A 60,948-nucleotide genomic window follows, 5' to 3' on the forward strand; every position below is an offset into this window, starting at 1 on the left:
AAGTGTTTTAGGGAGCGTTTGACAGTGATGAGGGGTGGTCGTTTGACCACAGACCCATTACGGATGCAGGCAATGAGGCAGTGATCGCTGAGATCTTGGTTGAAAACAGCAGAGGTGTATTGGAGGGCAAGTTGTTTAGAATGATATCTATGAGGGTGCCCGTGTTTATGGATTTGGGTTTGTACCTGGTAGGTTCATTGATAATTTGTGTGAGATTGAGGGCATCAAGCTTAGATTGTAGAATGGGCGGGGTGTTAAGCATGTCCCAGTTTAGGTCACCTAGCAGCAAGAGCTCTGAAGATAGATGGGGGGCAATCAATTCACATATGGTGTCCAGGGCACAGCTGGGGGTGGTCTATAGCAAGTGGCAACGGTGAGAGACTTGTTTCTGGAAAGTTGGATTTTTAAAAGTAGAAGCTCAAATTGTTTGGGTACAGACCTGGATAGTAAGACAGAACTCTGCAGAACTCTGAAGCCATTGGAAAAGGAATCTTGATACCCCTTTAAATGGAGGATGGGCAAGCAATGGAACAGGGATTTTTCCAAATACAAAACACTTCCGGGTTGGATTTCCTCAGGTTTTTGCCTGCAAAAACTCTTATACTCACAGACAATATTTTGACAGTTTTGGAAACTTTAGAGTGTTTTCTATCCTAATATGTCAATTATATGCATATTCTAGCATGTGGACCAGAGAAATAGTCCGTTTACCTTGGGAACGTTATTTTTCCAAACATAAAAATTCTGCCCCCTAGCTGAAAGAGGTTAACTAGGGACTGGACATTAGTCAGCTGTATCAATGATTGTCCGGGAGGTGAGTTTATTGTTTCCACCTTGTGATGAGATTCAAAGTTCAAACCATTTTAAATGCACAGTTGCCAATTCACGCTTTAATTTCTTAACCCATCATTTATACCTTTTCCTCGAAAGGGGCGTTTCCGTCAGAATGGCACACTCCCTGACTTCACTCCGGGGTGGAGATTACTCACTGTTCAAAGTTATGGAAAACAATTATCTCTTATAACTTCTCAAATCAGATCCCTTTCTTAACAAAAACACTTTCATCAATTTCCATATCACATGCACAACCCATAGTATGGAAACTTCGTCCATGTAGTGGGTATTCTTTCCAAGTTACAGTATAACATTTTTAATGACATCACAAAATATCAAACAAAATGACCTTAGTGTTCTATAGATGGCCTCTGACCATTCCCCAAGTTCTAGGTTAGAAATATTGTTCCAGTATTCGCTTTTGAACGTGTTAGAGTTTCAGCAGGAAAAAGGTCTAAAGAGACAAAGCACATTCCTTTGGTTAATTTGGAGAGCACAGGTCTGGATTTTCTCCGTTGATTTACAACAGGACGTGAGTGTCCATCCCCACTAGTTCTTTCCTTCCCCCTCTACGGGTGAGAGGTGCTCTGATTGAAGTTATTCATTGCAAACCTGATCTGACCTATTTGGATTCTTGTGGACAGTCATGACAACAGAAATAATGGGTGGAGAGAGAGAGAGAGAGAGAGAGAGAGAGAGAGAGAGAGAGAGAGAGAGAGAGAGAGAGAGAGAGAGAGAGAGAGAGAGAGAGAGAGAGAGAGAGAGAGAGAGAGAGAGAGAGAGAGAGAGAGAGAGAGAGAGAGAGAGAGAGAGAGAGAGAGAGAGAGAGAGAGAGAGAGAGAGAGAGAGAGAGAGAGAGAGAGAGAGAGAGAGAGAGAGAGACTTTTGGTCTTTCTTTACTGAAACATTCTCATTTCATTTCAAACTCGCCACCCTCCCCCCCCCTAAAATAAATAAAACAAAATATAGCCTGTACTGCATACATGTACCATACTCACCTTAGCATCTACCACATGATACAAATCACCATACACAAAAACAATACCCTCTCCTACAACCGTATATCCAAAACATCTTCCCCAGCTGTACATACAGCCCCCCCAACACACCATATCTCCTCAAACATCTCCACACATTTGATCATTTTATAGAACTCAAACTCAACCCTAAGGCGCGCAGAGACCATCCCATTAAACAGTAGTAAAGGGTCTGTTATCCCCCCACCTTTGACCCTGTTTCTCCTTGTTAGCCAAATAGCTAACTTCGCCTGAGCAAACAGAAAATTCAACAAAACACATTTTTCTTTCTCCTTACTCGAATACCTGTATCCCATTATAAACATCCCAACAGCAAAAACCACCCCCAACCTCTCACACAGACATTCCAACAGAGACATTAATGGCATTAACCTGGTGCACACAGAAAACACATGAATCACAGTTTCTTTCATTTGACAGAAAGGACACCCCTGCCCAATTCCCGGATCAACCCGCGCCAACCAGCTGTTAGTGGCCAGGGCTCCATGAAGAACCCTCCACTGGAGGTCCCCTGACCTCTTTGGTACTGGGGGTTTATAGAGCGCCCTCCATCTAAAACCCACCATACTCTCCACCCCACATACCCCCTGCCACTGATGTGCCTTCACTCCTGTTAGGCTCCGAATGTTCCTAACCTTAACGCAGAGGTTGTAGAGGGCTTTACCTCCCACCCCCTCAAACTCCCCCAGGCTCGGAGTGTTAAAATCTAACAAGTCCTCCAGACCCCCTTGCCAGTCTCCAGTCTCTGCCGTCACCTGCAGTGGCGGAAACATTGGTGGCCCCTCTCCCTTTGGCCTCTCAAACACCCCCCTTACCTGCTCAGACAGTGCCTCCTGGACCTCCTCCAGGAATCTCTCCAGCAGCCTAAGAGACGTTATTCCTGTTTGTTGAGCCAAGACCTCCGGGGTTTTCCACCCCTCCTCTCCCAGCATTCTCAGGTCACCTAGCCTTTGTACACCCCCTGCCATCAGTTGCCTCTGCAGGGTGGCAGACTGAACCGATCTCAAAGGGATGGCTGGGTTGTGGAAAATAGGCTCCTCCCACACCCACTGCCCAGGCTCCACACCCCCTTCTCGTGTGGGTCTTAATAGCTGCCAGGTCCTCAGCACCGCAGAGTAAAACTCTGAGAGACCTGCTGTACTCAGCCTCTCCAGCTTCATGAGGAACAGCTGCCGGTCCAACCCTAATCCACCAGCTCTCCTCAGCAGCGCGCATGCTGGTTCCCTCCAGCCAACATCAGTATGGTACAGCAGTCTCTGCACCGCCTTTAGCCGGAAAGCAGCCATCCTGCTCTCCAGTTCCACCAGGCCCTGTCCTCCTTCGTGGACGGTCATGTACAACACTGCTGCCTTCAGCCAGTGATGTCCCGACCAAAAGAAGTCCACCAGCTTGCGTTGCAGGTCTGCAAGCAGACCGGCGGGGGGGTTGAGGACAGCCAGTTTATGCCACAAGGAAGATGCCACCAGGTTGTTAATTATCAGCACCCTCCCTCTATATGACACTTGAGATAGGAGCCACCTCCACCTGGCCAGTCTTGACACCACTGCCTGTGACAGCCCCTCCCAGTTCTTCCTGACCCACCTCTCCGAGCCCAGGTACACCCCCAACACTTTAAGCCCTTCACAACCCCACTGCAAACCCCCTGGAAGGAGAGGAGGAGCCCTATCCCCCCATGCCCCACATAACAGAGCTTTGCTCTTTCCCCAGTTTACCTTAGCTGATGAAGCTCCCTCGTACACCTTCAGACTGGTCTCTAGTTCCTGCATATCTTGCCCATCCCTGACCATCACAGAAACATCATCTGCATATGCTGAGACTGCTATTCCTGTCACCACATCCATGCCTGTCCAGCACACTCCCTGCAATCTCCTGCGTAGCAGTCCTAAAAAAGGCTCAATGGCTAGTGTGTATAGCTGCCCAGATAGAGGGCATCCTTGTCTAATGCCCCGTCTCACCCAGACTGGCCTACTGAGCCCCCCTCCCACCTTAACCATACATGACGCCCCAGCATACAACAGCTTCACACAGGTCACAAAACTCTTCCCAAAACCAAACACAGACATCACATTAAACAGATACTCATGATCCACTCTATCAAAGGCCTTCTCTTGATCTAAAGAGACCAGTCCAAAGTTCACATTAGAACCTCTCGACAAGTCCAACATGTCCCTAATCAAGAACAAGTTGTCCGTGATTGAGCGTCCCGGTACACAATATGTCTGGTCCTTGTGTATTATAGAGTCCAGATGGGACTTCAGTCTGTTAGAGAGGACCTTGGCAAAAATCTTGTAGTCCGCACAGAGTAATGCCACAGGCCTCCAGTTCTTAAGTTCACACAAGTCCCCTTTTTTGGGCAGGAGAGTCAGAGCCGCCCGACGGCAGCTCATCGGCAACTCTCCTACCCCGACGCATTCACGCAAGACGCAAAAGAAGTCCTGTCCAATTGTTCCCCAGAATTTTTTGTAAAACTCCACTGGGAGTCCATCGACCCCCGGTGCACGACCGGGGGACATCTGGGTTACGGCCTCTGCCAGTTCATGTGACAACAGAGGAATGTCCATTTCATCCCTCTGTGCCCGAGAGAGCTTAGGGAGTCCTGCGAACAAGACCTGAGCACACATAGGATCACACATTTCTGCCCTATACAATTCAGTATAAAACTCCACAGTCCGCTCCCGCATCTCCCCCACCACAGAGGTCACCCGCCCATCAGAGAGCCGTAAACAATGCATACCCTTGGCTTCACTGCTCTGTCTTTCCAAACCAAAGAAGAAGGAGCTGGGAGCATCCATCTCCTTGAGCATGGAGAACCTAGCTCTTACAAGTGCTCCCTTTGCTTTAACCTGGAAAAAACTGCCCAGGTCCCTACGTAATTCGGCTAAATTAGCCTGGAGGCCTACATTGCCTTGCCCCACCATCTCTACCTCCATCTCACTAATACACCGCTCTAGTTCCCCCAATACTCTCCTAGCCTCTGAGGATGAGAGAGCTGTGTACTGTTGACAGAAAAGCCGAATTTGCACTTTCCCCACATCCCACCATTGACTCAGAGACTCATACTCCTCTCTTCGCTGCCCCCACCTTTCCCAAAAAGTCTGGAAACCTGAGCAAAAAGTGGCATCTTGTAAGAGCTTTACATTGAACTTCCAATAAGATGCCTGCCGGGGCCCTGGTGAAATAGACAGCCGAGCCATGGTTATGTGGTGATCCGAAAACCCCACCGGGAGAATGGTAGCGCCCAGCAGCCTATTGCTCTGATTCCTGGACATGTAAAAACGATCAAGTCGGGCTGCACTCACCCTAGCCCCAAAGACCTTCACCCATGTATACTGTCTTGTGTTTGGATGTTTAGTTCTCCAAACATCCACTAGGTCGAACTGGTTAATGATGTCCCCTAACACTCCCACTGACACTGAATGAGGCTCTTCCCCATTTCTGTCTTTTGTAAAATCCATTGTACAGTTCCAGTCACCTCCGATCACCAGCGTCTCCTCAGGCGCTACTTGTGAGAGTTCCTGTCTAAGACTCCCAAATAGAACCCCTCTTTCTCTCCCTGTGTTAGGCGCATACACATTTATAAAAACAAAGCCCATGCTGTTAATTTCTGCTTTAACAACAAGCAACCTGCCCTTACACACCTCCTTTGAGGAGCAAATTTTTACAGACATACCCGGTGCAAAAAGGACTGCCACCCCTGCACTAAGATTTGTCCCATGGCTCAACACACTTGCCCCTTTCCACCAGAGCCCCCAGTCGACTTCATTCACCACATCACTATGAGTCTCCTGCAGAAACAACACCTGTACTTTTTTTTGTTTTACATATTCACCCAACACACTCCTCTTTCCCGCATCTCTGGCGCCATTTATATTAAGCGAGCCTACCCGAAGAGTCTCCATAAGAAGTGGGAGAAAAGCCAGCAGAGAAATAGACCAATAGAAAAGCTCAAAAAGCCCCAGTGTCAGAAAGAAATTAAACATTTAAACAGTGTCTGAAGGTAAACCTTTACGCACTGTTGTGACCCACTTCCTCAACCTAAACCGTTTCCTGGGTGAGAGGACACCATGCCCCTCATTTCTCATTGCATGTTTTACTGATCTTACAAACTTTCTAGGATCAGGAAAAAAAGCCTCAAGATTAACTTTTTTCCCCTTAGTCTCATTCAGGAACCTTGTCAGTTCTCTCAACGTGTACTTAGACCCCTCTGGTTGACTGGCTGTCAGCTCCGGGCCAATTGAAGAAGAGTCTGAAAAAAATAACTCCTCATCCTCTTCCTCAGACTCACTTTCCTCCTCTTCTCTATCTCCCACCCTGACCACCTGCTCTTTCTCTCTGGTTAGGGCCTCACCCACAGCAACAGGCAACATTTCCATGGTGCCTTTGCCCACACCCTTTTTCCTTTTCCGCTTGACACCCTCCTCCTCCCCCCCTAATCTCTTACACTTCCCCACTATACTCTCCTCATCCTCTAGAATAACCTGACTAGACCCAGTATCATCTACACCACCCTCCATAGCATGACTAGGCCCAGCATCATCTACACCACCCTCCATAGCATGACTAGGGCCAGCCTCAGCTACCCCACCATCCATAGCCTGACTAGACTCAGCCTCTTCTATACCACCATCCATATCCTGCCTAGACCCAGCACCCTTTACACCACCCTCCATAGCATAACTAGGCCCAGCCTCAGCTACCCCACCATCTCTAGCCTGACTAGACCCGGCCTCTGCTTCCCCACCATCTCTAGCCTGACTAGACCCAGCCTCCACTACCCCACCATCTCTAGCCTGACTAAACTCAGCTACAGCTACCCCACCATCTCTAGCCTGACTAGGCCCAACCTCATCTACACCACCATCTCTAGCCTGACTAGGCCCAGCCTCTGCTGTCTGCATCTCCTTACCCCCTGCACTTTGACCTCGATTTCCCCCACTGGCGCCTGTACCCTCACCTTGTCTACGGCCTTTGTGTGGGCACGCAAAACTCTTGTGCCCCAAATCCCCACATTCAAAACACCGTAGACTATCTGTGCTGGCAAAACCTGCATAGAGCCCCTCCCCATGTCTCACTTTAAAGTGCACATTTAGCTGTTGCTCATTGTTGTTCAGAAACATAAACACTTGCCTCCGGAACGAAACAACGTGCTTAACGGCATCTGCCTGAAAACCTGCTGATAGTACACGGAAACCGCTAGCAAACTTACCAAAACGACTCAGCTCTTTCCTAATTTGATCATCCGTAATAAACGGAGGCAAATTGGCCACTACAACTCTTGTTGAAGGGGTAGAGAGAGGTGAAATTGACACCAACACATCCCTTACAAATATTCCGCTAGCAATTAGCCTACCAACCAAATTAGCCCTTTTCATGAACACAACCACAGCTTTGTTCATTCTAGAAGCAGAATGTATAAACTCAGCTCCTACCTGTTCACCGACCGCGAGCAGAACCTCCTCCACCTTAACTCCGTTCTCAGGAACACACCTGAATCCATGCTGTATAGACAGCGTCCCCTCCGCGCTAGGCTGAGAAGCCATCGCGCACACCGCACCTTCCAAACCCCAGGAAAATTACTCTGTCCTCTTCCACCCTAACTTTGAAAAAAAAACTTTGGATACCGCTAAAACAAATACTGCATTAATCCTCCACCATAGAAAATAACATGTAAAGAAAAGAATCAAGAAAGTTAGTTAGGATAGAGCTTTCCACACCAAACACTCAAACTCCAAAAACACCCAGCATGCACTGTGAGAGAGAGAGAGAGAGAGAGAGAGAGAGAGAGAGAGAGAGAGAGAGAGAGAGAGAGAGAGAGAGAGAGAGAGAGAGAGAGAGAGAGAATTCTCAGTCAGATATAGTGATATTTCATCCTTTCCTTCTTGTTGAACCATTTTTTCTCCATACATAAAGTTCTTAGAACGTCTCATGGCCTCCCCCTTCCTTCCTCAAACCTCCCATCTGCTACTGCTAGCACACTTTGCAGCACATGCAGCTATAGCTGACACAGCAATTCTCTGATCAAACAGAAAGATGAGGGGAAGGGCTTCGGTGACAAACCCATGTTGTTGAATCATGGAATGTATGTGGAATCTAATACACCAGCTCCAACCCCTCCAGCGACTCTGTCGACCTTGTCCTATGGCTGGTGAGACACCTACTGTAGGCTTACATGGGCGGATCCCCCTCTCCTTCTTCCTGTAACACAGCTTCCCGTAACCAAAAGCCAGAGGGTAATCTAAAACTACCCTTCACTGCTCTGTAACACTGTGAATACTGTGACCAGACATAAACTGATGACCTGGTTTCTATCATTTTTTTTGCATGGCTGTGATAGATATACATTCTCATCCATGGGCAAAGCCTGACGCATAAACCCTACAGCAAACTCTCCAGTATCCCCCAGAGTAGTGGTCTATCCTCTTTCAGTATATGGGATAACAGTGCGTCAGGCAGGGCAGTACTCTGTTCAGCGACAGACGGGGTCATCAGGAAGACATCTTCCTGTTAGACACGGGGTCAATGAGACAGAACACCTGTTGTTGCCAACAGCAATGCCTGTGTAACTGACAGGCGTTAACACTCCTATAACTACATGCTATGATGCATTACATACGCTGCGTTGCATTAGGAAACAGTGTACACAGACTTGCTGTGCTGCGGTGTGTCCGTATCCATACCCTCTGTGATTAGTAGCACTCCTATAACTACATGCTAAGATGCGTTATATACGCTGTGCTGCATTGGGAAACACAACACTGTCTGCGGTGTCCCTCTGCTTGATTAGCACTCTTTCCCTCCCTCCCTCCTTCTCTTTTTCTCTCTCTCTGTCCTCTCTCTCTCTCTCTCCCTCTAACTGGCTAATTTCACTCTAAATAACGTCACCACAGGGTGACGTTCGCTAAGCCCCTGCTCAGAGATTGCCTCGCTGTTGGAACCCGCTGGTTTGGTTTATGAACTTAGCTGGAAAGAATCTTTAGGCTGGTTCACTTCACTGAGCACACCTAATGAGTCAGAAAATCACATTTTCCATGTTTTCAGTGTTCAGTGTCAGAGGTATTTCAAAAGGGTGTTGCAAATATGAGAGAGAGAGCTACAGTGTCAAGCAAGAATTTATTTGAGATATGCATTTCAGGATTTGGTGTGAGTAGACTACTGTAGTGGCCGATGGTCACTTGACAATGACTAAGGTTATTTGATGGCTATTTCAGTGTTAGCATAGAGTGCAGGCGATCATTGGTGGTCATCAGGCAGAGGAGTGAGTGAGGGAGGGTAGTTGGGAAGCGGGGGAGAAGAGGGGGGTTAGGGATTACCCCTTTGATCTACAGACCGTGTCCACTCCAGAGACTGTCTGCCCTCGCCTTCTCAGACAGGTGCACTGTTCACCATCCCCCCCTTCACTCACCCCTGAGGTGTGAAATGAACCCCCTGTCCTCCTCCTGACACTCCTAGTCACAGGGGCAGCCTCTCTCTGAGACAAAGCTTTCTCTCTGGCTCTCTGGTGAACCATTCTCCAGTGAGGAGTAACTTTGACTGAGACCTGAAGTTTATGAATTTATGTGTTGGCAAAAAATACCCCTACACCAGGAGACGCAGCAAATTATCTAGTGAACAGTACAGTATCTAGTGAAGTACAGTACCAGCATTACTCAGCAGTGTTAAAACACACAGAGTAATTCGGTACAGCCAGGACTCATATTTCCCAGTGTGTGAGAGAGAGAGAGAGAAAACAGAGAGAGAGATTGAGAGACAGCGAGAACAGAAAGAGAGAGCTAGAGAGACAGAGAGAACAAAGAGAGAGAAAGAGAGAGTGAGACAGAGAGAGAGAGAGAGACAGAGAAAGAGCGAGAGAGACAGAGACAAATGATGCTAAATGGCTGGGCTACGCTACAGAGACAGTTGTCAGGTGTGTGCATTTAAATGAGTGAGTGGTCGAGCCAGATGGCTGTGTGTCAGAGAATTCATAGCTGGCCCCAGGTCAGCTCTCTCTCTGTCTGCAGCGGTCTGTTCTGCTTAGTCCAGGTCCAGATTGCCTGATACCAGATCAGCCAAAACATGACACTACAGGAACAGAAGCCTGTTACAGTCCGAGTAGCCTGGCAGTCCTTGGGGTTGGAAAGGATCTATTACACAGGAACACAAAGGCCCAAACTACAATTCTCTCTCTCTCTCTCTCTCTCTCTCTCTCTCTCTCTCTCTCTCTCTCTCTCTCTCTCTCTCTCTCTCTCTCTGTCTCTTTCTCTTTCTCTCTCTCTCTCTCTATTTTATTTCAATTTAAGGAGCTTAATTGGCATGGGAAACATATGCTTACCTTGCAAAAACAAGTGAAATAAATAATACAAAATTATAAAGACATTTAAAATGTCATATTATATACACTACCGTTCAAAAGTTTGGGGTCACTTAGAAATGTCCTTGTCTTCCTTGAAAACATACATGAAATGAGTTGCAAAATGAATAGGAAATAAAGTCAAGACGTTGACAAGGTTATAAATAATGATTTTTAATTGAAATGTGTCCTTCAAACTCTTTTGTCAAATCAATCACATTTATTTATAAAGCCCTTCTTATACATCAGCTGATGTCACACAGTGCTGTACAGAAACCCAGCCTAAAACCCGAAACAGCAAGCAATGCAGGTGTAGAAGCATGGTGGCTAGGGAAAACTCCCTAGAAAGGCCAGAACCTAGGAAGAAACTTAGAGAGGAACCAGGCTATGAGGGGTGGCCAGTCCTCTTCTGGCTGTTCCGGGTGGAGACTATAACAGAACATGGCCAAGATGTTCAAATGTTCATAGATGACCAGCAAGGTCAAATAATACTAATCACAGTGGTTGTAGAGGGTGCAACAGGTCAGCACCTCAGGAGTAAATGTCAGTTGGCTTTTTATAGCTGATCATTCAGAGTATCTCTACCGCTCCTGCTGTCTCTAGAGAGTTGAAAACAGCAGGTCTGGGACAAAGAATCCTCCATTCAGCAATTACAGCCTTGCAGACCTTTGGCATTATAGTTGTCAATTTGCTGAGGTAATCTGAAGAGATTTCACCCCATGCTTCCTGAAGCACCTCCCACAAGTTGGATTGGCTTGATGGGCACTTCTTACATACCATATGGTCAAGCTGCTCCCACAACAGCTCAATAGGGTTGAGATCCGGTGACTGTGCTGGCCACTCCATTATAGACAGAAAACCAGCTGACTGCTTCTTCCCTAAATAGTTCTTGCATAGTTTGGAGCTGTGCTTTGGGTCATTGTCCTGTTGTAGGAGGAAATTGGCTCAATTAAGCACTGTCCACAGTGTATGGCATGGCGTTGCAAAATGGAGTGATAGCCTTCCTTCTTCAATATCCCTTTTACCCTCAACAAATCTCCCACTTTACCATCACCAAAGCACCCCAGACCATCACATTGCCTCCACCATGCTTGACAGACTGCGTTAGTAAGCACTCCTCCAGCATCTTTTCATTTTCTCTGTGTCTCACGAATGTTCTTCTCAAACTTAGATTCGTCTGTCCATAACACTTTTCTCCAATCTTGCTCTGTACAGTGTCTGTTTTCTTTTGCCCATCTTAATCTTTTCTTTCTAATGGCCAGTCTGAGATATGGCTTTTTCTTTGCAACTCTGCCTAGAAGGCCAGCATCCCGGAGTTGCCTCTTCACTGTTGACGTTGAGACTGGTGTTTTGCGGTTACTATTTAATGAAGCTGCCAGTTGAGGACTTGTGAGGCGTCTGTTTATCAAACTAGACACTCTAATGTACTTGTCCTCTTGCTCAGTTGTGCACCGGGGCCTCCCACTCCTCTTTCTTTTCTGGTTAGAGCCTGTTTGCGCTGTTCTGTGAAGGGAGTAGTACACAGCGTTGTACAAGATCTTCAGTTTCTTGGCAATTTCTCAGAACAACAATAGACTGACAAGTTTCAGAAGAAAGTTCTTTGTTTCTGGCCATTTTGAGCCTTGGATTAGCTAACACAATGTGCCCTTGGAACACAGGAGTGATGGTTGCTGATAATGGTCCTCTGTACGCCTATGTAGATATTCCATCAAAAATCTGCCGTTTCCAGCTACATTAGTAATTTACAACATTAACCTTTCTGCGCACAGATCCCGATTACGGGATCATTTCCCTAAACAACCGCTGAATTGCAGGGCGCCAAATTCAAAAATATTACTAAAAATATTTATAATCATGCAATCACAAGTCAAATATACCAAAACACAGCTTAGCTTGTTGTTAATCCACCTATCGTGTCAGATTTTGAAAATATGCTTTACAGAGAAAGAAATCCAAGCTTTTGTGAGTGTATCAATCAATGCTACAACAGCTAGCCCCAAATTAGCATGGTCACGAAAGTCAGAAAAGCAATAAAATGAATCGCTTACCTTTGATAATCTTCGGATGTTTGCACACACGAGACTCCCAGTTACACAATAAATGTTCTTTTTGTTCGATAAATATTACTTTTATAACAAAAAAACGCCATTTGGGTTGCGCGTTATGTTGAGAAAACTACATCCTCGTTCCGGTGCTGAAAGGCAGAAAAAAATTCCCAAACGTATCAGATACAAATATATTACTATATTTATAATCATGCAATCACAAGTGAAATATACCAAAACACAGCTTAGCTTGTTGTTAATCCACCTATCGTGTCAGATTTTGAAAATATGCTTTGCAACGAAAGCAATCTAAGCTTTTGTGAGTGTATCAATCAATGCTAGAACAGTTAGCCTTATATTAGCTTGGTTAGCTTGGTCACGAAAGTCAGAAAAGCAATAAGATTAATCGCTTACCTTTGATAATCTTCGGATGTTTGCACTCACGAGACTCCTAGTTACACAACAAATGTTATTTTTGTTCGATAATATTACTTTTATAAGAAAAAAACGCCGTTTGGGTTGCACGTTATGTTCAGAAAACTACAGCCTCGTTCCGTTCGACGAACATTCCAAAAAGTATCCGTAATGGTCGTAGAAACATGTCAAATGTTTTTTATAATCAATCCTCAGGTTGTTTTTAACAAACATAATTGATAATATTTCAACCGGACCGTAACCTATTCAATAAGAGAGAAAAGGAAAATGGAGAGCTCCCCTCTCGCGCGCAGGAACTATTCAGAGGAGACCTGACTACTTTTGAAAAATCTCATGCATTTTTCAAAATAAAAGCCTGAAACTATGTCTAAAGCCTGGTCACAGCCTGAGGAAGCCATTGGAAAAGGAATCTGGTTGATAACCCTTTAAATGGAAGAAAGACTGGCCAGGAAACACAGATTAAAAAAAAAAAACATATCACTTCCGGGTTATATTTTCTCAGGTTTTCGCCTGCAGAATCAGTTTTGTTATACTCACAGACAATATTTTGACAGTTTTGGAAACTTTGGAGTGTTTTCTATCCTAATCTGTAGTATAAGTATATGCATATTCTACGATCTGGACCTGAGAAATAGTCTGTTTACCTTGGGAACGTTATTTAAAAAAAAATAATAATAATAATTTAAAAAAAAAACTGACCCCTAGCGTCAAGAAGTTAACAATGTCTACACTGTATTTCTGATCAATTTGATGTTATTTTAATGGACAAAAAAAGGCTTTTCGTTCAAAAACAAGGACATTTCTAAGTTGCCCCAAACTTTTGAACGGTAGTGTATATATACATTGTTGTAATGATGTGCAAATAGTTAAAGTACAAAAAGGAAAATAAGTAAACATAAATATAGGTTGTATTTACAATAGTGTTTGTTTTTCACTGGTTGCTCTTTTCTTGTGTCAACAGGTCACAAATCTTGCTGCTGTGATTGCACACTGTGGTATTTCACCCCCAAATTATGGAGTTTATCAAAATTGGATTTGTTTTCAAATTCTTTGTTGGGTCTGTGTAAATCTGAGAGAAATATGTGTCTCTAATATGGTCATACATTTGGCAGGAGGTTAGGAAGTGCAGCTCAGTTTCCACCTCATTTTGTGGGCATTGTGCACATAATGTGCACATAGCCTGTCTTCTCTTGAGAGCCAGTCAGTCACAGTGGTCTCTCTCTCTCTCTCTCTCTCTCTCTCTCTCTCTCTCTCTCTCTCTCTCTCTCTCTCTCTCTCTCTCTCTCTCTCTCTCTCTCTCTCTCTCTCTCTCCCTCTCTTTTTCTCTCTTTATCTCTCTCCTCTCTCCTCTTTCCTTCTCTCTCTGTTTCTCTCTCTCTCTCTGTCTATCTCACACACACATACTGGGAAATATGGAGAAGAGAGCAGCCTGGCAGTCCTTGCGGTTGGAAAGGATCCATTACACAGGAACACCAAGGCCAAAAACTACAATCTCGCTCTCTCTGTAAGGTTCTGCTTTTCTTTTCTTAGTCAACCTTGAGTTTTTTTTCTTTGTGTTCTGGAACGTAGCCCTGTCTTTCATTTTTGTTAATTGATTTCACCTGTGTTTGTTTCTCACCTGGTCTCATCAGTTCCCTATTTAGTTCAGTTCTTTCTGTTTGTATGGTTGTGAGGTATTGTTTGTTTTTGACTGCCTACCTGTGTTTGACCATTGCCTGCCTGTGACAACGATTACTGACTTCTGCAAAGGCTTAATAAACATCTGCAGCGCTCTGCACGTGAATCTACACCTTTTTCTCCCTGAGTATTCATTACACTCTCTCTCTCTATTCTCTGTTCTCTCTGTCTCCCTCGCTCTCTTTCTCTGTTCTCTGCTTCAGTTCCTATCCAGCTGAGAAGGGGCTATATATAGCTGCTGACCGTCTCATCCTCAAGTATTCCTCTCTCAAATCACCCTCTTTGTTTTGGAAGAGGATGATTGACAGACAGAGTACTGTATGGGAGTGCTTGAATTATGCATTCAGAATGTAGATGTTGCTCGAGTTGGATCAACGCATTCTTCAATGAAATGTGCAGAATATACAGAACGAGGGGCCCCTTTCACTCTGTTTAGCAGTGACAAATGTGTTCCACAGATTGCCTTGAATTTAGTCCCCTAACATCCTATTCAGTTTCTCTGGTCTGAATAAGGGACACACAAAGTGGGATCCGCCTTCCTGAAAAGTAGGTTAAGATGAAGTGCAAACTAGAAACAAACATGAAGTTATAACAGCTACAAAACCACAGGCTTTTACATGTGGATGTCTGTCTGAATTCAATAAAAAGGAACATTCTCTTTCTGTGTTCAGTCAGTACACCAGATTCTTTCCTTTTGGTAATGGAGCCACCAGCTTCCACAGTCTCTAGTACTGCTGATGAGGTGCTGCTGCCAACTCGCTCCCCAGCCCAGTCCATGCATTAGGGCCATATTTACAAAGCATCTCAGAATAGGAGTGCTGGTTTATGATCAGATCCAGCCTCTCAAAACTGATCCTAGATCAGCACTCCTATCTGAGGCGCTTTATGAATACGGGCCCGGATGAATCCCATGCCAGCCTCCAGCCACGAGCCCCAACAGGCAGCACAGCACATACTGCCTCCAGTTTATGTAATAAGATAAAGAATGCCACCACTCTGGTTTTAAATCACCTTAAGTGTTAAGTGACCAGAGCAAACATGGTGGTAGTGTGTGTGTTTGTGTGTGTGTGGGAATGTGTACTTATGCATGTGTGTGCATATATGTTCATGCATGTGTGTGTTTGAGAGAGAGAAATAGAGCAAAAGAATAGGTGGGGAAAGGGCTGTAGCATACGTTTACTAGGAGATGTATTAATAAACAAAACATGCTTTAACATGAATGTTGACTCTTTACTTAAACAAACAGCCAGCTTTCTCCTCTTTGCCTGAAGGAAGACCCTGTCCAAGAAAAGGACCTGCCATGACAGGACATGTTATTTCCATCTCAGACGCTTCTGTATCATTGCTGAATATGGAGCAGAGAGAGAAAGAGAGAGAGAGAGCAAGAGAAGGGGGAAGAGAGTGAAGGAAGAAGGGGAGAGAGAAAGCGATAGGGTGGGTGGAAAAGAGAGAGAGGAAGGGAGAGTAAGGGAAAGAGAGAGGGGGGAAGAGGGGGGAGAGAAGGAAAGCTAGAGGGAGAGAGAGAGAGACAGTGAAGGAGAGAGAGAGTAGAGTGCAAAAGAGAAAGGAAGAATGAGAGGTGGAAAGAGAGAGAGAACTCTAGATCAAACAACAGATGAAGGAATGTGTGGACTAAACAGAAGAGGAAATCGCCTCAACAATGAAACAAACATGAGCGTTGGTGCTGTGGGTGTCCAGAGGCCCTATTATTTAACTACCACAGTTTTAATGCTCTCCATGATGTAATGAAACAGAGTCTACAAAACTCCCCCACCACAAACACCCAGAGACACACTTATTCATGATTTAGATGAAGTGTTGATGATCACTGCCTATAGGATTGTATTTGCTCACTAGATGTATTTGTTGACTTGGTCAGTCAGTGATGTTATGTATTCAGAGCCCATACCCCTCCTCGTCCTCTCCCCAAAACACTGTGCCTCCAGCTATGGACTCTCTCCTCCCTAAGGAAAGAAAACTAAATGTATAAAACAAATATTTCAAGGTCTGTTTTTCTTCACTCTGTCAACCAAACAGACAGCAGTGCCTTCCTTGGGTTTTGCAGAGTTGTTTATGTGTATTAGTGAATGCATGAACGTTCGATATCTGAGAAAGAATAAAGTTGTTTATTGGAAGGCATCTTGGGACAAAATCAAAAAGGTATAAATCTGAAAATCTGAAGCTTTCCTGTCTGATACAAGTATCAAGTACAGCAGGGGTCCCCAATTACATTCAGCCCTGGGCCAATTTTTCCTTGAGTGGATTGTCGGTGGGCCGGAACATGGTTGTACTGTAAATAATTTGTACACTGCAAACAAACCGCAAAAATCTCAAACAGATATAGTATTTTTACAAAAACAGAATTATTTAAAGCTTTACATTAGGATACGATCACATATGCCTCTAGATTTATGCGTGGGAATATTTGGAAAGATATTTCCTGAATTAAAATCACGTTGGGCTGATTTCCTGGTAATTTTACAGTCTTTTATGTCCAACAACAAAAATGATTGTTTAGAAAATAATAAAATAATCCGCGGGCCGAGTTTATACAGTATTTTCATATGGCATACATTTTGTAGAGAATCTCCATAATGTCATCTGGCTGCATCACGCATGTCATCAGGTCATAGGTGATCTTAATGGCATCAGCCTGTCTGCCTCCAATGAAAGTACTGACAGGCGAGAAATAACACTGGAGCTTAAAGTCCTCCTACAGTATTAAGCTTGGTGGCAGATGACTGAACGTTTTCATGCCAAGCTCTGGGCCTTGGCCATGGAGAAAATAAAGATCTTTAAGAGATTATGCATAGCTAAATTAAACAGAGACTTAGCGAGGTGTGGTTTTGCACCTCTATAAGGAATGTCTCACTTCATGGGCAGGCTCCAGGGGAAATGAGGCCGAAATGACACTTTCCTCCCTGCTGCTTTTGTGTTCCATGTAGAACCCTCTGTGGAAAGGGTTTTACATGGAACCCAAAATGGTCCTACCTGGAACCTAAAAGGGTTCTTCAAAGGGTTCTCCTACGGGGACTGCCAAAGAACCATTTTAGGTTCTAGATAGCATTTTTCTTCCCAAAGTGTACGCAAATAAATTGGCGTATCGTCACACATGTACACATGCGCGTGCACAAGCATCAAATACTAGCACACACAACCACACCATAATAAGATTATTTTATAGTCAAATGTATGTAGAGTTCCTTGTTATAACTGTTCCTAAGCCAGAAGGCTCCTGTTTTACCCCATGCACTCTGAGAGCTCAGGGGAGAGAGAATCCTCCCCGTCGGAGCTGGGTATATCACATATAGTATCATCTCTGCGGATCCCTTTCAGATGTTACAGGCTGACACTGTCATTACCAGCGTACTGTACAGTTACAGGGTCTCTCTGTGGTCTATGCTTGTTGGGTTGGGTTGATCTGGGCTGGGTCCACTCCTTCCGTGGCAGCCGGTGTTCTGCTGTGAGGAGAGAGAGATTAGTGGGCAGGTTACACGTAGTTGAACTGTAGATCAGGCATAGATCCTTGTATGCCTGCCTCTACCTGCTGTTTAACCTCCGTGTGGGGGCAGTGGTAGTTCACCAGACAGGAACTGTATTCACCAGACAGGAACTATATGGCTTTTCTTCAGACTCACTTTCCCATTGATTTAGATAAGTGGTGTGGCGCGAGTGACAGTATGACCTGAACTCGTTCAGTCTTGTTACGTAAATGAGGTCTGATAATCAAATCAAATTAATTCTATGCACATACTTATGTTGTAGTTTAGTCAAAAGTAATAGAAAACATTTGGGCAAATGACTCAAATGCCTTGTTCCAGTCAATATATGATTTGTGAAATATAGCTTTACATTGAGATAATGTTGAGATCATGTTGAATACATACAGTGGATGTTCAAGAATCGCCAGTGATCTATTTTACTTGACTCCTAAAGTCACGCTGCTCTCTAGTGGTCAAATGATGTAAACAGAGGTGAGACATTATTTAATCCGTTCTCTGAAACACTCACCTGGGTGAATAAAGGTTGGCTTGAATTATGAGCCAAATAAATTACGGTGAAACTGCCCAGTACCTTACACTGTGTAAAATGGCCTGTTTCCGAGTCTGTACATGTAAGTCAGAATATCTTTAAGGATAAGAAGTAGAAACTCAGTACTGAGAAGTCAGAATAAAAACAGAGTTTGACCAGTCTTAATTAGTCAGCTCTTGAAAGTCATGGATCTTTATACATGCTAATAGCCCCTAATACCTTGTCTAATGTATTCATATCACACCCCAGTTCAGCTCAGCAGGCAATCGACTCCAAACGTATTTATTAGGCCTATAACCTAGTTCATCCATTTTAAAAACGTTGTAATAATAATGATAGACTATAAAGTTAATGGAGTCTTTATTCATGATATCATTCATGATCCAATATCAAACTTCAATTCGAACATTAACTTTTGAAGTACATTTCAAATAGCATGACAACCGGATACTTTTTCCACCACTGCTACCTCCTCACTGTGCCCCACACTCATTCAAGCAGTGAATTTCAAACACAGATTCAACCACAAAGACCAGGGAGGATTCCCAATGCCTCTCAAAGAAGGGCAACTATTAGTAGATGGGTATAAAAAAAATAAAAAGCAGACAATGAAAATCCCTTTGAGCATGGTGAAGTTATTAATTACACTTTGGATGGTGTATCACCCTGTCACTACAAATATAAAGGGGTCCTTCCTAACTCAGTTGCTAGAGAGGAAGGAAACCGCTCAGGGATTTCACCATAAGGCCAATGGTGACTTTAAAACACTTACAGAGTTTAATTATATTACATTTACATAATTATTCACACCCTTTACTCAGTACTTTGTTGAAACACCTTTGGCAGCGACTACAGCCACAACTCCTCTTGGGTATGAACCTACAAGCTTGGCACACCTGTTTTTGGGGAGTTTCTCCCATTCATCTCTGCAGACCCGCTCAAGCTATGTCAGGGTGGATGGGGAGCGTCACTGCACAGCTATTTTCAGGTCTCTCCAGAGATGTTTGATTGGGTTCTTGTTCTGGCTCTAACTGGGCCACTCAAGGACATTCAGAGACTTGACCCGAAGCCAATCATGCGCTGTCTCAGCTGTGTGCTTAGGGTCGTTGTCCTGTTGGAAGGTGAAACTTCTCCCCAGTCTGAGGTCCTGAGCGCTATGGAGCAGGTTTTCATCAAGGAGCTCTCTGTACTTTGCTCTGTTTATCTTTCCCTCGATTCTGACTAAAAGAGAGTTCAATATTGGTTTCATCAGACCAGAGAATCTTGTTTCTCATGGTCTGAGAGTCTTATCATGTGCCTTTTACTGAGGAGTGGCTTCTGTCTGACCACTCTATCATAAAGGCCTGATTGGTGGAGTGCTGCAGAGATGGTTGTCCTTCTGGAAGGTTCTCCCATCTCCACAGAGGAACTGGAGCTCTGTCAGAGTGACCATCGGGTTCTTGGTCACCTCCCTGACCAAGGCCCTTCTCCCCCGATTGCTCAGTTTGACCGGGCAGCCATATCTAGGAAGAGTCTTGGTTGTTCCAAACTTCTTCTATTTTAGAATGATAGAGGCCACTGTGTTCTCAGGGACCTTCAATGCTGCATACATTTTTTGGTACCCTTCCCCAGATCTATGTTCCCCCGATACAATGCTGTCTCGGAGCTCTATGGACAATTTCTTCGTCCTCATGGCTTGGTTTTTGCTCTGACATGCAATGTCAACTGTGGGACCATATATAGACAGGTGTGTGCCTTTTCAAATCATGTCCAATCAATTGAATTTACCACAGGTGGACTCCAATGAAGTTGTAGAAACATCTCAAGGATAATCAATGAAACAGGATGCACCTGATCTCAATCATTGGCCATGCAGCATTTACGGTTAGTTGCCTCAGCAGAAGTTGGGGCATTCTTACCTCTTGTGCTTCACGGAGCAGTGCAGAGCTGATATCAAGGCAGTGAGTTTGTGTTTACACAGGATGTTCCGCCCCCACCTACCATCAACCAATCATGTCAATGTGAGCCCTCCGCATTGTTACAAAATGACGGAGGTGCATGGCGATGCGGTACAAAGCTCTACTTGGCCTCTACATGCCTCTGCACACACTTTCCGGGGGGGAGAAAAAATAAAGTTTCACAGCTTTGTTTTCATCAAGCTTGTGATTTACTGAAAGGTTGCTGGATCAAATCCCTGTGCTGCCAAAGTAAAATTCTATAAGTTCAATGTTTACTTTTACAACTTGCACATTGGGGGTAGTTAACTTTGAATATTTTAATCCTGTTTTTCTAATGGTGGTCTTTTCTGTTTAATAGCGGGCGATGAGGACAAATATAAGCCGCATGAAAAGCGAGGACAAATTTGTATTTGTTTATGACAAAATTACGTTTTTTTTTGGGGGGGGGGGGGGGGGGAGTCCAACTAAGCAAGCAAGGTAGGCTGTAGTATTCTCAAATATGTTACATGAAATATGGCCCATGATCCAAGATGGAGTAGCAGTTGGACGTGTGTTTGTCTTGTCCCGTGTAAATAGTAAATAGTCTAAATAGTTTTTTTCGTATATACTTTAATCTCACTTTCCATCTACGAACGAAATATACTTTCCTGCAACCCGCCTCACCCAATGTGGTACGGATCCGCTATTTTTATACTTTATAACTGGAGCCTCCATCAGACGCTAGCCAGCTAACTAGCTATTAGTCATTGTTAGCCACTGCTAGCGGTCTTCACCTTTAGCTCGGACACCAGCCAGCTTTAGCTCAGTCAATATCTGCCAGTCTGCACAGCGCAATATCAAACCAGAGCATATCGGACTGCTTTTCTCTACCACATCATTCCTGCCACAAGCTTTGGACCATTACACCGGATCATCACAGCTAGCTAGCTGCAACCGAGTGGCTACTGTTGGCTAATGCCTCTATACCGAAGCAAGCACCAGTTAGCCTTGAGCTAGCCTTGAGCGGCCCATCTCTCGGCTAGCCGACGAAGAATTACCAGCTAATTCCTGGGCTACACCTCTTTTGCCAATTGGCCTGGACCCATTAGTGTCGACACGGAGCCCCGCCGATCCATCCCGACTGGTCTGCCGACATAATTGTCCGATATGGTTTCAACAGGCTTTTCCGTTGCGATGTCGTAGAAGACCCATCTTCTAGCCCCGGCCCGCTAGTTTTCTGAATGCCTGTCTCCCGCTCGCCTAGTGTAGTAGCGACTACCGAATGGCTCCATGGCTCACCAATTGCTGCTCATTGGACCCCATGATCACTCGGCTACACAGCTGATGCCCACTGGATTATTCACTAACACCGTATCTCATTGTGTTTATCTGTCGGCCCCAGCCTCAAATCTCAGGTCCTGTGTGTACCTAACTGACCCTCTCTGCCCATTCATCTCCATTTACCTGTGGTTGTCTTAGCTCTCCTGATCAACACCTGTGACTGCTTTATGCCTCTCTCTAATGTCAATATGCCTTGTCTACTGCTGTTTCGGTTAGTTCTCATTGTTGTATTTCACTGTAGTGCCCCCAGTCCCGCTCAACATGCCTTAGATAGGTCTTTTGTCCCAACCACCACACATGCGTAGATCTCACCTGGCTTAACTGGTGCCTACATAGATGCAACCTCTCTCATCGTCACTCAATGCCTAGGTTTACCTCCACTTGTCTGTAAATTATGCCCTGAAACTATACGCCCAGAAATATGCTCCTTTTAGTCTCAGTTCCTAAAGCACGACCAGTTCTTATAGCCTTTAGCCATACCCTTATCCTACTCCTCTGTTCCTCTGGTGATGTAGAGGTTAACCCAGGCCCTGTAGCCTCCAGTACTACCCCTATTACCCAGGCGCTCTCATTTGTTGACTTCTGTAACCGTAAAAGCCTCGGTTTCATGCATGTTAACATCAGAAGCCTCCTCCCTAAGTTTGTCTTATTCACTGCTTTAGCACACTTCACCAACCCTGATGTCCTAGCCGTGTCTGAATCCTGGCTTAGGAAGGTCACCAAAAATGTGGAAATTTCCATCCCCAACTACAACATTTTCCGTCAAGATAGAACTGCCAAAGGGGGCAAAGTTGCAATCTACTGCAGAGATGGCCTGCAGTGTTCTGTCATACTATCCAGGTCTGTGCCCAAACAGTTCGAGCTTCTACTTTTAAAAATCCACCTTTCCGGAAATAAGTCTCTCACTGTGTGTTATAGACCCCCCTCAGCCCGCAGCTGTGCCCTGGACACTATATGTGAATTGATTGCCCCCCATCTATCTTCAGAGTTCATACTGTTAGGTGACCTAAACTGGGATATGCTTAACACCCCGGCTGTCCTACAATCTAAGCTAGATGCCCTCAACCTCACACAAATTATCAAGGAACCTACCAGGTACAACCCTAAATCCGTAAACATGGGCACCCTCATAGATAACATCCTGACCCATTTGCCCTCTAAATACAACTCTGCTGTCTTCAACCAGGATCTCAGCGATCAATGCCTCATTGCCTGCGTCCATAATGGGTCCGCGGACAAACGACTACCCATCATCACTGTCAAACGCTCCCTAAAACACTTCAGCGAGCAGGCCTTTCTAATCGACCTGGCCCGGGTATCCTGGAAGGATATTGACCTCATCCCGTCAGTAGAGGATGACTGGTTGTGCTTTAAAGTGCTTTCCTCACGACACCATTCTGTATACATCTGGGCCTTCTTTGGACACTGTGTTAACTAACCTTCAAACGAGTTTCAATGCCATACAACACTCCTTCCATGGCCTCCAACTGCACTTAAATGGTAGTAAAACTAAATGCATGCTCTTCAACCGATTGCTGCCCGCACCCACCCGCCCGACTAGCATCACTACTCTGGACGGTTCTGACTTAGAATATGTGGACAACTACAAATACCTAGGTGTCTGGTTAGACTGTAAACTCTCCTTCCAGACTCACATTAAGCATCTCCAATCCAAAATTAAATCTAGAATTGGCTTTCTATCTCGCAAACAAAGCCTCCTCCACTCATGCTGCCAAACAACCTCGTAAAACTGACCATTCTACCGATCCTTGACTTCGGCGATGTCATTTACAAAATAGCCTCCAACACTACTCGGCAAATTGGATGTAGTCTATCACAGTGCCATCTGTTTTGTCACCAAAGCCCCATACACTACCCACCACTGCGACCTGTATGCTCTCGTTGGCTGGCCCTCGCTACATATTTGTCACCAAACCCACTGGCTACAGGTCATCTATAAGTCTTTGCTAGGTAAAGCCCCACCTTACCTCAGCTCACTGGTCACCATAGCAACACCCACTCGTAGCACGCGCTCCAGCAGGCATATTTCACTGGTCATCCCCAAAGACAACACCTCTTTGGCCGACCATTCCTTCCAGTTCTCTGCTGTCAATGACTGTAACGAATTGCAAAAATCACTGAAGCTGGAGACTTATATCTCCCTCACTAACTTTAAGCATCAGCTGTCAGAGCAGCTTACCAGTCACTGCACCTGTACACAGCCCATCTGTAAATAGCCCACCCAACTGCCTCATCCCCATATTGTTATTTTTTTTCTTCTCTCTTTTGCACCCCAGTATCTCTACTTGCACATCATCATCTGCAGATCTATCACTCCAGTGTTAATGCTAAATTGTAGTTATTTCGCCACTATGGCCTATTTATTGCCTTAACGCCCTAATCTTACTACATTTGCACATACTGTACATTGATTTTTCTATTGTGTTATTGACTGTACGTTTGTTTATCCCATGTGTAACTCTGTGTTGTTTTTGTCGCACTGCTTTACTTTATCTTGGCCAGGTTGCAGTTGTAAATGAGAACTTGTTCTCAACTGGCCTCCTTGGTTAAATAAAGGTGAAATAAATAAAAAATACGATTTTTTAAAATGAAATAGTGCTGTGAATATCCTGCATGAACTTAATTTAATGTTTTATCTTTGTCATGTCTCAGTAAGAACAGTCCGCACAACACCTGTGTACTGTCTGCTGGTCAGTCAGCTGAGATTAAGGTACAGAGATAGAGAGTGGAACATGGCATATTTTGAAGCCGAGTAGTCCCATGAAGACATGGACTGACTGTAACATAGTTCTGCAACTTACAATTTTCTGAAGGATTTTGATGCATATAACTATTGCTAATTCACCACACTGACTCCTCAGATGCAGCTGAAAATTGATATTGGACTGAAAGAGAGGCATAAGTCGTCGGACACCCCAGACAGTGTAAAGGAACGGGACGTAAACAGGCAAAGGTGGCATCGCTAGATATACCCACTATATATACAAAAGTATGTGGACACGCGTTTAAATTAGTGGATTTGTCTATTTCAGCCACACCCATTGCTGACAGGTGTATAAAATCGACCACACAGCCATGCAATCTCCATAGACAAACATTGGCAGTAGAATGGCCTTACTGAAGAGCTCAGTGACTTTCAATGTCCTAGCAGCCGCACACAAGCCTAAGATCACTATGCTCAATACCAAGCGTCGGCTGGAGTGGTGTGAAGCTCGTTCCATTGGACTCTGGAGCAATGGAAACGCGTTTTTTGGAGGGATGAATCATGCTTCACCATCTGGCAGTCCGACGGAGAATCTGGGTTTGGTGGATGCCAGGAGAATGCAGCCTTCCCCAATGCATAGTGCCAACTGTAAAGTTTGGTGGAGGAGGAATAATGGTCCGAGACAGTTTTTCATGGTTTGTGCTAGGCCCCTTTACCACGTTTCAGGTAAGACCCAAGTGCAGACTGTGTTGAAGTAACAAAGTTTATTACAGCAACAGGGGCAGGCAAACGACAGGTCAAGGCAGGCAGGTGTTGATAATCCAGAGTGGTGGGGCAAAGGTACAAGATGGCAGGCAGGCTCAGGGTCAGGTCAGGCAGAGGTCGGTAATCCAGAGGTGGGGCAAGGGTATAGGTCGACAGGCAGGCTCAGGGTCAGGGGCAGGCAGAGTGGCCAGACAGGCGGGCTCAGAGTCAGGACAGGCAAGGGTCAAAACCAGGAGGGCAAGAAAAGGAGACACTGGAAAAAGCGAGAGCTGAGAACAAAACGCTGGTTGACTTGACAAACAAGACGAAATGGCAACAGACAAGCAGAGAAAACAGGTATAAATACACAGGGGATAACGGCTAAGATGGGCGACACCTGGAGGGGGGTGGAGACAATCATAAGGACAGGTGAAGCAGGTCAGGGCGTGCCACCCTTAGTTCCAGTGAAGGGAAATCTTAATGCTACAGCATGCAATTACATTTTTGATTATTCTGTGCTTCCAACATTCTGGCAACAGTTTGGGGAAGGACCTTTCATGTTTCGCCATGATAATGCCCCCGTGCACAAAGCGAGGTCCATACAGAAATGGTTTGTCTATATTGGTGTGGAAGAACTTGACTGGCCTGCACAGAGCCCTGTCCTCAACCCCATCGAACACCTTTGGGATGAATTGCAACGCCGACTGCGAGCCAGGCCTAATTGCCTGCACTTATGCTCTTGTGGTTGAATGGAAGCAAGTCCCCGCAGTAATGTTACAACATCTAGTGGAAAACCTTCCCAGAAGATTGGAGGCTGTTATAGCAGCAAAATGGGGACCAACTCCATATTAATGCCCATGATTTTGGTCATGTAGGTTAGTTTATCAAACCAATCAATACATTTTAAATGCAGTACTGAGTTTTTAAAAGTTGACACGTTTCACATGTTTTAGTGTGTGCTTTTTGTTGCTTTGAGATTCCAGTGTTCAAGACTGTTTGTTTATTGTGCAGAATCCGCAACAAAGCATCCTTCACTCATGCTGCCAAGCATACCCTTGTAAAACTGACCATCCTACCAATCCTCGACTTCGGTGATGTAATTTACAAAATAGCCTCCAATACCCTACTCAATAAATTGGATGCAGTCTATCACAGTGCCATCCGTTTTGTCACCAAAGCCCCATATACTACCCACCACTGCGACCTGTACGCTCTCGTTGGCTGGCCCTCGCTTCATACTCGTCGCCAAACCCACTGGCTCCAGGTCATCTACAAGACCCTGCTAGGTAAAGTCCCCCCTTATCTCAGCTCGCTGGTCACCATAGCAGCACCCACCTGTAGCACGCGCTCCAGCAGGTATATCTCACTGGTCACCCCCAAAACCAATTCTTCCTTTGGCCGCCTCTCTTTCCAGTTCTCTGCTGCCAATGACTGGAACGAACTACAAAAATCTCTGAAACTGGAAACACTTATCTCCCTCACTAGCTTTAATTAAGCACCAGCTGTCAGAGCAGCTCACAGATTACCGCACCTGTACATAGCCCATCTATAATTAAGCCCAAACAACTAACTCTTTCCCTACTGTATTTATTTATTTATTTTGTTCCTTTGCACCCCATTATTTCTATCTCTACTTTGCACATTCTTCCACTGCAAATCTACCATTCCAGTGTTTTACTTGCTATATTGTATTTACTTCGCCACCACAGCCTTTTTTTTGCCTTCACCTCCCGTATCTCACCTCATTTGCTCACATTGTATATAGACTTATTTTTCTACTGTATTATTGACTGTATGTTTGTTTTACTCCATGTGTAACTCTGTGTTGTTGTATGTGTCGAACTGCTTTGCTTTATCTTGGCCAGGTCGCAATTGTAAATGAGAACTTGTTCTCAACTTGCCTACCTGGTTAAATAAAGGTGAAATAAAATAAAATAAAAAGAATAACATAGTCACATTATTTGTAAAAAATTCTAAGTTCAATACCTTATTTACATAAGTATTCAGACCCTTTGCTATGAGACTCGAAATTAAGCTCAGGTGCATCCTGCTTCCATTGATCATCCTTGAGATGTTTCTACAACTTTATTGGAGTCCACCTGGGGTAAATTCAATTGATTGGACATGATTTGGAAAGGCACACACTTGTCTATATAAGGTCCCACAGTTGACAGTGCATGTCAGAGTAAAAACCAAACCAAGAGGTCAAATTAATTATCCGTAGAGCTCCGAGACAGGATTGTGTCGAGGCACAGATCTGGGAAAGGGTAACAAAAATGTTTTGCAGCATTGAAGGTCCTTAGAACACAGTGGCCTCCATCATTCTTAAAGAAGTTTGGAACCAACAAGACTCTTCGTAGAGCTGGCCGCCCAGCCAAACTGAGAAATCGGGGGAGAAGGGCCTTGGTCAGGGAGGTGAGGTGAGCAAGAACCCGATGGTCAGTCTGACAGGGCTCCAGAGTTCCTCTGTGGAGATGGGAGAACCTTCCAGAAGGACAACCATCTCTTTAGCAGTCCACCAATCAGGCCTTTATGGTAGAGCGGCCAGACGGAAGCCACTCCTCAGGAAAAGGCACGACGGCCCCTTGGAGTTTGCAAAAGACAGCTAAAGGACGCTTAACCATGAGAAACAAGATTATCTGGTCTGATGAAACCAATATTGAACTTTTTGGCCTGAATACCAAGTGTCACATCTGGAGGAAACCAGGCACCGCTTATCACCTGTCCAATACCATCCTTACGGTGAAGCATGGTGGTGGCAGCATCATGCTGTGGGGATGTTTTTCAGCAGCAGGGACTGGGAAACTAGTCAGGATCGAGGGAAAGATGAACGGAGCAAAGGACAGAGAGAGCCTTGATGAAAACCTGCTCCATAGCACTCAGGACCTCAGACAGGGACAAAGGTGCAACTTCCAACAGGACAACGACCCTAAGCACACAGCCAAGACAATGCAGGAGTGGCTTCGGGACAAGTCTCTGAATGTCCTTGAGTGGCCCAGCCAGAGCCCATACTTGAACCCGATCGAACATCTCTGGAGAGACCTGAAAATAGCTGAGCAGAGACTCCCCATCCAACCTGATAGAGCTTGAGAGGATCTGCAGAGATGAATGGGAGAAACTCCCCAAATACAGGTTTGCCAAGCTTGTAGTGTCATACCCAAAAAAACTGAAGGCTGTAATCGCTGCCAAAGGTGCTTCAACAAAGTACAGAGTAAAGGGTCTGAATACTTACGTAAATGTGTGTTGATTGATGAGGGGAAAACAATTTAATCCATTTTAGAATAACATTGCAACAGTGATTACTAGAAACGAACTCCGTTTACTCTTTTACCTGTGGATGAATTGTCGGAGAAGAGGACCTTGTGCATTTCAGGTAAAATAACAACCCAATGTTTATATCTCAGGACAAATTAGCAAGCAACAGCAAGCTAGCTAGCTAAATTGCCATACATGTTCAATGCTTTTCAACCTGTCCCCAAATGAATATTGTTGGTTCAGAGTTTGTGTTGATATTTCAACCTGTGTGTCCTGATTACGTCTGGTGTGGGTGGACAAAATTCATGCGTGAGAATGTAATTCTGTAACGTAACAAAATGTTGAAAAGTGAAGGGGTCTGAATACTTTCCGAATGCACTGTATGCCATGGCTGTCTGCCAATCAGCATTCAGGGCTTGAACTACCCAGTTTATAATGAATAATATTATATGGACAGATCCTAGATCAACACTTTGTGGATATGGGTCCAGTTCCCCTCTGTCCAAGTAATGTTATTCATTATGATCTGTTATAGGCTTTGGGGTTTTTGCTCGATTTCGTTTTCGAGGTGGGTTCTATTTGGGTGCGGCTTTCCCTGATTGGAATCATCCTCGTTGGTCAGGATGTGTTGCACCTGTCGCCTCGTTAGTAAGTCATTATTATCACTAATGCTTGCACAGGTGATATTTAAGAGTGGCTGGCCCAGTTCTCCAGGTGGCATGAGAGATGTTGGAAGAGCTAGACCGATGTTTAGTTTACCCTCTTTAAGTTGTTAAACAAAACCTTTATCTTTTGTCTCCCCTGTTTGGTTTGCTCCACATTTATTTGCACATGCTTACTGTTTGGTTTGCTCCACATTTATTTGCACATCCTTACCTAAGTTGGTGTGGGTTTTCTTTTCCTTTAGTTTGTCTGATATCAGGCAAATCTAGTGGGCGTCTATGGTGTTTAAGACCCTACTCGAGTTTGATTGGCCAGCATTCAGTAGTCACCCCATCGTTGCCTTTCAAAACCCATTTTAAAACCCCACCTGTTTCATTCTGGTTGTCAGTTTTCTATTGAGCAATGGTTTTTGGTTTCTTATTGGGGACTGTAACAGATCTCAAAGGCAAAACTGATCCTAGATCATCACTCCTAGTCTGAAACTCTTTGTGAATATTGGCATGGATGTTTTCTTCATGTAACCCATGGGAGTTGATTATATTTTACGCTAACTTTCAATAATAAGCCATTACAAATACTTATACAATGGTTCTAATACATTAAGTTGTAATGCTTATAAAGGTTAAATGCTTTATATATGTTGTATCATTTATTTAATTATCATTATATATTTCTGGTTATTTTTACTACTTTTTCGTGATATCCAGTTGGTAGTTACAGTCTTGTCCCATCGCTGCAACTCCCGTACGGACTCGGGAGAGGCGAAGGTTGAGAGTCATGCGTCCTCCAAAACACAACCCCGCCAAGCCGCACTGCTTCTTGACACACTGCTCGCTGAACCCGGAAGCCAGCCACATCAATGTGTCTGAGGAAACACCATACAGCTACAAGGAGTCGCTAGAGCATGATGGGACCAGGACATGCCAGCCGGCAAACCCTCCCCTAACCCGGACGACACTGGGCCAATTGTGCACGGCCTCATGGGTCTCCCGGTCACGGCCCGGGATCGAACCCAGATCTGTAACGACGTCTCTAGCACTGCGATGCAGTGACTTAGACCGCTGCGCAACCCAGGAGGCCCTATTTATGGTTTTAATGATAGATACTGTTAATAATATAGTTTATTGATGCTTATTTGTGAAGGTTTTTTTATGAAATGTTTGACCTTACTCAGTGCAGACGGCCATCGCGCTATCTGACCTGATACAATGGACCTTACCTATTATTGTTCTTGGTGAAAAAATGTCAAAGCTCCTCCTCACTGCAAAATCACCTCATACTCATTAAGTAATTTAAAGTTGTACATTTTTCAGATGTACCACAAACATTATTGGATAGTTAATCAACAAAAGCGACATCTCAAAGGACTGCACCACTGACCACGTGACTGGGTTATACACCAAAGACTGTGTATTCATTCCTGAGAAGAACCAGGCAACCCCTGCATCCATCATGTATAATCAAGGACTTGATTCTGTGAGTATAATCTCTTCACAGCCTTCCTCCTACCCCAGCTCACTGAAGACACGATTTGTTGCAAAAAATACCTAATTATTGTAACTGTTATTAAAATGACTTTTGTTATGCAAGAAACAAGTAACTGTGTTGTGTACCCCACAGGTAAACGAGTTCTGTACAAAGGACACTCACAACAAGCTTGCTCCAACATGCAGAACAGAATGTGTGATAACAGAAGTGTAGAGGTTATACTCCATGATTCTGAGGATGCCAATGTCTCAGTCCCGTCTCTAAAACCACCCGTTACACCACCCAAAGTGGAGCGGCGACAGCAGAGTGGTCCCAAAGTGGAGCGGCGACAGCAGAGTGGTCCCAAAGTGGAGCGGCGACAGCAGAGTGGTCCCAAAGTGGAGCGGCGACAGCAGAGTGGTCCCAAAGTGGAGCGGCGACAGCAGAGTGGTCCCAAAGTGGAGCGGCGACAGCAGAGTGGTCCCAAAGTGGAGCGGCGACAGCAGAGTGGTCCCAAAGTGGAGCGGCGACAGCAGAGTGGTCCCAAAGTGGAGCGGCGACAGCAGACTGGTGTGTCTTGTCCTTGATGTTTCAGGGAATATGGGGGTAAGTTCAAAACCAAGACTACAATGTATTTAGTTTCACATTTTAGATGTGGACAGTAAATTTATATTTTCTTTTCCCATCTTGATAATAGATAGCCATACTTGATTAGACATGTTGTCATTACCGGATTACTTAAATTGAAAATGAAAAATGCATGAGTACAGCAACTTGAGTTTTCTATTTATATAACCTGTATGAGAAATTGCCCAAAAATTGTTGCTGTCTTGAAAGTGAAATGACGTTATTTCAGCTGTACGGTCTTCTCAATAACCAGGTTTTATTTATACTGATGATAACACCCTGTAGAGGGAGAAAATGTCTTGGAGATTTCTGGGAGAAAGCAAGACTTAGTGGAGACAGGCGCTGCCTTCCCTATTCCAGCACCATTTACACTTCAATATTTCAACATCATCAAATCACGTATGCTTAGTCTAATACAGTGACAACTAAGATACCAAAAACAATATAGTCTAATCAACATACGCTAAATATGATATGGATGTCCATGGTACTGATTTATGTGTGTGTGTATGCGTGTGCAAGTAGGAAAAACATGTTGACTGACCCAGAAAACGCTTATGCCATCCTCCTCTCTTTCATGACTCTGTTATATAGTTTTTGTTGTCCTAGGCTACCGGGCTAAAAGGCTCGCTCGCTAGCCTAACTTCCATTCATGGTAATGATACGCCAGGCCATCTAGTTAACATTAGCCTACTACATCTAGCTACATATTGAACTTAGGCCAGGGGCATAATGTATGAATTTATGGTTAGATCAGAATTGCCATTATAATCATTGTTCAGTGCGGAAAATTAAGTAAAACCACAGCCAAATCCCTATCTCCATCCATGGCTAATTTAGTAATGGGACTATTTTAGCTAGTTAGCTAGCCATCGGAGGACATTGAGATGCAACAATTCAAGTTCTTTCAATTCAAGTTCCACAATTCACTTTTTTTCTGGCGCGCCGGGACATTCACAGTTGAGCTCACTCAGTTTTGTTTAACGCTGATTGGCTATTTTATATTAAAACATTTTGTCAATGGAAGCCAAATGCTCACTGGCTTCCCTTGCATTCAATGCCATGGGCGGCAACAATGTTATACTCTATTTGACCAGACAGCATCAGATAGATGGCCTACAGTTCACATACTGAGACAGAGGGGTGCTGTTTCGCTCACTCGGATGCTTTCTCCGGTGAGATACATTTAGGGGGGAGGAGAGTTGGGGGGAGGAGAGTTTGGCTTCCTTTGGCATTCATGAATACACGCCACTGACCGTGCGGATGATCTTAGCAGGTATTGATGGTTTAACATGAGGTCACCTTGCAGTAATACGCTGGGCAACATTGGTTGCAAATGGTTAATTTGGTGTGTGTGTTTTCAATGTATGTGGATTCATTTCTTATATTATTTTATCCTAAAATGAATTTTGATAGAATATTGAGGCAGCAACAAGCGGCATTACACTTCATATAGAAGATCATTGATGAACAAGCTTATGTTGGCATTGTGACAGTTCGCACATCTGCTACAATTCTCCATCCATTGACTTTGATCGAAGATAAAGCAGCCAGAGATCGGCTTGTATCACATCTGCCATCATCAGGTAGTGGAGGCACAAACATTTGTGCAGGTGTTGAGAAAGGTTTTGAGGTAAATAAACATTTTAATCTACAATAAATAAAATACAATATTCATTTATTTCCCTGCTTGTTTTCAAAACCATATGTATACTATACATTGAATTTGATGGACAATTCATTGAGATTATATTGAGATTGATACATATTTCGGTAGCATTTTACTTGACACCCAGTATCAAGTAGTCATACCACTGTCATGACACATACATTTACACATGTTGTGTTATATTGCGTTATTGTGTTATATTGTGTTATTTTATGGCTGGTCATGACACCTACATAAGTGCCAAAACCCACATCGATTCAAATAATTGTGTACCCTGCCAAGAAGTTTCCTTTCATTTGATGGTTTGTTTCTTAAATCTTTTTTTTGTAAGGAATTCTTCATAGTCATGTTTTTTTCATCATATTTTAAATAATTTGCAGAAGATACACTTTATGACGCTGTCATGAAGCATTATGACCATCTTGTGTCACTTTACTTGGAGCAAGAAAATGCACTTTATGACACTGTCAAGAAGCATTATGACCATAAGTAGGCTAGAAGGCTCCCGAGTGGAGCAGCGGTCTAAGGCACTGCATCTCAGTGCTAGAGGCGTCACTATAGACCCTGGTTCAATTCCAGGTTGTATCACAACTGGCCGTGATTGGGAGTCCCATAGGGCGGTGCACAATTGGCCCAGCGTCGTCCGGGTTAGAGTTTGGCCGGGCTAGGCCGTAATTGTAAATAAGAATTTGTCCTTAACTGACTTGCCTAGTTAATTATAGGTTAAAAAGAATAACTACAAAATTCTGGGTCACTTTAGGATGCGTTCGTAAATTCACTCTGGCTATCTACTCCAATTTTAGAGCACTCTTGTCTGAGTGTGCCAGAGTGCAGAATAACTGATGAATTTATAAACGCTCAACACCAGTTGAATATGGCCAGTGTCAGTAAACATCGGCAAAAAAAGCGTAATTAGATTGTTGCCAGCAGCACAGTTATAGTCACCAATTCTCTAGATACCATGAAAACAGCCTAACCAGCTCTGCTAGGGGGAGTAAAATGCTCAGAGTGAGATGTTCTTTCATTTGTGTCTGGAAGTAGCTTGCAAGCTATCTAACGTTAGCCAGTTAGCTTGAGTGCTTGACTTCCGTTGTGAAGTCAGAACACTCGGATCAACCCTACTCCTTGGCCAGAGCGTCCAGTGTGCGCTCTGAACGCACTGAGAGCAAAACGCTCTGAATACAGGAATGGACAATCTGACAATGCTCTGATTTTATGAACGCCCTGAGCACACTCTGAGCACACTCTGTCACTCCAGATTGAATTTACGAACACACCCTTACCTGGACTAAGAAAAATACACATTATGACACTGTCAAGAAGCATTATGACCATCATGTTGCACTTTACTTGCACTAAGAAAATACACTTTATGACACTGTCAAGAAGCATTATGACCATCATAATCATATAAGCCAGATAGGCCTATGACGTACATGGCCTTATATCCGTTATCAGTCAAAAAGAGGGTGTCTTGTTATTTTCCTGAAAATCTGATCCTGCATTCATCCCAGTCATCAGCAACAATCTCACAGTCTCATCAAGAATGACATAATGATCATTACAGTGAAAGGGAAATTCCTTGCTGATGGATCATGTCAGAATAATAAAAGATAAGTACATTTACTGGAGCAATAAACATGTAACAATGTTAGTCTAGTGGACTTCCTGGTAGAGTTCAAGCTGAAAGTTGTGGGTACCATTACACAGAAAACAGCAGGTTTTAAAGGGGCAGCCCCAGATTGATACATACATTTTTTAACTTTTCAATGAATGACCATTTATATCCATTAATTCTTGAATAATATAACTTATCAGTTATGAGCTTTGTTCAACTTTATTGTTTGTTAAAAATATAAAACACTTTAGCTTCAAAACATGGTTATTCAGAGCTTTGTCTATGAATTTGAGATTTGATCAAATTTCTCTAGTCCCATCCGTCAGCTGTTTACCAAAACAAGCAGCTGGTTGACCGCTTGTTGTTTTTCGAATCCCAGATTTTCCCTTTAAAACTGCCTCATCAACTTGATGTGATATGCACCATCCCTGCTTCTGTGCTCAGAGATAAACAATGAAAATGTGTCTATAATCATAGAATCATGATGGAACAGAGGTCAGATACCAATACAGAGCAGTGTTGTGAACATGCATAACAGAATGCAATTTCATACTTCTTTGTGACTTACAAGTATCATGGTTTTAAAAGGACTACTGTCACTATCACTGTCTCAGGTTTCCCATACAAATATAGTATATTCTATGACTATAAAGAAACTTGGATTCTGTAATGATGGGGCGGTGAGTCGGAAGCAAGTGCAGGTGAAACGTTTTAATAAAACAACAAAACTAAGAACACGATACTAACATAGGCAGAACGCCGATACACAAGAACAATACCAACTGGTGAGTGAACATGGGAGAGTGACATATAAAGGGGAGGAAATTATGAAGGTAATGGAGTTCAGGTGTGAATCATAATGATTACCAGGTGTGCGTAATGATGAGTGCCAGGTGTGCGCCGTCCACAGGGTATGGGGTGGCGGTGCAAAATGGAGTGATAGCCTTCCTTCTTCAATATCCCTTTAACCCTCTACAAATCTTCCACTTTACCACCACCAAAGCCTTCCTTCTTCAATATCCCTTTTACCCTCTACAAATCTTCCACTTTACCACCACCAAAGCACCCCCAGACAATCACATTGCCTCAAGATGGCGTCAAGCACTCCTCCAGCATCTTAACATTTTTTCTGTGTCTCACGAATGTTTTCTTTGTGATCCGAACACCTCAAACTTAAATGCATCTGTCCAATTAATTTCCAGTGTCTATGTTCTTTTGCCCATCTTAATCTTTTATTTTTATTGGCCAGTCTAGGATACGGCTTTTTCTTCGCAACTCTGCCTAGAAGGCCAGCATCCCGGAATTGCCTCTTCACTGTTGACGTTGAGACTGGTGTTTTGCAGGTACTATTTAATGAAGCTGCCAGTTGAGGACTTGTGAGGCGTCTGTTTCTCAAACTAGACACTCTAATGTACTTGTCCTCTTGCTCAGTTGTGCACCAGGGCCTCCCACTCCTCTTTCTATTCTGGTTAGAGCCAGTTTGTGCTGTTCTGTGAAGGGAGTAGTACACAGCTTTGTACGAGATCTTCAGTTTCTTGGTAATTTCTCACATGGAATAGCCTTCATTTCTCAGAACAAGAATAGACTGACGAGTTTCAGAAGAAAGATCTTTGCTTCTGGCCATTTTGAGCCTGTAATTGAACCCACAAATGCTGATGCTGCAGATACTCAACTAGTCTAAAGAAGGCCAGTTTTATTGCTTCTTTAATCAGAACAACAGTTGTCAGCTGTGCTAACATAATTACAAAAGGGTTTTCTAATGATCAATTAGCCTGTTAAAATGATAAACTTAGATTAGCTAACACAACGTGCCATTGGAACACAGGAGTGATGGTTGCTGATAATGGGCCTCTGTACGCCTATGTAGATATTCCATAAAATATCAGCCGTTTCCAGCTACAATAGTCATTTACAACATTGACAATGTCTACACTGTATTTCTGATCAAGTTGATGTTATTTTAATGGACAATAAATGTGCTTTTCTTTCAAAAACAAGGACATTTCTAAGTGACCACAAACTTTTGAACGGTAGTGTGTGTATATATATTTATTGTTTTCTTCCGTAACACTACCACCCTTCCCTGAAATACAGTTCTTGGTGAATCAGCACTTGTGGCTTCTCAATAACACTGGGCATGTGATAAGGGCATGTGATAAGGGCATCTGTCTCAATGACATCTGATTTACAGAATTATGGGCAATTCTCTGTTTATTTCCACCCTCTGCTATCTCTGCTACTATATCTGGCAGATCACAGATCCTTCCCAAACATCACTGAGTCACCATGGCCTCTAAAGTAGCTGTTGTGTTGCTGCTGATTTACCTGTCAGGATCTACATTTGGGATCAAGCTGACTGGAAATGGATACACTGACATTCTGATTGCTATTAACCCTAAGGTGCCTGAGGACCCAGTGCTCATCACACAAATCCAGGTAATAAATTAATGACAAAAAACATTATTTCCCCACTCAACAGGTAATATATATTTTAGGATATTTTGAATGTTATTGAGAGTGATGTTGAATGTAGGATATTGCTGTTTTTGATGTTGAAATTCAAACGCTGTATCTAACCATAGGACAGGCATGCTGTGATTGTTTAACTAATAATGAAAGTAAACCAAAACATTCAATTAGACACCAAAGCTTTTTTTTTATTCTATTTCATTTGTTACTTCAGGAAATGATTAAAGAAGCCTCCAGAAATCTACTCGATGCAACAAAGAAACATTTATATTTCAAGGAAGTCGCAATATTAGTGCCACCTAATTGGAATAAAGGAAATTACTCCAGAGCAAAGACGGAGGTCTACGATAAGGTACTGAGAGAATCTAAAACATGCACATGATGTTGGAGTCCTTTGTGCTCAGTTGAAGTCATCCACCAATGACAGAGAACAATCCTGATTGACATTCTATTAGCTTTTGATTCCTCATCATTACAATTATTTAAATCATTAATTCATAGGAAGATACACCACACCCTACAATAGTATGTGGACACCCATTCAAATTAGTGGATTCAGGTCTTTCAGCCACACCCGTTGCTGACAGGTGTATAAAATCGAGCACACAGAAATGCAATCTCCATAGACAAACATTGGCAGTAGAATGTCCCTACTGAAGAGCTCAGTGACTTTCAGTGTGGCACCGTCATAGGATGCTATCTTTTCAATAAGTCAGTTCGTCCACATACTTTTGACCATGTAGTGTAGATTTCCAGTTATAAACTGGGTGGTTCGAGCCCTGAATGCTGATTGGCTGACAGCTATGGTATATTAGACCCTATACCATGGGTATGACATAACATGTATTTTTACTGCTCTAATTACGTTGGTAACTAGTATATAATAGCAATAAGGCACTTTGGGGGTTTGTGGTATATGGCCAATATACCACGGCTAAAGGCTATATCCAGGCAACTGTAATAGTAACCTCAACCGTAATTGTTAAAATACAACAAGGAAGACATACAATAAACTGTTTTAGTTAAGGGGAAAATTTGACAAAAATGGGCATTTGTCCAAAAACATCAATATATAACTAGACCGGGTAGTCAGAATGTAAATCGGCATGGTATTATCTTTACAAAATTCTAAAGTATAAGCTTTTTCTAGTAATTACAAACACTTTGAAGTATTATGGTAAAACTCGTTATTTTGTTAATAATTTGCATTGTCTCTGTTATAGGCCAATATAATAATTGATGAGCCAAATAAATTACATGGAGATCAGCCTTACACTCTGCAGTATGGTGAATGTGGATCTGAGGGCCGGTACATTCATTTGACTCCTGACTTCATGCTGAAGGATGATGTCTCTAAATACTATGGACCCAGAGGTTAGAGTCACCTGCCGTAAACTCTATCTCCTGTTACTGTGCAAGACCCAATACAGAAATCCTATTTGTTGAATTTTCCTTCTAAAACTCACTTCCAGGTAAGGTTTTTGTCCATGAATGGGCACATCTAAGATGGGGAGTTTTTGATGAATATAATGAAGAAAAACCATTCTACCTGTCAGGTTCCATAATCGAGGCAACAAGGTAATCTTTATCATTTATACAATTCCATTTTCATATTGTATCCGTTAAAGGGGAATTCCAACATGGCGCATTTCTACATTCTGTAGTGAAAAAAACATTTAATTTCAAAGACTACGAGATACACTGTGATGCGGGGAGCAGGAAAATAACTGGTTTTACTTTTGAAGGCATCATCAAATTGCACTTTTTTAGGACCTCATCTTTTTCAGCACAAACATAAATGCTCTATTTATATGTAGAAACTTGTATGGTGCTGGAGATAATGAATATGGGTTGAAAAGGCGTGGAATTCACCTTTAAGTGTCATAATTTGTCCCTAAAACAAGGAGTTTAAAAAGTTGCCTTTGAAAAAAACATTTAACTCAAACACATTTTCAATAGATTCCGTATTGTTTGCGGAACATGGCAAAGGTCCCAGTTAAACTGTACCTGCCCATTTTCATTGTCTGCTATGTCCAGTGAAAAGCATGGCGCACACCAAAAAAAGTTAGTAGATGTGCTGACTAACAGCAAGTAAACTGTTGGCCTGAAGAAGGTACAGTGATGCCGAAACGTTGGCGTTTTACCCAGTAAATAAAAAATATGGTAAAGAAATTAACTTTATGTCCTGAATACAAAGTGTTATGATTGGGGCAAATCATACACAACAAATCACTGAGTACAACTATTCATATTTTCAAGCATGGTGGTGGCTGCATCATGTTATGGATTTGCTTGTCATCGGCAATGGAGTTTTTTTTAGGATACAATGAAACGGAATAGAGCTAATCACAGGCAAAATCCTAGTAGAAAACCTGCTTCAGTCGTCTTTCCAACAGACACTGGGAGATAAATTCACCTTTCAGCAGGATAATAACCTAAAACAAAAGGTCAAATATACACTGGAGTTGCTTACCAAGACAACATTGAATGTTCCTGAGAGCCCAAGTTACATTTTTGACTTAAATAGGTTTGAAAATCTATGGCAAGACATGAAAATGGCTGTCTAGCAATGATCAACATGCAACTTGACAGAGCTTGAAGAATTTAAAAAATAATAATGTGCAAATATTGTACAATCCAGGTGTGCAAATCTCTTAGAGACTCACATCTGTAATCCTTGTCGAAGGTGATTCTAACATGTATTGACTCAGGGGTGTGAATACTTATGTAAATTAGATATTTCTGTATGTCATTTTCAATAAATGTGCAAACATTTCTAAAAACGTGTTCACTTCATCAAATCAACGGAATCCATTTTGAATTCAGGCTGTAACACAACAAAATGTGCAATAAGTCAAGGGGAATGAATACTTTCTGAAGACATTGATTAGTCACTGTCTTTATTTTTATAGCCCATTGTCTATTTATGAGCATTTCATTCAGTTTCCACTATGACATGCATCTACCAACAACTAAATAGTTATTTTTCTTAAATTATTGAGACTTGGAGTCAACCCTAACTGTACATTCAATTTATTGTTAATGTTCATTTCACATTTTTCAGATGTACCATAAACATTACAGGAAAGTACATCCACAAACGTGACCAAAAGGACTGCACCACTGACCCTGTTACTGGGTTATACACCGAAGACTGTGTATTCTATCCTGACACGCAACAGACAACCTCTGCATCAATCATGTACAATCAAGGCCTTAGTGCTGTGAGTATAAGTCTACACAGCCTTTCAACTACCTTGATATCTACCCAATGTGTTATGTAGTTGTAATGCTCAACTTACCATTTTTAACTGTAATGAAGATACGTTTAAACTAATGACAGAAACATTTGTTTTGTGTGCACAGGTAAAAGAGTTCTGTACAAAAGAAACTCACAACACTGAGGCTCCAAACATCCAGAACAGACTGTGTGGTAACAGAGGTGTAGAGGAAGTTATCACCTCACTTTCTGTAGATGCCGGTGTGGCAGTTGTGCCAACACCACCAAGTATACTACCCACATTCACTGTGGGGCAGCGACGGCAAAGGGTTGTCTGTCTTGTCCTTGATGTTTCAGGAAGCATGTCTGCAGTAAGTTTTTATGGACTGATTTTCAAATCAAACCATATTTTATAAAAACAATTCAAAATCTGACAACGGTATCACAAATTCCTGGTATTATTGGTGTTTGTGCCCAGGCACGTGTGTGTGTGTCTGTGCTTTTGTCTAACTGTACTGCTGCTTGCTAATATTTTCTTTTCCTATAAAGGGTTCTAGAATGTTGAACCTGAGACAAGCGGCAACACTCTTCATACAGAAGATTGTTGAAGACCAAGCTTATGTTGGCATTGTACAATTTACAGCTACGGCTACAATTCGTGAACCATTGACTTTGATTGATGGTAAAGCATCGAGAGATAAGCTTGTACGCAGTCTGCCACTATCAGCTGGTGGAGGCACAGACATTTGTGCAGGTGTTGAGAAAGGTCTGGAGGTAAATACAATACCCATAATCTATATTTATTTGGCACCATTCATATAATACATTGCAAATTGCTTTAAATGATCACTTAAAATAATACTGGTACATAGTGCTGCAACAATCTGGACAAAAACGTTTGACACATGAATACACATATATAGTACATTTAGAAAGAAACCCATTCAAATTACATTAATATATCATTTCAATAAATCAATTATGCTTATATTAGGTACTTGGAGGAGATGGAGATGGTGCAAGAGGAGATGAAATCATATTATTAACTGATGGGGAATCAAGTATCAACTGTCAAAAACGTGTTAAAGAAAGTGGTGCAACTGTGCACACAATAACTCTTGGGCCAAATGCAAACATAGGAGTAAAAGAATTGTCAGACATATCAGGTAACACAGAGAGCAGTATCTTTCATAAGTATGCATTCTAAATTATATCTGAAATTCCTTCTTACTTGTTAAAATGTTTTACCTAAATATCATCCTTCCTGCTGTAGGTGGTAAATATCACAATGCTGCTGATGGTGTGGATTCCAATGATCTTGTGGATATTTTTGCTTCACACACAACATCTGATGGAAATCTGACCAAGCAGACAATCCAGGTGAGATGAAGATGCAGGGAATTATGAGAAACATAATATACTATAAGTGTTTTCAGATATTTGAACATAATCTGTCATTTTTTCCAACAGCTTGAGAGCACTGGATTGAATATGATTGGTTGGTTTAATGGATCTGTATCCATTGACAGGACAATTGGAAACAAGACAAGCTTTTTAGTTATCTATGAAAGAAGTTCACCTGACATCCTTGTTTTAAGCCCCTTTACACGGACCTATGACACATCACATTTCCAACATGATGCTCCTGCTAAGACTTTAACGCTCGATATTGAAGGAACTGCTGAGGTCTGTCTGGTTGTGTTTATTTTATGTGTTCAGCTAGATTCAAAAGTTATATTTATATATATTATAGTTGTGTGTATTATTTTTCCCATTACTACAAGTTACTAATTTAGCCATTTCAATTGTTCAATGTGGACCATATTATGCATTACTACAATTTAACTAGATTGAATGGTGATGATATTATTTACAATTGTAGACTGGAAAGTGGAAATACAGTCTACTAAATAAACAGTCAACCGCCCAATCTATGTCAATGACTGTGACAAGTCATGCTGTCAGCGAAGCTATATCACCAGTCATGGTCAAAACCCACATGAGCCAACTGTCCAGCAACGGCAGCAAACCCATGTTGGTGTATGCAGAGGTCAACCAGAAAGGTGTTCCAGTGATTCTGGCAGATGTGATGGCCACACTAACGTCTGATAAGGGAGTCAAGCATGAGCTGAAACTGCAAGATAATGGAGCAGGTGATGTAGAGCCACAATACATATGATTTAGAACCAAAATGGAGTAGGTGTTACAAAAACGATTATTTATTTAAGTTTTAAGTTGAAATCCTATTTTTCCAGGTGCTGATGCTTTCAGAAATGATGGCATCTATTCCAGTTACTTCACTAAACTAACAACAGGAAAATACAGCTTGAAAGTGAAAGTACATAACAATGATGGCATGGCCAGATTCTCCCTCAGGAGACACAGTGGAGCACTTTACATACCTGGATATGTGGTTAATGGTACAGTACATTCCATCTGAAACTGTGTTTTTAATTCATGAACTGGCGGCAGGTAGCCTTGTGGTTGGAGTGTTGGGCCAGTAACCGAAAGGTTGCTAGATTGAATCCCTGAGCTGACAAGGTAAAAATCTGTTGTTCTGCTCCTGAACAAGGCAGTTAACCCACTGTTCTTAGGCCGTCATTGTAAATAAGAATTTGTTCTTAACTGACTTGCCTAGTTAAATAAAGGTTAAATTAATAAAAATGATGATACCATATTATGTATATACCAAAACATATTTAATTTGATGGATCAGTACCCATACCTATTCTCAACAACTAGCCTTATAATGATCAAGGGTATGATTTGGGAGTTGGGATTGTAAGAATATGTATGCATTCATATGTTTGATGACTTTGTCTTCCTAGGGCAAGTAGTGATGAATCCCCCAAAGCCCCCAGTCAGTGAGGATGACCTGCAGGCTGATGTGGGCAGCTTCAGCAGGACAGCCATAGGAGAGAGCTTCTCAGTCAGTCTCCCACCTGGTGTCCCCCCTCCAAATTTCCCCCCTAACAAAATCACAGACCTGAATGCAGAGATAGAGGCAGACAAAGTGCTGCTCACCTGGACTGCACCTGGGGAAGACATGGACCAAGGCACAGGTACAAAAATGTATAAATAATGAGCATCTCAACAGCAAGTTGTGGATATATTTCCATTTTTTTTTGCTTAGATTAAAATCTGTAATGTGGGCCTAATATTCACAAAATATGAAAAAAAATAACACTGCAACACTGACATGTACAGTATTTCACCAATCGTTAAATTTCATATGACAGGGGTCAAAATGCTAACAATCAGATAATCAGTGTGCTGTCTTGGTGTAACGATCGTCGTAATCCTCCTCCTCGGACGAGGAGGAGAGGCGAGAAGGATCAGACCAATATGCGGAGTGATTAGTGTCCATGATTATTTATTATATCGAAACTGAACACGAAACAAAAGAACACCATGAAAACAATCGACAAACAGTCCCGTGTGGCACGAATGCAGACACGCGATACAACCACCCACAAAACACACGTGAAACCCCGGCTGCCTTAGTATGATTCTCAATCAGGGACAAACGATCTACAGCTGCCTCTGACTGAGAATCATACCAGGCCGAACACAAAAACCCCAACATAGAAAAACACACATAGACCAACCCACCCAACTCACGCCCTGACCAACTAAATAAATACAAGAAAAAAGGAAAACAGGTCAGGAACGTGACATAACCCCCCCCTTAAGGTGCGAACTCCGGGCGCACCCGCATAAACTCTAGGGGAGGGTCTGGGTGGGCGTCTGTCCACGGTGGCGGCTCTGGCGCTGGTCGTGGTCCCCAACCCACCATAGTCAAACCCCGCTTCCGTGGTCTCCTCCCAATGGCCACCCTCCATGTCAAACCCACTCTACCAAAAGGCAGCACCGGACTGAGGGGCAGCACCGGACTGAGGGGCAGCACCGGACTGAGGGGCGGATCCTGGCTGGCTGGCTCTGGCGGATCCTGGCTGGCTGGCTGGCTCTGGCGGATCCTGGCTGGCTGGCTCTGGCGGATCCTGGCTGGCTGGCTCTGGCGGATCCTGGCTGGACGGCTCTGGCTGGTCCTGGCTGGACGGCTCTGGCTGGTCCTGGCTGGACGGCTCTGGCTGGTCCTGGCTGGACGGCTCTGGCTGGTTCTGGCTGGACGGCTCTGGCTGGTCCTGGCTGGACGGCTCTGGCTGGTCCTGGCTGGACGGCTCATAACAGACGGACAGCGCTGGGAAGGCAGGCAGCTCAAACAGCGCTGAGCAGGCAGGCAGTTCAGGCGCCGCTGGGCAGACGGCAGACTCTGGCCGGCTGAGACGCACTGTAGACCTGGTGCGTGGTATAGGCACTGGCTGCGCTGGAGAGGAGGAAAGCTCTGACAGCGCTGGACAGGTGGGAGCAGCTGGAGAGAGAACCCGGAGAGACAGCCTGGTGCGGGGGGCTGCCACCGGTGGACTGGTACTTGGAGGTGGCACCGGGTATACCGGACCGTGAAGGAGGACACGTGCTCTTGAGCACCGAGCCTGCCCAACCTTACCAGGTTGAATGGTGCCCCGTAGCCCTGCCAGTGCGGCGAGGTGGAATAGCCCGCACTGGGCTATGCTGGCGAACCGGGGACACCATTCGTAAGGCTGGTGCCATGTATGCCGGCCCGAGGAGACGCACTGGAGGCCAGATGCGTTGGGCCGGCTTCATGACATCCGGCTCGATGCCCAACTTAGCCCTACCAGTGCGGCGAGGTGGAATAGCCCGCACTGGGCTAAGCACGCGTACTGGGGACACCGTGCGCTTTACCTCATAACACAGTGTCTGACCAGTACGACGCCCTCTCACTCCACGGTAAGCACGGGGAGTTGGCTCAGGTATCCTACCCGGCTTTGCCACACTCCTCGTGTGCCCTCCCCCAAGAAATTTTTGGGTCTGACTCTCGGGCTCCCAACCGCGTCGCCGCGCTGCCTCCTCATACCAGCGCCTCTCTGCCTTCGCTGCTTCCAGCTCCGCCTTGGGACGGCGATATTCCCCTGGCTGAGCCCAGGGTCCTTTGCCGTCCAGGATCTCCTCCCAAGTCCAGGAGTCCTGGGTTTTTTCTCACTGCTGTCGCTGCCCGTTTGCACTCCGCTTGATCCTAGATTGGTGGGTGGTTCTGTAACGATCGTCGTAATCCTCCTCCTCGGACGAGGAGGAGAGGCGAGAAGGATCAGACCAATATGCGGAGTGATTAGTGTCCATGATTATTTATTATATCGAAACTGAACACGAAACAAAAGAACACCATGAAAACAATCGACAAACAGTCCCGTGTGGCACGAATGCAGACACGCGATACAACCACCCACAAAACACACGTGAAACCCCGGCTGCCTTAGTATGATTCTCAATCAGGGACAAACGATCTACAGCTGCCTCTGACTGAGAATCATACCAGGCCGAACACAAAAACCCCAACATAGAAAAACACACATAGACCAACCCACCCAACTCACGCCCTGACCAACTAAATAAATACAAGAAAAAAGGAAAACAGGTCAGGAACGTGACACTTGGTGTATACAGTGGGGCAAAAAAGTATTTAGTCAGCCACCAATTGTGCAAGTTCTCCCACTTAAAAAGAAGAGAGAGGCCTGTAATTTTCATCATAGGTACACAAATCCAGAAAATCACAATGTAGCATTTTTTATGAATTTATTTGCAAATTATGGTGGAAAATAAGTATTTGGTCAATAACAAAAGTTTATCTCAATACTTTGTTATATACCCTTTGTTGGCAATGACAGAGGTCAAACGTTTTCTGTAAGTCTTCACAAGGTTTTCACACACTGTTGCTGGTATTTTGGCACATTCCTCCATGCAGATCTCCTCTAGAGCAGTGATGTTTTGGGGCTGTTGCTGGGCAACACGGACTTTCAACTCCCTCCAAAGATTTTCTATGGGGTTGAGATCTGGAGACTGGCTAGGCCACTCCAGGACCTTGAAATGCTTCTTACGAAGCCACTCCTTCATTGCCCGGGCGGTGTGTTTGAGATCATTGTCATGCTGAAAGACCCAGCCACGTTTCATCTTCAATGCCCTCACGATACATGGCCCCATTCATTCTTTCCTTTACACGGATCAGTCGTCCTGGTCCCTTTGCAGAAAACAGCCCCAAGCATGATGTTTCCAACCCCATGCTTCACAGTAGGTATGGTGTTCTTTGGATGCAACTCAGCATTCTTTGTCCTCCAAACACGACGAGTTGAGTTTTTACCAAAAAGTTCTATTTTGGTTTCATCTGACCATATGACATTCTCCCAATCTTCTTCTGGATCATCCAAATGCTCTCTAGCAAACTTCAGATGGGCCTGGACATGTACTGGCTTAAGCAGGGGGACACGTCTGGCACTGCAGGATTTGAGTCACTGGCGGCGTAGTGTGTTACTGATGGTAGGCTTTGTTACTTTGGTCCCAGCTCTCTGCAGGTCATTCACTAGGTCCCCCCGTGTGGTTCTGGGATTTTTGCTCACCGTTCTTGTGATCATTTTGACCCCAAGGGGTGAGATCTTGCATGGAGCCCCAGATCGAGGGAGATTATCAGTGATCTTGTATGTCTTCCATTTCCTAATAATTGCTCCCACAGTTGATTTCTTCAAACCAAGCTGCTTACCTATTGCAGATTCAGTCTTCCCAGCCTGGTGCAGGTCTACAATTTTGTTTCTGGTGTCCTTTGACAGCTCTTTGGTCTTGGCCATAGTGGAGTTTGGAGTGTGACTGTTTGAGGTTGTGGACAGGTGTCTTTTATACTGATAACAAGTTCAAGCAGGTGCCATTAATACAGGTAACGAGTGGAGCACAGAGGAGCCTCTTAAAGAAGAAGTTACAGGTCTGTGAGAGCCAGAAATCTTGCTTGTTTGTAGGTGACCAAATACTTATTTTCCACCATAATTTGCAAATAAATTCATTAAAAATCCTACAATGTGATTTTCTGGATTTTTTTCCTCATTTTGTCTGTCATAGTTGAAGTGTACCTATGATGAAAATTACAGGCCTCTCTCATCTTTTTAAGTGGGAGAACTTGCACAATTGGTGGCTGACTAAATACTTTTTTGCCCCACTGTATTTACATTTATTTACTTGCCATTTCTATTTTTCAGCAACGGCCTATGAGATCCGTTTTAGTGAAGATTCGGACCTACTCAGATCGAACTTCAGTACCGCTCATCTTGTCACATACAACCTCTCACCAAAGAAGGCAGGCTCCCCAGAGAAGGTCTCTTTCACTCTCTTCTCAGTCATCAAAAATGGCACCACTCTGTTCTTTGCAGCAAAAGCAGAAGACAAATCTTTCCTGAAATCTGAAACATCCAACATTATTCAAGTGACCAAGATTGTTCCCAAAGCTCCTGTTCCTTCTCCAACTGATGCTCCTGGGGGGCCTGATACATCAGGCAGTGGAGTGAACATTACTGCTATAGTCATATCAGTCACCACAGTAACCATGGTGGCTTGTCTGATTGCTAGTGTGACAATGTGTTCAATTAAATCAAGGAGAGTTAATCATGCTTAAAACAAATGATGATGATGAGTAAATGTAGCTGCAGCTCATTGCACTGAATCATAGCAAACCTTCCTGTGTTTTTGATTAACACTAAAAAAACATATGAAGTAGAGGGAAATAAATGATCTTATCTACCATTCTTTGTTTTTTAAATAGCTGAAAGGTTAGAATGAGATCATAGCTAACCAAATTAAATTGATTGTGCTATAATAGATTGATTAGACTGATTCTCTTAAGATCTCTTTTAAAGCTTTGTGTTTGTGTATTAACCATTATGTGTTTACAATGAAGAACATGTTCTGTTAAGGTACAATATGTAAGATTTATCCTAAAATTGATTGACATTAATGTGTATTATGTCATGACTGACCTCCTCGGGTCAGGTTACCGTGGACCACAATCCTACAGAGATCTCTCACACCCACCAGAGGGGAGGAGATTGAGAGGTATGGAGATGGGGAGGGGGGGGAGGGGTTTATGACACCTCACGACCATTGTAAATCTAATGCAGCAGACACAATTCCTTTGTCCTCTCACTATGGAGAACCGGCCTCAGAACATTAACATGCAATAAATGGACTTTGGGACAATAGGTTTCGTCAGCCACAATGGTGGTAATGACGATAGATGGAATAGGAAAATGAATGTCGTTTTTGTTATGTTATTAAAAGGTAAAGGACGATGTTATAACGAAAACATTGTAACTTTAAGAGTTTTCCTAGTATATGCTGGATGTTTGCATATTGTACGTTGTGTGGAAAATGTCCAGATCAAAGAGAATGGTTTTGTAAAGATGAAATGTGAAGTTAGTTGTCTAAATTGGATCTGAGTTCGTTGTCTAAATTGGATCTGAGTTCGTTGTCTAAATTGGATCTGAGTTAGTTGTCTAAATTGGATCTGAGTTAGTTGTATAAAATGATTCCGGTCACCACTCTCCATCGAATCGTGTGTCTACACTGCTTTCATTCCTACGCTGTGAGCCCTGAGCTACAGGGCTGGCTGTTCTCAAAATACCCCTTTAAGAACAAGGGCGAGGAAACAGACCACTAAGACAAAGGACACTGACATGAGGACAACCAGAGAGTTACATACCCTGTAACCAGAGAAGTGCGTCATCAGAGAAGCCGAAACGGTCCACGCAGAGATCCCCATCGGAGACCTTTAACACGTAATTACATCATTATATTCTGACCCATGAGAGCGGCAGTTCGCAGCAAGGTTAGGGTTAAAATAATCATAGCTGAGTGGCAGCCTACAGGTCAAGATGATATGAACTGAACCGCCCCACTCTACTTCTCTCTTTTCATTATAGTCATAATGTTTGTAACTTGTTGTCATCATATTCATACATTTTTTAAAATGTTATATTCTTTCAGGACAAACACATTAACATATTGCATGCTTTGAATTTTTTAGATGTATTTGCTTAGTTTTACCACAGGATAGCAGTCAAGTACCAGCATTAGCTTTTCTTCACTGTCTTTTGTCTGTCTGGTCTGGTGCTTTAGTATTGTCGTCATGTCATGATGTGGGCATATTCAAAACTTTTGTGAATGAAACTGGCTACTCATTTACCATTATTATATTGTTTTACTGTGATTGAAAGGGGTCTATTCAAGGTCTTAATAAAAGGCCTATTTTACACTCACACATTCATTCGTTTATAATCATATATTCTACTCATGACGTCACACTTAACACTCATTCCACATAATTTTGTGATAAGTCGAATTGATAAATAAAAATCGTATAATTTGCTAAAGGAAGTGACTTTGTAATCTTTTGTTGTCTTTACCAGTTGATGTCAGGATTTCCTTCCTAGAATTTCAAACAGAAGCCATCAAAAGTATGTGTATGTATATGATACAATTCATGATTTTAACACCAACTAATCTAGCATCATCCAACACAATGCAAAGATTCTCCTTTCTGTGGTCTTTGACTTTCAAAACAGGAGATTTTCCTATAAGACCAGGGTTAACTGAGACTGTTCTATTCCTCTGCCTTGTGTATCATCTCAGGTATTTCCCTCGAACGTGTCTTTGAAACTAACGATGTCATCTAGCGGTTAGGAGCGTCAGTAAACTACATAAAACCATAAGTTACAATAAAGCCATTCCTAGGGACAAGCATGGATACCAACGCAGAAAAAACACCCAATAAAGCAATCATCAAATTGGAGGTTTGGAGTTTGCAGAGAAACCCCCCTATTATCATCACTTGTTGTTATACTCAGTCAGGAAAACATAGTCACACTTTCCGTGATCACTCATTAGAGTTGAAAAGACGGTGGCTCTTGAAAGAGTGGTACACCAATACAATAGAAGTACTGGGTGAACTTAACCAGGTCAAATACTACAGTTGGTCCATTGTGGGCAAGGAAGGAAGCCATGGCTGTATTGTTCTTTTCCTGGGATTGAATCAACGTTGTTTCCACATCATTTCAATGAAATTACATTTAACCAATGTGGAATAGACGTTGAATTGATGTCTGTGCCCAGTGGGCAGCGTTGTCCCCAGATCTCATAATGCTGAATGTCTATGGCCCCTGCATCATGTAGAGGGACACTGGGTTATTAATGGCCCAGTTTTCAATTTCACCACAGACATGACTTCAATATCATAAATCCAGGGTAAAACACGTTGTGCCAAAGTCAGGAAGCCTTACGTCAGAAATTTGGTAAACACATACTAAAAGTTGGTTCATCATGACAAAAAATTAAGTATCAGTAACAAACCACCATAGAGAGATGAAATGAAACGTGATTCTTGATAATACTAATTGAATTAAACCCCAAAACAATTTGTATTTCTGCCCTGCTACTACAGTATACAGAATGTAAAATATTTGGTTATTTTATGTAGTTTACGAAAGTTCAATCAGGAATGCTCGTCTGAATGCTCATTTAACTTGATCCAGGAAGCATAACATCATTCACTCTGTTTCCTATTCTAGGGGCCTAGTGGGAATGAATACACACGTATCATCATCAGCATAGCGTCTCGTTTCTCCTCTTTCCTATTAGCCAGTTGTGGAATGGCATTCACCTATTTTACCTTATAAGCACGGCGCAATAATGCACATTCCTCACGCTTGCCGTTTAACCTATGGGCTCACTCTTACAATTATCACCTTTCTCTTGCTCAACCAATGGACTTACATCTTGTGATATATAAATATTGTACGTCAACTCACCCTTGTTCTCTCACTTGCTACGTTTCACATCATCTGGCTCCGAGGATCTTCCCTCAGAGACAAGGCCATTCCCCAAACTATTTAATAAAATGTCCTTTTGCAATCCATTTTTGTTGTTCATTCAGTTAAGTCTGTACTCGATTCAACTCTTTTTGAGGTTGTGTTAAGTGGTCTCTGTGCATTCTGCTTAGCTAGAATATCAGAGTGACTTATCCATAATAATCCCCCTGTCCCCGTGCTTCCCCTCTGCTGTCTCCCACCATCTTCACCCCAGTCTCCCCCCAGCCCCTGTCCAGACCACATTGTGACGTATGCAGAGTGATTCATGGGAAACTCAGCCTAAGATTTGACAAGGAGCAAAGAGACAGGATCTTCCTCTTGGTGAATTGTGTCCCTCTCTCTACATGTCTGTCACTCAACTAAGTCTTTCTCTCTGTCTCAATGTTTATATTTGTGCCTCTCTTCAGCCATTTTGGCTTCATCCTCCACTCTGCAGTTGGCCATCCCTGTTTCACCACCACAGCAGTGCTGATCCGTGTACTTCTAAGGCAGGCAAGAGAGGCCAAACACGGAGGGCTGAAAGAGTGTTCATATTAAACATTTGATTAAGCAACCCTATAATAAGGTTGTGTTTGTATGAAGGTAATTGTACATTGTCTATGGTGATTGACAGCACTTATTTTATGAATAAAACCGTGCCATGCTTTAAAAAGGCATTCAGATTCTTCAAGATAATCTCTCCTGGACTTGGATGGCTTTCATATGAGTGTATTTCTATGTGTCAAATTACCATCCCCTTAAGAGGCACTATTACATTCATTTGCCACAGCTTGCCAGAGCAAATTAAATATTTTCCATTCTGACAAAATCATAGCCTATTATTATTCCATCATTCATCTTAAGGGCTCAAAAGCACTGACTAAAACAAACTATCAAATTCAACAATAATGTTATTGCACACTGATACCAAATGCAGGCAAGCTTTAGTTAAACCATGGCTTGCAGTGCAAATGATTGTTTAAAGAGAACCATGTTGTGTTTCTAAACACCATTCAGCCCGTTCTGTCTCTGTTACTTGGTGGATGGCCTGGCCAGTACTATCAGACGGAGCATTGAATACAGAGGAAGCATGCAGTACCATCACGACTTGTATGGCCTGATTCAATACATTGCTCCAGTTCTTTCAAATCTACACTGCTCAAAAAAATAAAGGGAACACTTAAGCAACACAATGTAACTCCAAGTCTATCACACTTCTGTGAAATCAAACTGTCCACTTAGGAAGGAACACTGATTGACAATAAATTCCACATGCTGTTGTGCAAATGGAATAGACAAAAGGTGGAAATTATAGGCAATTAGCAAGACACCCCCAAAAAAGGAGTGATTCTGCAGGTGGTGACCACAGACCACTTCTCAGTTCCTATGCTTCCTGGCTGATGTTTTGGTCACTTTTGAATGCTGGCGGTGCTCTCACTCTAGTGGTAGCATGAGACGGAGTCTACAACCCACACAAGTGGCTGAGGTAGTGCAGTTCATCCAGGATGGCACATCAATGCGAGCTGTGGCAAAAAGGTTTGCTGTGTCTGTCAGCGTAGTGTCCAGAGTATGGAGGCGCTACCAGGAGACAGGCCAGTACATCAGGAGACGTGGAGGAGGCCGTAGGAGGGCAACAACCCAGCAGCAGGACCGCTACCTCCGCCTTTGTGCAAGGAGGTGCACTGCCAGCGCCCTGCAAAATGACCTCCAGCAGGCCACAAATGTGCATGTGTCTGCTCAAACGGTCAGAAACAGACTCCATGAGGGTGGTATGAGGGCCCGACGTCCACAGGTGGGGGTTGTGCTTACAGCCCAACACCGTGCAGGACGTTTGGCATTTGCCAGAGAACACCAAGATTGGCAAATTCGCCACTGGCGCCCTGTGCTCTTCACAGATGAAAGCAGGTTCACACTGAGCACATGTGACAGACGTGACAGAGTCTGGAGACGCCGTGGAGAACGTTCTGCTGCCTGCAACATCCTCCAGCATGACCGGTTTGGCGATGGGTCAGTCATGGTGTGCGGTGGCATTTCTTTGTGGGGCCGCACAGCCCTCCATGTGCTCGCCAGAGGTAGCCTGACTGCCAATAGGTACCGAGATGAGATCCTCAGACCCCTTGTGAGACCATATGCAGACACATGCACATTTGTGGCCTGCTGGAGGTCATTTTGCAGGGCTCTGGCAGTGCACCTCCTTGCACAAAGGCGGAGGTAGCGGTCCTGCTGCTGGGTTGTTGCCCTCCTACGGCCTCCTCCACGTCTCCTGATGTACTGACCTGTCTCCTGGTAGCGCCTCCATGCTCTGGACACTACGCTGACAGACACAGCAAACCTTTTTGCCACAGCTCGCATTGATGTGCCATCCTGGATGAACTGCACTACCTGAGCCACTTGTGTGGGTTGTAGACTCCGTCTCATGCTACCACTAGAGTGAGAGCACCGCCAGCATTCAAAAGTGACCAAAACATCAGCCAGGAAGCATAGGAACTGAGAAGTGGTCTGTGGTCACCACCTGCAGAATCACTCCTTTTTTGGGGGTGTCTTGCTAATTGCCTATAATTTCCACCTTTTGTCTATTCCATTTGCACAACAGCATGTGAAATTTATTGTCAATCAGTGTTGCTTCCTAAGTGGACAGTTTGATTTCACAGAAGTGTGATTGACTTGGAGTTACATTGTGTTGTTTAAGTGTTCCCTTTATTTTTTTGAACAGTGTATAAGAGGACCTTTACATCAGAAAAACCTCAACGTTATAACCCTTCTATAATACCCCTATTATGGTGAACTGAACTGTACTGTGCAGGTAGTGTATTTGAATGCCCTGTCTGTACCTGATCCATTGTTATGAGCTGAGGTACAGGATTCTAGCAAAGGGTAATGATAATACACAGGCATGCAGAAAAATTCTGCTGCACGTATGAGACCTCTTTTGAGCCCCGCAGATACAGAGCCTTCATCTGTGACGAATTAGCAGCTATTGATGTCAATATTCAGATTGATCTTCCTAAATCTATAAAGCTATTTGGAGACTGTCATTCGTAGCCCCAAATGTACAGTATACTGACTAATGCCACCTAATTAGACAGGATTATATTTGAGCCCAGACTTCAAATCTGCCCTTAAATACTTCCTTCTTTTTCATTCTTGATTCATCTGGAACGAGAAAAGAGGGGAATTTCTTTAGCCAACTACAAGTTTAAAACCTTTATCCTGACTTACCACTGGGCACAGACGTCAATTCAACATGTATTCCATTTCATAAATGTAATTGAAATGATGTGGAAACAATGTTCATTTAAATCAGTGTGTGCCCAGAGGGTTATTTGTCAACTCAAAAATGTAAACAAATTAAGTCATCTTAGTGAAGTTTGATTATCCTGACCTCGGGACCAGGAAATGCAAGCTCAAGGGCCATGTTTACAAACTGGAGACCCATTCAAACAAAATCACTAGTAGGGACTTTTTCGTTGGTGTAGTTTTTTGGGGGCCCATCCACCACCCCTCTTCGGAGGACAAAAATAAACTTTGTTTTTACAGTGTTTTCTTTAGTCGTACATTCTACACACATTTTACATACATGTTTTCTTTTTTTTTTACAGTAGTTACATAGCAAGAATTAGTCATTTAATATTTGTATATACATTACATCTAGATAGATAGTACTTGAATATTATAAATTGTGTTTTCAGTCATAACTATCATAGAAGATGAGATTTGAAACATACCCTTCAGCTACTATCAGTCCATCCCACCTATCTACTACCACCCCCCATATCTGGAAAATGGCCCTCGCGGATTCTCACTGCAGCTTGTAGAAACATAAGGCCTCTGTCACCAAGGACCTCCCAGGAAATAGCTCTTAGGTATCACAAAATAAATGTTCAGGGTATCCAATGTGATTTATCTATGAGGCGAATGCCTTCCACGGTCATCTGGAAGTGCAGGGGAGCCACTTCTTAAATCTACTGATAGCAGATCAAACATTAAACGTCTACTTGTTCAGTTCTGCTGAGTCAGAGAGCACCAGAAGTTCACCCACAGAACATTTTCCAGCAGTTAATAGTTTGAGCATCCGCGTCCAAATAAAGTGTGACCTAACCTTTCACTCCAGATTCAAGGAGGAGATATAGAAATACATCAGACGTTGTCTTTTTGATTGTTAATGTTACTGGAAAGTGTTTTGGTGGATCAATACACCTTCATAAAGTTGAAGAAAGCAGTTGTTATAACCCAATACATTTGATAAAATCATTGCGCTCAATTTGACCTCACTGTGCCACCTGTCAGCCTACTATTTTTTTTATAATTAAAAGTCCCCTTTAGATGCCTGCCCACTGGGCAAAAACTGGTTTCATCCACCTTGTTTCCATGTCATTTCAACAACCAAAAATGTATGTGATGATGTTGAGTCAACGTGGGAAACTGATTGGATTTGCAAAAAGTCATCAATATAAGGGAATTTAGTCTTTTAACCGAAATCTAATGACAATGTGGCATTGTTTGTTGATTTCACTTTGAATTTACATTAGTTGACAACTCAACCAAATGTAAATCCAAACTAGATGTTGAACTGAAGTCTGTGCCCAGTGGGTGGTCTCGTGTTATGGGACAGGTAATCATTGATATGAGAGAGGTCTGTAAGGATATTAAGGTCTTCTGTGTGTACAGAGGCTGCTGGCATTACCCTGGTATTGAGAATCAGTGGAAAGACTTAGCCGCTTGACATTGTAAATCCTACATTGATCGCATTGCATTAATTCATGTACCTCCTGGCATCTAGTTGTGTTGGCTTTGTTTTGAGAACCTTACATCCGAGTCAAAGGTCAGATCATGGGAAGTTCACACCACAAACATGTCCACAAAGGAAATTCTCTCTCTCTCTCTCTCTCTCTCTCTCTCTCTCTCTCTCTCTGTCTCTTTCTCTCTCTTCCCCCGCTCTCTCTCCTTCCCTTCCTCCCTCGGTCTGTGCCATGTACAGAGTGCTTCGGCTCCCCTCTCCTTTGAGTCTGTGTAAATGGGGTTAAAAACCTCTCCATTTGGGTTGCCAGGAGCTGATGTAAGGCTGTTGGCTGAATGTATTTAGATTCAGTGGGGTATGTAAAGCCCTTCACTAAGCTGTACTCTTCCTCTGCCTGACATCATGGAGCTGCAGGAAGATTGACAACAGCACTCAGATGTTTTCACAACCCAACCCAGCCCTCCTGAAAGAGAGGAGCAGAGAGAGGGCAGGAGGATGAGAGAGCGAGAGAGAGAGAGAGTAAAGAAGAGATAATTAAAATGGATTGAGGGAAAGAGAGACAGAGATAGTGAGAGAGAAAGAGGTCATCAAAAGGATGTGAGAGTTTGTCAGAGCCAGAGCAATGCACAGAAGCTGTGTTCTGACCCGCTGGGGCCTTGTTCCCTCTTCCCGTGGGTTTGGCATTTGAGTGTAGCATTGAGAGAACAGGCATGCTGTCCTTTCACCTCCTGGCTTTCTGTTCAGATTCCTCACATCCTGACCACCACTGATCTCTTCCTCTCTTGTTCTCTCTCCCTGTCCAATCCCATCTCTGGATACACACATACTGTGACGTACACGCACAGTTAACCCACCACCCCTCTTCTGTTCTGCTCCACTATCTCCACACCTGTTTTCAATTGCACTGTACGGCCAATCCCAACACACAGGACACGCACGTGCAAACACACACCATGCGTTCACATAAACACAGTAGCAGCCGCAGCGACACGGGTTACAGAGGAAGAGAGAGAAAGAGGGGGCATCACTGAATCACTGAACTCCCATCCATCTCCATTGATGCTACAGCTTGGTCCTGGACAACTAGGTCACCAGGACGTGTTGACGACCAATAGTGTCAATGCTGCCAATACACTGCTGTGCTGAGAGCCCAACACCACATAAATATACTGAGAGCCCAACACCACATAAACACGCTGAGAGCCCAACACCACATAAACACGCTGAGAGCCCAACACCACATAAACACGCTGAGAGCCCAACACCACATAAACATGCTGAGAGCCCAACACCACATAAACTCGCTGAGAGCCCAACACCACATAAACATGCTGAGAGCCCAACACCACATAAACACGCTGAGAGCCCAACACCACATAAACACGCTGAGAGCCCAACACCACATAAACACGCTGAGAGCCCAACACCACATAAGCACGCTGAGAGCCCAACACCACATAAACACGCTGAGAGCCCAACACCACATAAACATGCTGAGAGCCCAACACCACATAAATACACTGAGAGCCCAACACCACATAAACACGCTGAGAGCCCAACACCACATAAACATGCTGAGAGCCCAACACCACATAAACATGCTGAGAGCCCAACACCACATAAATACACTGAGAGCCCAACACCACATAAACACGCTGAGAGCCCAACACCACATAAACATGCTGAGAGCCCAACACCACATAAACACACTGAGAGCACAACACCACATAAATACACTGAGAGCACAACACCACATAAATACACAGAGCCCAACACCACATACATACACAGAGCCCAACACCACATAAATACACTGAGAGCCCAACACCACATACATACACTGAGAGCCTAACACCACATAAATACACTGAGAGCCCAACACCACATAAACACGCTGAGAGCCCAACACCACATAAACACGCTGAGAGCCCAACACCACATAAATATACCGAGAGCCCAACACCACATAAACATGCTGAGAGCCCAACACCACATAAATACACTGAGAGCCCAACACCACATACATACACTGAGAGCCCAACACCACATAAATACACCGAGAGCCCAACACCACATAAACACGCTGAGAGCCCAACACCACATAAACATGCTGAGAGCCCAACACCACATAAACATGCTGAGAGCCCAACACCACATAAACACGCTGAGAGCCCAACACCACATAAACATGCTGAGAGCCCAACACCACATAAATATACTGAGAGCCCAACACCACATAAACACGCTGAGAGCCCAACACCACATACATACACTGAGAGCCCAACACCACATAAATACACTGAGAGCCCAACACCACATAAATACACTGAGAGCCCAACACCACATAAACATGCTGAGAGCCCAACACCACATAAACATGCTGAGAGCCCAACACCACATAAACACACTGAGAGCACAACACCACATAAATACACTGAGAGCACAACACCACATAAATACACAGAGCCCAACACCACATACATACACAGAGCCCAACACCACATAAATACACTGAGAGCCCAACACCACATACATACACTGAGAGCCTAACACCACATAAATACACTGAGAGCCCAACACCACATAAACACGCTGAGAGCCCACCACCACATAAACACGCTGAGAGCCCAACACCACATAAATACACCGAGAGCCCAACACCACATAAACATGCTGAGAGCCCAACACCACATAAATACACTGAGAGCCCAACACCACATACATACACTGAGCGCCCAACACCACATAAATACACTGAGAGCCCAACACCACATAAATATACTGAGAGCCCAACACCACATAAACACGCTGAGAGCCCAACACCACATAAATATACTGAGAGCCCAACACCACATAAATACACTGAGAGCCCAACACCACATAAACACGCTGAGAGCCCAACACCACATAAACACGCTGAGAGCCCAACACCACATAAACATGCTGAGAGCCCAACACCACATAAATACACTGAGAGCCCAACACCACATAAACACGCTGAGAGCCCAACTCACATAAACATGCTGAGAGCCCAACACCACATAAACACGCTGAGAGCCCAACACCACATAAACACGCTGAGAGCCCAACACCACATAAACATACTGAGAGCCCAACACCACATAAACACGCTGAGAGCCCAACACCACATAAACATGCTGAGAGCCCAACACCACATAAATATACTGAGAGCCCAACACCACATAAACACGCTGAGAGCCCAACACCACATAAACACGCTGAGAGCCCAACACCACATAAACACGCTGAGAGCCCAACACCACATAAACACGCTGAGAGCCCAACACCACATAAACACGCTGAGAGCCCAACACCACATAAACACGCTGAGAGCCCAACACCACATAAACATGCTGAGAGCCCAACACCACATAAATACACTGAGAGCCCAACGCCACATAAACACGCTGAGAGCCCAACACCACATAAACACGCTGAGAGCCCAACACCACATAAACACGCTGAGAGCCCAACACCACATAAACACGCTGAAAGCCCAACACCAGATACATACACTGAGAGCCCAACACCACATAAATACACAGAGCCCAACACCACATAAATACACTGAGAGCCCAACACCACATAAATACACTGAGAGCCCAACACCACATAAACATGCTGAGAGCCCAACACCACATAAACACACTGAGAGCACAACACCACATAAATACACTGAGAGCACAACACCACATAAATACACAGAGCCCAACACCACATACATACACAGAGCCCAACACCACATAAATACACTGAGAGCCCAACACCACATACATACACTGAGAGCCTAACACCACATAAATACACTGAGAGCCCAACACCACATAAACACGCTGAGAGCCCACCACCACATAAACACGCTGAGAGCCCAACACCACATAAATACACCGAGAGCCCAACACCACATAAACATGCTGAGAGCCCAACACCACATAAATACACTGAGAGCCCAACACCACATACATACACTGAGAGCCCAACACCACATAAATACACCGAGAGCCCAACACCACATAAATACACTGAGAGCCCAACACCACATAAATACACTGAGAGCCCAACACCACATAAACACACTGAGAGCCCAACACCACATACATACACTGAGAGCCTAACACCACATAAATACACTGAGAGCCCAACACCACATAAACACGCTGAGAGCCCACCACCACATAAACACGCTGAGAGCCCAACACCACATAAATACACCGAGAGCCCAACACCACATAAACATGCTGAGAGCCCAACACCACATAAATACACTGAGAGCCCAACACCACATACATACACTGAGAGCCCAACACCACATAAATACACCGAGAGCCCAACACCACATAAATACACTGAGAGCCCAACACCACATAAATACACTGAGAGCCCAACACCACATAAATACACTGAGAGCCTAACACCACATAAATACACTGAGAGCCCAACACCACATAAACACGCTGAGAGCCCACCACCACATAAACACGCTGAGAGCCCAACACCACATAAATACACCGAGAGCCCAACACCACATAAACATGCTGAGAGCCCAACACCACATAAATACACTGAGAGCCCAACACCACATACATACACTGAGAGCCCAACACCACATAAATACACCGAGAGCCCAACACCACATAAATACACTGAGAGCCCAACACCACATAAATACACTGAGAGCCCAACACCACATAAACACACTGAGAGCCCAACACCACATAAATACACTGAGAGCCCAACACCACATACATACACTGAGAGCCCAACACCACATAAATACACTGAGAGCCCAACACCACATACATACACTGAGAGCCCAACACCACATAAACACGCTGAGTGCCCAACACCACATAAACACGCTGAGAGCCCAACACCACATAAACACGCTGAGAGCCCAACACCACATAAACACGCTGGGAGCTCAACACCACATAAACACGCTGAGAGCCCAACACCACATAAACACGCTGAGAGCCCAACACCACATAAACACGCTGAGAGCCTAACACCACATAAATACACTGAGAGCCCAACACCACATAAACACGCTGAGAGCCCAACACCACATAAACATGCTGAGAGCCCAACACCACATAAACACGCTGAGAGCCCAACACCACATAAACACGCTGAGAGCCCAACACCACATAAACACGCTGAGAGCCCAACACCACATAAACACGCTGAGAGCCCAACACCACATAAACACGCTGAGAGCCCAACACCACATAAATATACTGAGAGCCCAACACCACATAAACACGCTGAGAGCCCAACACCACATAAACACGCTGAGAGCCCAACACCACATAAACACGCTGAGAGCCCAACACCACATAAACACGCTGAGAGC

At 43.7% G+C, this 60,948-nt stretch overlaps 1 protein-coding gene across 1 annotated transcript; it reads left to right on the forward strand.

Annotated features, from left to right (window-relative positions):
- The first annotated feature begins 36,697 nt into the window (after positions 1 to 36,697).
- On the forward strand, positions 36,698 to 47,610 carry LOC120054326 (calcium-activated chloride channel regulator 1-like). The gene is made up of 14 exons (XM_039001738.1): positions 36,698 to 36,847; positions 37,095 to 37,232; positions 38,104 to 38,254; positions 38,353 to 38,458; positions 39,945 to 40,104; positions 40,247 to 40,471; positions 40,650 to 40,874; positions 41,095 to 41,266; positions 41,374 to 41,480; positions 41,571 to 41,786; positions 41,983 to 42,253; positions 42,356 to 42,520; positions 42,929 to 43,162; positions 47,198 to 47,610. Exons 1-14 carry the CDS (start codon positions 36,698 to 36,700, stop codon positions 47,608 to 47,610), a joined length of 2,733 nt encoding a protein of 910 aa, XP_038857666.1.
- Positions 47,611 to 60,948: the final 13,338 nt, after the last annotated feature.

Source organism: Salvelinus namaycush, chromosome 10 (genome assembly GCF_016432855.1).
Source record: "Salvelinus namaycush isolate Seneca chromosome 10, SaNama_1.0, whole genome shotgun sequence".
NCBI classification, from domain to species: Eukaryota; Metazoa; Chordata; class Actinopteri; order Salmoniformes; family Salmonidae; genus Salvelinus; species Salvelinus namaycush.

What these genes read in the sequence shown, in the direction of transcription:
- LOC120054326 (XM_039001738.1), top strand. Translation starts at nt 36,698, where the DNA reads ATGGCCTCTAAAGTAGCTGTTGTGTTGCTGCTGATTTACCTGTCAGGA. An exon ending in TTTCAGGAAGCATGTCTGCA is followed by an intron (nt 40,472 to 40,649) that starts GTAAGTTTTTAT and finishes TTTCCTATAAAG; the next exon opens with GGTTCTAGAATGTTGAACCT. An exon ending in TGACCAAGCAGACAATCCAG is followed by an intron (nt 41,481 to 41,570) that starts GTGAGATGAAGA and finishes TTTTTCCAACAG; the next exon opens with CTTGAGAGCACTGGATTGAA.